General features: G+C 34.5%; 2 protein-coding genes and 2 pseudogenes across 2 annotated transcripts; 3 read left to right on the top strand and 1 right to left on the bottom strand.

The window, feature by feature from the left end:
* The first annotated feature begins 14932 nt into the window (after positions 1-14932).
* On the top strand, positions 14933-15855 carry LOC113767678 (annotated as a pseudogene).
* Positions 15856-19026: 3171 nt separating this feature from the next.
* Positions 19027-19877, top strand: LOC113759719 (annotated as a pseudogene).
* Positions 19878-41926: 22049 nt separating this feature from the next.
* LOC113767669 lies at positions 41927-42739 on the bottom strand. Its single transcript, XM_027311843.1, has one exon. It carries the CDS (start codon positions 42737-42739, stop codon positions 41927-41929), a length of 813 nt encoding a protein of 270 aa, XP_027167644.1.
* Positions 42740-58779: 16040 nt separating this feature from the next.
* On the top strand, positions 58780-59978 carry LOC113767660. The gene is made up of 3 exons (XM_027311830.1): positions 58780-58849; positions 59352-59478; positions 59605-59978. Exons 1-3 carry the CDS (start codon positions 58805-58807, stop codon positions 59976-59978), a joined length of 546 nt encoding a protein of 181 aa, XP_027167631.1. The 5' UTR covers positions 58780-58804.
* The last annotated feature ends 1484 nt before the right edge of the window (positions 59979-61462 follow it).

The raw sequence follows: 61462 nt of genomic DNA, 5'->3' as shown, positions 1-61462 counted from the left end.
AAATTACTATCTTTTGACGCGAGAATCGACACTTTTAGTGAAGACCCCCAGTTATTCAGTAGTAATGACTAGCAGAGTACAGTCAACTTTATTTCATAGCCAGATAACATAATAACTCAAAATAACATAGCAAAAGAAAACAAAAATAGCAGCCGCTAGCCTCATTTCTTCAAATATGAAGAACTAAAGTTAATACTGGACCAATTCACATGAAAATGCCAACAACCATTCCCTATACCTAGAAAAGTTAACAAAGAAATCAAAAGAGTCAAGCAATCACTGATATTCACCAAAGAGATGTTCTGAACTCAACCACATTAATTAGATACACTTTTATTATTAAAACTTGACAATAGTAGAATTAGAGTTAATAACCCAACATCAGACCTTGGTATTCACATGAGAGTTAAGCACTAAAAAGAAAGAAAGAAAATGAACGAAAGATAGACCAACAACAAACTAGAAATAAAGAAAAAACATCCAAAAACTAAAAACTACTAAAAACTAGAACCACAACTGATTTCCCCCCATACCTAAATGATGCATTGCCCTCAATGTAGCAAATAAGCATCAAAAGTAGGAGAAAGGGTAACAAAACTTCCCTGAAGTCGGGTCAAAGTGGTGGGTGATAACCAAATTGAGGCGTAAGATCCGCATGATGCATGAATGCTGCCAAATTCTGTGCCATGCTATACACGTTAGCATCGATGTTGGTCATCCGAGCTTCCAAATTCTGAACCTGCGTCCGGAATTGTTGCCATTTAGCAGCCCCTGGGGATGGAGGAGGCGGAGCGGAGGTAGACAGGCCGTCGTCATCTCCAATCGAGGACGAACAAGCAAACGAGGGGCGCGGGGGGGAGCGCGGGGGGCACGAGAAGGTCCCGGAGGAGTGAACCGGTATGAACCATTGACGTACTCAAGAACGCCCATCCTCTCCAAGCTCTCCGCATTGAGAAGTTTTGTGACGGCCCCACCTCCCCCTAGGGCGTACCCCAGGGTTCGACGGACCGCCTGCCCAACTCTCGCCGGGATTCAGTCGCTCACTACAGTCCTCAAATAAATTACAAGATAAATCTCAAATATACATCACATGGTCCACAAATATACATCCAAGTCTCCAATAATTACATGTCATAAGCGAAGCGGAAACAATTCCAAATAAGCCATCCAGTCACGTGAATAAGTACTACAAGCCCTTCCTTCGCCTTGAGCCCTGTGGAGGGGAATAAAATATTTTTGGGGTGAGCTAGAAGCTCAACGAGTAACCAGTAAAATCAGTAATCAAATCAGTTTCACATTAGTTCATTTCAATGATGTCATAAATCAAACGATAAGTCAAGAAACAATTACAACATTTAGAAGAAACCATACATGAAAAGGATACGTTCGTTCGTTCATTCGTTCATTCGTTCGTTGTCCTATCATTCCCCTTTCCTTCATTCATTTGAAAATACATTTTTCATTTATCAATAAAACCCTCGTTCGTTCGTTCGTTCGTTCATTTCATTCACCCTTTCCTGGACATTGGCCAGGGTCCACCAACCTCCACCAACCTACAAGGTAATACTCGAGTATACCAAACGTTCACCCAGGTCACCATATCGCCCGACCGAGTCCGCTTCTGACTCGAGTCGATCGGTAACAAGGGGCAGTGGCCAGTTCAGCCGAAAGGCTTACATTCATGCACAAGTAACATTTCAATCGTTCCATCTTTGAAAATTTCACATTTATCGAGGTCGAGTGCGATAAAGTACATACTCGCCTAGAAAACTCGTTTTGGAAATCATTGAAAGCACTTAACACGTTATCAAACAATAATACAAGTCATGAAGTCAAGAAAATACAACAAACAAGGAACACTCACATGCAAGCACGCATGATATGCAAGAAAACAGTTCAAAAGTAAATTTGGAAACAGTTTAGGGTCACTCACCTCCACGGCTCAGAAATCATCCATCATATATCATTGCCTTACTCAAATCCAAGTCTTAGATCACAAACTCAATGCAATCAAGTCCTTTCAAAGCTCGGACAGCACTTCCACTAAATTTGCTAACTTTTCCAGCCATCATCGCTTCATTATTTCCTCGGCCAGTCCCAAAGTCACTCAAATAAGTTCATTCAATAGCCGTTCAATAAGCTCCAAGTAGTACAAGTACAATTCAAGCTAGGAAAAATTCCGGAAATGAAAGTTAAGCTCAAAATTAGAAAAATAGTTTTTGATATCATTTTGCGGTTTTGGTACCATGACACTACGATTATCGGATGAAAGTGCAAGACCCACCGTTTCGAAGCTAAGAGATAGGGCTACAATATTGAAGAAGGCAACTTTGTCTGGTTTCAAGTGTAACCAGGTCAAAAATGCAAGATACTACACCAGAACTGGAAAAACAGATTCACAGAACGCATTCTGGTTCAAACATCATAAGTCAGCCTACCTAAGTCCAAATCCCAGAAATTCCAAAGCCATTCGAAAGCTAAGAAACAGGGCTACAATTCATCAGAAGACCTCAACTACCAATTCCGAAGCATTCCCAACCAAAATAACCCATTACAGAAGCAATTCTCAAATTCGGGTAGAAACAGGGCAGCAAGGGTAATTCCGTCTTTTCACAAGTTACACTACTCCGATTGACCTGAAATTTTTTAAGAACCTCTAAAATATCATTCCCTATAACTTTCATGTTTTAACCCAAGACCAATTCGATCTCTAATTATGAGCTACAAAATCGGGCAGAATGTAAGAACATGTAACCCTAGTTTTCCAATTTTCCTTCCAAAACAGAATTTCCTTGCAATTAACCACTTTTTCCACCTTCTAGCTTCCCTAAATATCATTTCCAATCATCATACAAAACCACACCATATGAATCATATTAAAACAGAAAAATCATGAGTAAATAGAAAAAGTCATCAATCTCAACCAAAATCATGAAATCTTCCACTAAAACATCTCTTTAGCCACCACAAGTCACTAATTTAACATCATCAAGAACAAAGAAAGGATTGCTAGAAATGATACCTTAAAATATCAAGAAAGGTGATGGTTTAGTCCTTTGCCTTCTCTAATCACTCCACCACTACCTTCAATCTTCCAAAGCAAGTGACTTTTATGGAGGAATTTGGAATTTTAACGGTTGAATCCCAAGATTGAGCAAGAAATGAAGGCAAAAATTGGAAGCTTTTCTTTCTTTTTCCTCCCTAAGAAATTCGGCCAAGAGGATGAGAAATGAAGATGATTGTTGGTCAATTTTTGTATTTAGTAAAGTTGGTGAATAGTGGTCAAATCCAAAGTCCAATGAAAACGCGACACCTAGCATCTCTTTTGGCTTATAAATATCCTTTTGTCTCTCTAATACCAATCCATAATTATCTTTTAACACCTTGTAGAAAAATATCATTTAGCACAAAACTCCAACAAGTTGTCAAAAAGATTGCATTTACCGCACTTGCGAGTCCCACGTCCATAATACTTTTCAAAATTAACGTTGACTAAATCGTATCAAGGAAATGATTGAAAAACTATATTTACTTAAAAAAAATGTATACGAAATTAATATATTGAAGAAAGGCACAAAATTATAAACGACTAAACAAAAATAATGTCGTGAAAAGATATAAAAATTTGCGGGTTCTCACACTCATTCTTCTCGGGGCGTCACAAACTCCCCTCCTTAAAAGAATGTCGTCCTCGACATTCCATCTTGTACCAATCAAGTCAAGAAATTCCGCAAGAATCACTCAAGCATTCCAAACAAATACTAAGAGTCAAATCAAAGTCCAATGAAAACGCGACCCCTAGCATCTCTTTTGGCTTATAAATATCCTTTTGTCTCTCTAATACCAATCCATAATTATCTCTTAACACCTTGTAGAAAAATATCACTTAGCACAAAACTCCAACAAGTTGTCAAAAAGATTGTATTTACCGCACTTGCGGGTCCCACATCCATAATACTTTTCAAAATTAACGTTGACTAACTCGTATCAAGGAAATGATTGAAAAACTATATTTACTTAAAAAAAAATGTATACGAAATTAATATATTGAAGAAAGGCACAAAATTATAAAAGAGTAAACAAAAATAATGTCGCGAAAAGATATAAAAATTTGCGGGTTCTCACACTCATTCTTCTCGGGGCGTCACAAGTTTCATGTCAAACGCCAAATGAAGGTCGTGGTTCTCCAGATTAAGAACCCCAACTGTACTGCCAAGTGTGTGATGTAGGACCTGAGGATCAGGGGTTTGTTCTTTTTTGGTAAAACGGTCTTGAACTGTGCCGCTAACCAACACCCTAGATTCATTTTGACATTATTTTTCATACACCAGATGAAGAAGAACTCGAGTCGGGAGAGTACACCTGAGCTATTTTTGCGACCCAAATAACTGTAGGTCAGAAATCGCTAAACATATCGGACACTCGGGTCCTTAGGATAGGAGCTCCTAGACCGAGAAGGGTCATAATAGTGCCTGTCGATAGACATGTCCCTCCACACATCGTGGTAGGAGGATAGAAATGGCTCCACGTAGTCACAGGCACTCTCAGCGTACTCCCTAGTCTCCGCATACTCTCGAGTAATGAATCCAAATGCCAGATTAAATTGTGTAATGGAGAAATTGAACTCCTGACCCATTAGATGGAAATGAATGACATTTGGGGTCTTAACGGTGTACCTCGTAGGCAACTCAAACTCGAAAGTGGAGTAAAATTCCCGAATCAGCTCGACAAAGGTGGGATAGAAGATATCAAGATAAGGGCGTCACTCGATGGCGGTAAACATCTGCTCGACCTCATCCCGTAGACCTAGGGCAATCATAACAAGTTTCTTACAACACTTGCAGGATATGATACGCCTCTCACAGACCTTAACATATCTCAGCTGATCAGCGGGTCTAGTGAAGGTTAAATGCCCCCCAAAGTGATGGATTGTTTAGCACTTTTCCAGGATATGGCACCTCCAACCAACAAGTAGACATAGCCTGACGTTGACTTCATAGATCTTTGCATCCAGCATAATCGGAATCAGTATACCCGATAATCTCTAACTCATCTGACTTCCGATACGTGAGCATGTAATCCTTTGTTTTCTGTAGATATCGTAAGACCCGTTTGGTTGCTTTCCAATGATCTAATCTAGGATTACTCAAATATCTACCCAACATTCCAATAATGTACACAATATTCGGATGCGTACATACTTGAGCATACATTAGACTCCCTACTGCTGATGCATAAGAAATCTTTTGCATCTCTTTTTCCTCAAAAGCATTATTGGAACACTGTTCAAGATTAAATTTGTCTCCTTTAGCCACAGGGATGTCACCTGATTTATAATTTTACATGCCATATCTTTTAAGAACCTTTTCAATATAGCCATTTTGTGATAGTTCTAAAATACCCCGAGATCGATCCCGGTGTATTTGAATACCTAACACAAAAGATGCATCACCAAGATCTTTCATCTCAAAATTTTTAGTTAGAAATTTCTTGGTTTCATGCAATAGACCAATATCGTTGCTGGCAAACAAAATATCATCAACATACAATACCAGAAAAATATATTTGCTCCCACAGAACTTATGGTATATACAATCATCCACTAAATTCATCACGAAACCAAATAAGATGATCACTTGATGAAATTTGAAATACTATTGTCGAGACGCTTGTTTGAGCCCATAGATGGATTTTTTAAGTTTGCAAACCATATTCTTTGGATCTCCTGATACAAAGTTTTCTGGTTGCATCATATAAATTGTCTCATCAATATTACCATTGAGAAACGCTGTCTTTACATCCATCTGATGTAACTCAAGATCGAAATGCGCCACCAATGTCATAATAACTCTAAAGGAGTCCTTTGAAGAGACTGGAGAGAAAGTTTCTTTATAATCGATACCTTCTTTTTGTGTAAATCTCTTGGCGACATGAGGAGGTTTGTATCTTTTCACATTGCCTCTCGAATCCCTTTTGATTTTAAATATTCATTTACAACTAATGGGTTTCGCTCCTTCTGGCAAAGGGACAAGATCCCAAATATCATTGTCGTTCATGGATTTAATCTCCTCATTCATGGCATCGATCCACTTTTGAGAATTTGAACTTTCCATGGCTTGACGGAAGTTGATTGGATCATCTTTCATTAATCCAGAGTCATTCTCATGTTCTTGGAGAAAAATAATGTAATCATCTGGCACTGCACTTCTCCTTTCTCTAGTGGATCTTCTTAATGGCACTAATTTTTGGAGAGGAAGAGTTTGTTCTTCTAGAACAGTTTGCTCTTCGACATTGTCTTGATTTGTCATATCATGATCAAGTTCAGGGATAAGGTCCTGAGCAAGAGCAATGACACCTGTGAAAATATTAATATATTCTTCTTTAAAGACAATGTCCCTTACTGTATTTTCTCTCCCAAACTCGACATCCTCAAAGAACCGGGCATTTCCTGTCTCAAAAATTGATTTAGATGTGGGATCATAAAACTTATAACCTCTGGATCTTTCAGAGTATCCAATAAAATAAAAACTAATCGTTCTTGAGTCCAATTTCTTTTCATTTGACCTAAAGGCCTTGCCTCAACAGGACATCTCCAAATATGTAAATGCTTTAAACTGGGCTTTTTTCCTGTCCAAAACTCATAAGGGGTTTTGATAGTTGATTTAGTTGGAACTCTGTTAAGGATATATGCTGCAGTCTTAAGTGTTTCTCCCCAGAGTGACTCTGGTAAGGTAGAGTGACATATCATACTTCTTACCATATCTTTAAGCGTTCTATTTCTTCTTCAACTACACCATTCATAGTGGGTGAACCCGGCATAATATACTGTGGGACAATACTGCAGTCCTTTAGGTATTTAGCAAATGGTGTTGGACATTGTTCACTTGAACCGTCATATCTACTATAGTACTCACCACCACGGTCAGATCTAACGCTTTTAATTCTTTTGTTGAGTTGATTCTCAACTTCAACCTTAAAATTTTTGAACACGTCCAGTGACTGTGACTTTTCAAAAATGAAATATATGTAGCCATATCTTGAAAAATCGTTTATGAACGTTATAAAATATTGTTGACCATTCCAAGCAGATGTAGAAATGGCCCACAAATATCCGTATGTATAAGTTCTAAGGCTTCTGAAAACCTATTGATTTCAAATCTCCTTTTATTGGTTTGTTTCCCCTTTATACAGTTAATACAATCATCAAAATCTGTGAAATTCAAGGGGTCGAGAATTTCATTTGATACAAGTCTTTCTATTCTCCGTTTGGAGATATGTTCCAATCTCTTGTGCCATAATGCGGCTGAATTCTCATTGGTTAATTTTCTCTTTACTCCTCTAGTACTCAAATGCAGAGATTCATTAAATTAGGCAATTGTATCAATTAAATATAGATTATCGTAGTGCATTAAAGAACCAGAACCAACCAATTTTGAATCATGAAATAATTCAAATTTTCCATTTTCAAATGAACAGGAATAACCAAATTTGTCCAAAGCAGAAATAGAAATTAAATTCCGCCTAAAAGACGGTACAACAAATATTTCATTGAAATCCAAATAAAATCCGGTCTTTAACAATAATCTAAAAACTCCAATTGCCTCAACTTGGACTGTTTTGCCATTGCTCACGTAGATATATCTTTCATTATCATTAGATTTTCGGCAATTCAGGCAACCCTGCATAGATACACTGATGTGAGTTGTTGCACCAGAATTTAACTACCATGTGTGTCTAGGTACCGAAGTTAAATTAACATCAGAACAAACCAAATTAAGAAACATACCTTTCTTAGTACGCCAAGCATGATAGTTGGTGCAATGCTTCTTTTGATGCCCTTCAGCTCCACAGAAGAAATAACTATTCTTTCCCTGATTATCTGATTTCTTTTGTTGTTTCTTTTGTGGCGCTGTACCTGCAGCTCCTTTTTCCTTCTTTCTCTTAAGTCCCTTGCTTTTATTATTAGTGGTTGACACCAAATGGGCACTTTCTATCTGCTCTTGTTTCAACCTTTTCTCTTCCTCTACACAGTGTGAGATGAGTTCATTTAGAGACCAAGTCTCCTTTTGACAGTTGTAACTCACCTTAAACTGGCTAAATTGTGTAGGAAGATATATTAAAATCAAATGCACTAGTAACTTTTCAGAGAGTGTCAATTTAAGTGCATTTAATTTTGAAGCAAGATGAGACATTTCCATAATGTATTCTCTGATATTGCCTTTACCACTATATTTCATTGAAACTAGGCGTGTCAAGAGCGTACTAATTTCAACCTTTTCGTTCTTGACAAAACTTTTTTCAATGTCCTGAAGGAACTCTTTAGCGGTTACATTTGTTTCTGATATTGTTCCTCTGAATGCTTCTGGAACGGCTTTCTTAATGATCATCAGACACAAGCGATTTGATCTCTCCCACCTTTCCTTATCCCTCTTTTCATCAGAGATACTCTGATCTGTAAGAGGTAGGGGAGAATCATCCCTTAATGCAAGGTCAATATCCATTATTCCAAGTACTATCAAGAGATTTTCTTTCCAGGACTTGAAATTTGTGCCATTCAACATAAGAATATCATTGATGTTGGCAGTAATACTTGTAAGATCATTTGCAACTGAATAGAAAACATAAAATAATTAAAACTATGCTCACATAAATCAAAATAATAATAAATTTAAATAATGGTAACCCTATCTCAAGATACCGATATTCCATTAATATTTTATCTTTGGACAAAATATTAACTTCTAAGTGATATCTTGGCGCAGTAATAAACACTGACAATAATAACATGTCAAAAAATAAATTTTTCTTTGGGCCAATTTATAATTCACATGTAAAAACCGAATAATTATCACATGTTTATTACCACAAGTGCACATGTAATTTCATTAAATATTGACCTTCCTTTAGGCCGATCAATATTCATAAAATTACTAGTACCCAACTAATTATATTTTAAAATAAATTAATTTCCATAATAGAGGTCACTTTGGTGGCATATTATTTCAAATAATTTATTCCAAAATATATATAATCATACCAATATTCAAATTTAAAATTATCCAAATTAAATAAAAATTTTGATTAAAGTCAACTTTGGTCAAAATGTGGTCAAACATGGTCAAATCAATCAAATTAAATCATGACTTATTGGACCAAAGGTCCATATCCATAATTTGACCCAAAATTAACATTCAAGCCCAACAAATTTTCTTGAAATTCATAAGTGCTTTATAAAAGCTACATATTTAATGGGCCACACATATGGATTTTATAGGGTTTAAATATCCTATTTAACTTTATTAGGGTTCACTTAAATTAAAGAAATCCTAATTTTCTTAACATAAATACTTACATATTCATAAACAATGAAACAGGCCAAGGAGTCCAATTATTGACAATTGAACAATTGAAAACCAATTATTGACAAATGAATCAATATAATAAATATTAAATTGACCAAACCAAATCATCACAGCAAACAACCAAAAGTTCGGTTGCAGTGAGGCTTGACTGAAGAGACAATGAAAAGTCACAGCAAAAGCTATTTTGGCTTTCGTCTTTTAGCATAGTAATCATAGCAAAACAATTGATTGGTGTCTAACAATCCGTTGAGCCCATTGAATGCAATATAACAACATGAATTTCATTAAAATATCTATTCATGCAAGCTGACTTTCCATGACATGAAGGCTGAACATGAACGGCAATGGAACATGACTTGATTCATGAAAAACAACGACTCATAAAAGACCAAAACACAAAGCCGAATCACGCGCATAACTTCAACCACGGGACAAAATCTTTCAGCCATGCAAACGAAAAACTACATCAATCATAGTTTTTTTTTTATGAATTACTAAATCCAAATTATTTTCTAATAATCAACCATATGGGCTCTGATACCACTTGTTAGGGTGGTTATCTGAATTTAACCATTGGTGAAAACCATCACCTGTTAAACCCAAGATATATATGGCGATTATTAAGAAGTAATTAACACAAAATTACGGAAGCGTACCTTGATTCATGTTGACAAACTGGTGCTTGAATCCTTAGAGATTTTGGGGTGGCCTTCCAGGTCAACACATATTTGTCAAATCTAAAGAGAGACCTTTAGTATCTCTCTGGTATCTTTCCTGACGATGGGATATCAGGGAAGAACTATAATTGTGGTACTAGAGAATACGACAAAATAAGAATACGTGTGACTTGGGGACCATGACCCTATTTATAGGTAACATTCCTGTTACCCTTTGGAACCCTATTTGAGCCCATCATAGAAATAGGAGCCCTTAAGTCTCTACACATTAAAGGCCCACACCCTATTAGATACATTGAACCCAAACTATATTTGATTACTTTAATTGGGTTTAATCTTAATTGACAGTTTACAACACATAATTATTCACATATAAGTCCAATGTTGGATTAAGAATCCAACACAATCTACACTTGTAATCCTAACTTATTGTTGGTTTTAATCTCAACTTCGATTATATGACAGGTAATTAATCATTAGTTATCATTGATTTTCATCTCAACTTCAATTACATTTAGATTAAGATTAATATCATTTATCTGTAATCTCGATTCTAAAAAAGCCACTATATCAATTATAATTTTGATCACTCATCAACAATCTCGATTCTGGTTCAAAAGTTGCTTCCTCAATTATATCATCGATAACTCATCTACAATCTTAATTCTGGTTATAAAGCCACTGTGTCCATTATGTTTCCAATAACCACCCACGTCAATTAACAATTCTAATTGATTTCACTTCAGATTTTAGTTTGATTTAACCTATTTATGTGATGTTCACAATCACTCATCCAGATTGTAGCTTATGATTGTATTCAAGTTCAACTTGAACTCTGGTTTACTCAAACTCGATCTTGATTAGATAATTTGATATGTTGCAATTTTATTATTTAATTTATTATTAATTTCCCCTATTACCTGATCTGGGGTGGATTAATTGTTGGATTCTACTCACTTTTAATATTTTGCATTTATTTTAGGGAGTAGAGCAAAAATATCACAATCAAGGCCAATTTGACAGTCATTGGGAAAGAGTTCGAATAGCAGGCAATCAAGGGCATTCTTGGAACAAGGAGATGTAAGACCTTTCTGGTAATTTTGACCGAAGACAGCAACTAAAAAAGGAAAAAGAAAGCAAACCTGAGAGGGCGTCCAGAGGCTTCTTCCTCTCCGGAAGGAGAGCCGCCGCACATTGGAGAGCATTTAGATAGAATAGGAATTAAGATTGCAGGAGAGGAGCACTATCCTCTGGTATTCTTTAGTTTTCGTCTTGTAGCGTAGCTTAGGAACTTTGACTTTCCTTTTGGATTCATATTGGCCTTTCTTCCTCGGATGTGAAGACCAAAAACAAAGCCACGAATTATTTCCTCTACCTTCACTTTTTCGACAGTATTCCAACGACGTGAATTTACCCAGTTGATGGCCGCTGCTCTCTCTTCAATTTTGTGTGGGTTTTTCGCATCCAATATGAACTAATTTTTTTCGCTCTAGTCAAGGAACAACGGAGGCTTTGGTTCGCCTAAAAATTGTGAGATCGATTTAATTTCATCTTTTTCTTTTATTTATTGGTATTTACATATTCCTTGATTGTAGTGCGTATGATTATTTAATTAATTGATTGTCTTGGATCCGAATAATTAGTTAATTTAATAATCTATTGTCAATTGGGACGTTAAATCCGTAATTGTTTAATTGTCCCAAAATAGTGATAACTGGTATGATTGGGCTTGTATCAGGGGAATACGCGGGCTAACCTAAAATAACCCTGGTAGTGCATTATTTGGTTAGAATAGGGCTCCTCTAATACATAAGGCAATTGGGGAATTAAATCTTATGGGCGGGCGTACCTTAATCACCGACACAGTAAGGAGGGGTTGACTGTCAACGCTTGTTTGACAGTTATAACCTATTTATTGGTAAATAATTGGAATTGGCTTTGCATCGATGATCAATTAGGTGAACCATTGTTGAAGTTATTTCTTGATTAGATCCTTAATTATCACCCATTTGATTTTAGTAATTTGTTATTTAATTTCTAGTAGCTTCTTAGATTTTAGTTGAATTTCTTTGATTGTCACCGTCTGCACAAAAACACCCCCTTGTCACTGTGAATTTGAAAAGAAACAATTATTCCCAGTCCCTGTGGATTCGACCCTGCTCACCGCTACCTACAGAAATTACTTTTAGTTTGAGCAGGTTTTTATTATTGCACAGGTTTCGACAATCTGTCATAATTACATTTCCTCTCATCTCTATTCTTGCTACATCAATTAACAACTTTACTTGATTTCGCTTCATATTTCAGTTTGCTTTAAACTATTTATGTTATGTTTAGGATCTCTCATCCATATTGTACCTTACGTTTGTATTCGGGTTCAACTTGAACTTTGGTTCACTCGAAACTTTGATCTTAATTACATAATTACATTTTCCCTCATCTCTATAATTGCTTGGGAGAATATTTGTCCTAACTTTCTCACTTGAATAAAATTTAATCATTCATCAACTCAATCACTAATTACATTGTAATTTCAATTCTACATAAATAGTCGGTCATCAACCGGTTAATTCGAATTTCGATTCGATTATTATTTCAACATATCCATGTACTGCCAAATTATTTATTTGCTTTTATTTTGCCATTTTTTTAATAGCGCGCACAAATACTAATTGGTCTTCGAGCTATTTTTTTTTTTCGCTAGTTGCCGCCAATTTGGAAGCTTGGAGCTACATTCAAATTACTTTCATTTCCTGGGGTAATACAAAGCACCAAAAATGCATAGAGGAGCATGAGTTCATTTCAGATGATACACTTGCAGCCATAAGGTGATCCCTTGTACAATATCCGGTTGTGCCTGTGTTCGGTTGTTGCATTTAACTTAACTGTCCATTACTTGGCCCATCTAGTTTTTTTTTTTTTTTTTTTTTTTTTGTCGAGACGATAGATTCCATTCTACACCTACTCCTACTCTATATTAAGGGAAGGGAGGGAGCTAAAGAGGTCAAGGGACACCTGGTGAACTACCACCGGTTTACGCACTTGCTGGTGAAATTTTCAGAAAAATCTGGATATTAGAATGTAGATCAACAGATCCCTTGGCCTACACCCAAATAGAGCTTTAAAGCTCTTTTGGTGGCCAACTACTCTAAAAGTAGTTGGTTTTGGCGCATCTAGTTGTGTTGTCCCATTTCTATTGCTTCTTCCTACCATGCATAGATGACACAACTTTGCTATTAATCCTTTTTTTTTATTAATTAGACGGCAACAGTTAGTCTAACCTACTTCTACTCCTACTATACCTACACTAGGGGGAGGCCTAACGGGGTCCAGAGAAACCGATGGGGACTAAACCACCATCGAATCAAATGAGTGCACTACGCACCTGTATGGATTTAGAAGAAACCACATATAGTAGCACATTAATGGGAGGCAACCCTTGACCTCCCACCCAACCAAAATTTAAAATCTTTGGTGGTGGCCAACGGACTAATGGCACAAAGGTCGCTATGAATCCTATTAAGGGCACAAGAATAGTAGTACTAGGAAGGGTAAAATACAAAAAAGCCCCTTGTGATTAAATTAACCTATGGAAAACCCCCTTATGGTTTCAAATCATACATTTTGACCCCTCATGGTTTGAACTAATTTGAAATAGGAACAAAAATTGTCAAAACTAACGGAGGCGAATGAAATGACATAATTATCCTAATATATATAAACAATAAAAGACCTTCTAACAACGATCCTATTAAGCAAATTTATAGAAAAACCCCTTATGGTTAAGCCAACCTACGAAAAAGCCCCTTATGGTTACATGTTACTTTTATTTATTTATTTTGTGCATAGGAATAAGGCAAGTTGTATTTGGAATTAATTATTTATTTATTTTGTGTATAAAAATAAGGTTATTTGAAAATTTTTATTTATTTATTTTATGTATAGAAATAAAGTGAGTTGTATTTGGGAGTTTTGGGTTGTTTTGGAAATTTTATGAGTACTAAGGGGTTTAATAGGTATATCAGCTAAAAATTTGATTTAAAAAATTATTTTTCATGTCAAGCAACCTCAAACTCGTTAATTTAAATGATTTTTGAATCAATTTTTCATATTAGTTCAAACCACGAGGTACTGGATTGTATGATTTGAAATCATAAGGGACTTTTCTGTCGGTTTGTTTAACCACAGGGAGCTTTTCTGTATTATAACTTTAAGGGTATAATAGGTATATCAACAAAAATTTATATATTTCTAGTACAAATACTCTCAAAAGAAGCGCGTGTATTTCAAACTCGTTAATTCAGACGATTTCTATAGTTTTTTAAAATTAGCTCAAAGCATGAGGCATCGAAATGTAAGTTTTGAAACTATAGAAGACTTTTTTGTATGCTTGTTTAATATCAAGGAGCTTTTCTATATTTTACCCTGCTAGGAATTACACGTAATGCATTACGGAAGCAGCAGAAGAATCTTGAGGCATACGAAACAGCCGCCATTATTGACGTCCGATGCATTTTAGCACACGGCAATTAAGCTAATGCCCCTTTCAATTTCTGGTTTCAAAAGTGGATTTTTGCTCTGTGCTTTTAGGTTTGCATCTGACAAGCAAATTTGTCCTTTTATACCTTTCTTCTTCAATTCTCTCTTTCTCAGGCACATGATCAACTGGTTCTTTAACGCTGTAGACCATTAAATTACATGGGCATACGTGCTCAGTTCTGTTCATCACAGACCTTAATAGAAAAGAAAAAGGGGAAAAAGATGGCTGTAGATCTGTAAAGTGTAAACAAAGATTCAAGTCAATCTCAACTCAGAACACTTGAACGGTTCAGAAAGTCCCCATATAAAGAGATCTATGCCTGTAGATCTGTTCATCTTAAACTACCGAAGTAAGGGGAAAAAAGAAAATGGCATACTTGTACCTTAAACAGGGAAAGAATTACTCGCAATCCCGGCCAAATTATCCAGAAGAATTGTTCCACTTCATTGCATCCAAGACACCGCACCATGACCTTGTCTGGGATGCCGGCACTGGCAATGGACAGGCAGCATCATCTGTGAGTCTGAGTCCTCTTTCTATTCCATAAGTAATTGTTTTTCATTTGACTGGTTTCTGTTTTCTTTCAAGAAAGTGACGAGCCTGGCTAGCAGACTATAATGTAAGTTGATGAATTTCAGCTAGCAAAGATATACAAGAATGTGATTGCCACGGATACCAGCCAGAAACAGCTCGAATTAGCTTCTAGGCTTCCAAATGTGCAATACAAGTGTACTTCTCCAACGATGTCTGCTGAAGAGCTGGAAAGGGATGTCACAAAACAAGCCACCGTGGATCTTGTGACTGTTGGCCAAGCCATCCATTGGTTTGCTCGTCCCAAGTTCTACCAGCAAGTGCAGTTGGTTCTAAGAAGCCATAGGGAATAATAGCAGCATGGTGCTATACTACCCCACAAGTGAATGCAAGAGTTGATACTGTTTTTAATAAAATTTACTTTGTTGATTCTAGGCCTTACTGGCACCCTGGCAGAAACTTAATTTACGACAAGTATAAGAGCATTGAATTTCCATTTTTGCCGGTGGATGGAGCTGAGAACACAGGGCCATTTGAATTCATGACTGAAAAATTGATGAGTTTGGATGAGTTACTTGCTTATGCAAAATCAGGTTCGGCATATGAAACAACACTGGAAAAAGGTGTGGATCTCATGAGTGAGAACATGATTGAGGAATTTCGGTCTGCTTGGGCCGAAGATGGCAACAATCAGAAGGTTGCTAAGTTCCCTGTTTATCTCAGGATTGGTAAAGTCGGAAAATGAAGTACGAGTCTCGATCAGAAGTATAGTGAGTGGACTCTCCATCGCATTCGGAATGGTTAGAGCAGCAGCAGATAGAGCACAAAGAGAAAGGAGAGAGCACAGAAGAAACAGTCCCTAGGCAAGAAGCTCAGGATCAGAATTATGTAAATGAAGGAGAAGTGCTAATGGAGGTGACTACAACCACGAAGCAAGGGCAGCTATTTGCGGGAATTGGAGTCACAGTTAAGCTTTTTGAAAGTAACACGATGATAGGGTGGGCACTGAAAGACATTAGTTCTGGAAACAAAATCCTAGATGAAGCTCTGGCACTGAAACTGGTGTTGTGTAAAGCTGTACAACGCAAGTGGAGCAATCTTAAGCTGAGGTTTTGTAACAAGGAACTGTGGAGACAATTAAAACATCAGAGCCCAACGGACAGCAAAATGGCAACAGTACTTGAAGACATGATAGGGTATAATTTGTTAGTATTTTTATTATTAATTTTCCCTTCTATCCCTGACAAATATTGTGTTAATTGCTGATATTTACTCATATTTGGTATTTGGAATCAATTTCAGGAATGAAGCAGAAAACTACCAAAAAGGAGGGACTTTGTGAAAAATATGGAGACTTCTAAGGGCTTCAATCCTTGGGCCCTTGAATTGGTGGGGGACCACAAGCTAGTGAAAGATATTTGGTCATTTGGGCTTCAAAGAAAGCAACGTAGAGAGACTTGGAACAAGAAGTACTTGGGAGGCTTTGTCCACATGTGTGGGGACCACCTAGATAGCTTTTAGTCATCTTTCTTTTGTTGCTTTAAAAGGGGACAACGTACAGAAGCAAAAGATATCTAGGGCTTTAGTTTTAGTTTTTTAGTTCAGTTCTAGTTTTCTTTCTTTGGACTGGCCTCTGACACACGCCAGGTATTCGACAATATTCCCCAACGGGGAGATTTTCTCATGAGGCGTGGTTAAGCTTTTCTAGTCAAGGGGACAACTGACGATTTGGTTCGACAATTACTGTGAGATCGAATCTGTTTTAATTATTTTCTTCATTTATTGGTATTTATATGTTCCTTGATTTTAATTGCTATGGCCTTGTGTATGATTGATTAGTGCGCAATAATTAATTATTCATATAGGCTATTTTTGCTAAATAGGGGTAATTGAATCCGTAATTGTTCGTTATCTCTACCTCAGTAGCAACTGGCGTAATTGGGTTTATGTCAGGGGAGCATATGATCTAATTTAAACAAACCCTCGTAGCGTGTTTGTTGGTTAGGATTGGGCCTTTCTAATTATTAATGCAATCTAGAAATTAAATCCTACGGTCGTACCTAGGGTTATTTTTGGGTTAGAAAAATAGCTAACGGTCGTACCTTAGCTATCGAGAAATTAAGGAAGGGTTGGTTGTTTATCGCGTGCATGACAACTATAACTGATCTATTGCTAAATGTTGGAATTATTTCTGCATCAATGATCAGTGCATGAACCATTTCTGATGTGTGCCCTTGGCTAGAGTTTCCCCAATCATTTCTTTTAATTAATTATTTTCTGCAGTTAATTTATTTAGTTAGCATTTAATCCAAAACCCCCCATACTTTGGACTCTAGAAGAAACAAATTATCCCCAGTCCCTGTGGATTCGACCCTACTCACCGCTATATACAAAATCTGTATTTTTCTCGAGTAGGTATTTATTATTGTACAGGTTCGGCACCTGTCAAGACATCTCTCAGTTACAGAGATTGTTTTGCATGTGCTTTTTTGTTTTGTATAGGGAAGAAAATATGATAGTCAGTAAAAAACTGAGTGTTGATGCTTTAAGCATTATTGTGGATGAGGAGCGACAGCTTCCTCAGTGTCTTTGAACACTAGTTTGTAGAGTTTCGTTCGAGCCGTTGCTCGCACTTGTAATTTTTTACCATCAAAGCAATGAGATCATCTTATCGTTTCGACAAAAAAAAAAAAGACTCTCCATCGCATTGTTATGCCCCATCTAGCATCGACCATAACCAACAACACCCCCCCCCCCCCCACACCCGGGGGGAATTCATGATATCGGTTGAATAAATGATATCTTTTTGAATTGCAATATAGGTTGCATTTTTTCTTTTCCAGAACTTCTTGTTTTTGTGGAATAAAATTCCTTATTTGAGTGTTCTAGGAGGATGACTTGCATCAGTATGTACTTCATCAAATTTAAATAAAGAATAGTATCTTAGGACAATGTAAATGTTTGCATAGGTTTTCAAAAATGAGTTTGTATACAGATCCTATCACCAATATAATCATTTCCAAATGAACTTAATGAATAGAAGTAATAAATAAATTGGTAACAAAGCACCTGTTGGGCCGTTCAAATTCTGGGAATAAAATAAAATAAGGTAGTACCATATAGGCTATACTATAAAACAATCAACCCCAAACAATAAATAAACTCAAATGAAGTGGCACGAAGAGGATGGTAAACTTTTGGCTTTATAAGTGTAGTCACTAGTAGAGTAAATAAGGATATTAAAACAATAAATGTAGACATTAACACAAGCAAAAGCATAATTATAAATTTTCTCTTTCATTGAAATTTGTGCCTTAAAATTTATTATGTTTTTACATATCGTTATGTTAGTGTTTACTTTTATTGTTTTAGTGTTTATTTTTGTTGTACTAATATCTACACTGCACGATACAGTTGAGGCTAGTATTTGTAGAGGATCCTCATCCGTGAAGTATTAAGTGTACAACAATAATAGCAGACTCAGCAGTCGGAAACAACGAATTACAAATTTTTGACCAAAAAAAAAGAAAAAAACTAGGAATTGCACGTAATGGATTACGCAAGATTCTTGACAAGTATGAAGCAGATTTCGTCCACTCTCTGCATTCATGTGCTGAGATACCAAAGAGTAAATACCCAAACAAAAATAACGATCAATAAAATTTTCTAGTATCTCTTGCTTAACATATAACAACAAAGTTTGATGTCCCTTTCAATTTCAGGTGTCAAGAACGAACTTTGCTTTGTGCTTTCAGGTTTACATGTTGACGAGCAAATTTGTTCTTTTTATATCTCTCTTCCTCTTCTATCCTTTCAATCACATGATTACTTGTTCTTTGACGTTGTAGACTAGTATTTATTAGTTAGGCAGGCATGTCACTCCAGGACTATATAAGGAGATAAATACCTGTTCAAATTTGTTCACCCCAGACATTCAGGAAAAAAGAAAAAGGAAAAAGATGGCAGATTTGTTCCTCAATCAGGCAGAGCAATACTCTGTATCTAGGCCGAATTATCCACAAGAATTGTTCCATTTTATTGCATCCAAGACACCCCACCATGACCTTGCCTGGGATGTGGGCACTGGCAGTGGCCAGGCAGCATTATCTGTAAGCACAATTTCTCTCGTCTTCGCCACATGAGGCAACTCTTTTTCTTGCAATTTGAAAGGCCAATTAGAAGCCCGAATGCATTGTATAATTTATGTTAAATGATTTCAGCTAGCAAAGATATTCAAGAATGTAATTGCCACTGATACTAGCCAAAAGCAACTTCAATATGCTCCCAAGCTCCCAAATGTTCGATATCGTTCTACATCTCCAGCCATGTCAGCTGAAGAGCTCGAAAGGGATGTTGCTAAACCAGATACTGTGGACCTGGTGACCATTGGCCAAGCCATCCATTGGTTTGATCTTCCTACTTTCTTCCAGCAAGTGAAATTGGTACTGAAGAAACCTCAAGGAGTAATAGCAGCTTGGTGCTACACTACCCCACAGGTGAATGATAGGGTTGATGCTGTGTTTAGACAGTTACTTTGTTGATTCCAGGCCTTATTGGCACCCTGGAAGAAATCTGGTGTTTGACAAGTATGAAAGCATGGAATTTCCATTTTTGCCAGTAGATGGAGCTGAGCAAACTGGGCCATTTGAATTCATAACTCAAAAATTGATGGATTTGGATGATTATCTTCGGTATGCAAAATCAGGTTCAGCATATCAAACAGCACTGGAGAAGGGTATCGATCTCTTGAGCGAGGATGTTATATAAATTTAATAAAGTTCAGTCATAATTGGATTGGTCTCTTAATTTGAAACATAAATCCAAAAGATAGGTGGATTCAAATAGTTTTAGATAAATTCAAGAGTTATCTTCTACACCTAAGATCATTGATAATACGTATCTGAATTCGATTCTATCATGGGATAATTTATCCCCTAATTTTTCGGATTTAAAAATTTGAAATTATTAGTGTATAAAAATGAAGGTGAGGATGAATAATCAAAATAAAACTATCACACATTAGGATTCTTGAAACTTTGAGTACCAGGTTTGCTTTGATGAAGACGAAAATGGGAAGGCTTTGGGAACATTCAAGAATGTTGAACTTTTTTTTTCACGCTTTGAAATTGCTTCTTGTTGTTGAAAATATTACATTCTCATCCATTAAGTTCAATGATGCTCTTTTTTGCTAAATTTTTTTATTCATCTCATTGCGAAAGGCTAAATTCCATTTTGGACTTGTAAACTATTAAACACACTTTCCACTTTAGTGCTTGAACTCTATTCTCAGATACTTTACCTCCTAAAATATAAAATTATCCTACTTTAATTCTTAAACTTTAATTGTGAAGACTTAAACCCTTTGAAGTATGAAATCCATCCCACTTTAGTCATTAACCTTTAAGCATCGCTTGCCTACCATGCCATGAGAAGAATTACATATTTTACGAGGTAACGTATCTAAAAACCAAGGTGAAAGACTGTTGTAGATAAATTTCATACCTTAAAGAATAAAGTGTCCAAAATGTGAAGTTTAAGAACCGAAGTAGGAATACATCTATAGTTTAAGGGTCCAAAGTACAATTTACCCCTTGAGAAATATGCTCTACAAATTAATTTTAATTTGCTTTATCTATGTTTATTGTTGATTAACTAAATTAATTTGTTTTGTTGTTAAAAAAATAATAACAGTATGAAGGATAACCATGGAGAAAAAAATTGAGGAAAAAATAGCCAAAGGGTTGACTTGAAAACTGAATGATAGAAGTTGGATCATGATTTTGCTTCTCTGGTTACATTATTGGAAAATTTTCCTTTTTTTTCGTATGTCTTCAACCTTTTGTGTGTGTGTGTGTGTGTGTGGGTTTTGTTGGTTTTGAAAGGAAATGGATCCAAAACCAACAATCTCAGCTTTTCAAATTAAATGAGCTTAGTTCGCATGTTACTTCACTCTTTATCTATAACCTTTCTCATCGACCAAAAAACAAAGAGAGAATATAAATCTGTGTTTGTGCACGGGTTACCATCTAGCATTCTATGAAAATGCATCTCTTGCTTTCTATGGATGAAAATATTGGGCAAAATTTGTCAAAAAAAAAAAAACACACAATTGGATGTCTAACTTGTGAAAAAATGATAATGATTTAAAATATTTACTAAGAACATTAACTGTAGCAACAAAATCCACTGCCAAATGGTCACGAAAAGCTCTGCCTGATATCCAAAAGTCAATACAAGTATCTTTTGTACGCAATATCTAATAAAGGTGTCCTCTACATGAAATAATCATCTACTATTAACGCTCACAAATTTTTTTAAAGCGTGCATTCTGTCATCAATCCTTAAGAAATGGAAAAATGTGTGAGTGGCTTAGGTGATTTAACAATTTGTCAACTTCTTGCAAATCGCTCAAAACAATAGTTAAAAAGTGCAAAGTGAGAAGCAATAAGAAATCGATAGTTTAGTAGGAAGTAGACTTGATTTTTCTTTCTAGCTAGTGTCGTGGTGGCAGTTGGAATTTGGAAGGGAAACCATTGGTAATCATGCGTAAAGGAAGCTAGTTCCCAGTTATTTTACTAAATTTAACTGAAGTACAGCTTGATCTAAATTTAAGACTTGGCATAATATTCTATGAAGATACAAGTCTTGCTTTCTATGACAGAAAATATTGGGGAACTTATGAAAAATGATTGTAGTAACTTTTTCACAAAATTTACTGCTAAATGTGCACAAAAAGTCTGCATGATACACAAAAGTGAATACAAGTGTCTTTTACACCTAGTCAAAATCTAAAAAGTGCGTCCTTTTCATAAACTAGTTTTTTCAGCCTCCCGCAATGCGTGAGGATGCCCTGGGTCTATGTTAATCAAGATCAAATGAAGGCAAGTGGATTAATGTAAAATGGTTATATATTTAATACATGATAGGTGTTAATAAATGCGGAGAATTTGACTTTAGGTAAATTGAATATTGCTGTTACTCGTTTACTCATTTGATTTGTAATTTTCTCTTAGATAGTCAGTCTTTGGCTTAAGATCTTTGCGAATTCTTGATATTATAAATAAATGATGCATTCATTTAAAATGTACAAGTACATACATATATCATAAATATGGTGACGCTGATCACTTTTAAAATTATGCACACACTATTTGTATCTAATCAAGAATGAAATAAGTTTAAACAAGATCAGCTAGGTGAGAGTGCGAAAACTTCACCTTGTAAAACCGCCAAATCCAGGTCTTCAATTGGAGAAAGAAACACATCCAATATGTTACTTTACAGATGGCTTTCTCTCAAGATTACATAGGCAATACAGCTTTGTGCGGCTCCCACAGACCCCTTCGGACACCACCCACCGCCCACTCACCAGTGGAGCTCAAGCAACTACAACTATACGATGAATATACAAATACACGTCTGAACTCTGAAGCACAAACACAAAAGCCCCCAAAGTTGACCAAGCACACAACTGAAGCACGAATGCAAAAACCACCGAAGTTGCCCATAATTTAGGCGGTGGATCTATTTTACAAATGGGGTAACAAACTCGTGTTTAAAATCCAAAAATAAGTATTTATAGAATCGTTTTTTCATGCTCGAAAGAAAATTTGGAACTACTGTAAAAGTTTAAAAATTATATTCCATTTCTTAAATTGCATATTTTTTTTATGAAGAAAGTTTATCCTTTTGCAAAAAAAAAAAAAATTTACACAGCCACGGGATACCTTCATATTTTTAGTAACAAACTCGTGTTTAAAATCCGAAAATATGTATTTATAGAGTCATTTTTTCATGCTCAAAAGAAAAATTAGGACTACTGTAAAAGTTTAAAAACTATAATCCATTTCTTAAATTGCATATTTTTTTTTTATGAAGAAAGTTTATCCTTTTGGAAAAAAAAAGAAAAAATGTTTACATGGCCACAGGATTCCTTCATATTTTTTTAAATTTTTTTTTTCCAAAACAGGAGGACCCCTATTGTTTATATTGACAGTATACATTTTCACATTTTAATGCATATTATTTAATCCAAATTTGAATTCTAATATCAACTTTTGTATATATGACATGTATCCAAAAATGATAGTGAGTGTGTTTGGATTGAAATGATTTGAAAAAAATAATTTGCTTCACAAATTTCAATCACCTTTTTATCTTCCAAATCACCTTTTTATCTCATATATATCACATCATAAAATATGCTACAGTAATTATCTCAAATAAATCATCCAAATAAACTCAGTGTATACTGTATATTCTGAAACTCTTGGTTGAAATGTAAGATAATTAAAGAATATTTCGTAAAGCTACATATTCAAAACAGTGGAAATGTAAGATGCTGCTTTCAACGTGAATCAAACACAAAGATACCAAGTTTCATCGTTCTATTGCAGCAAGAAAAGTTTGCTTGCATGATATTGCACTATTAATGCCTTACACGAAGAGAACTAAAGAGGATAATAATGGATATGCCATATTATATCTAAAAGTTGAAGCACTCAAAACTGGTCCAACTTCCACCATACATACACCCAAACCCTAAGAAAACAAATCGAATGTTCCAATTTCTAGGTTTCAATTTTATAGCAAGCCTAATTAAGAATATAAACAAAAATTAAAACTCTGAATGAAGAAAATACGAATAAAAGTATCTAAAACTAAAGGTTGGGTAGTACATTACTTTTCTGAAATTTCTTATCAAGAAATAGTTCAAACATGTTCAATAATTCTTTTCTCGTTATACATAATAGTGATTAAGGCACACTCAGATGTGTGTATAACTAATTAGAATAAAAATATTTGTAATAATAATTCTCTTATAAAAGTGAAGTATTATAGGGGAAACAAGTGCATGGGCTTAATTTCGGTGATGTTAATAAAGAAAAATTGAAGAAATGTGTGTCAAATATAGTAGATAAACATGGAGAAATTGAACGTAAAAATACGGGAAGATTCGAAGTTATAGTAAAATTGTTGTTTTATTATTTTGTTAGAGAATAAATCCATTTTATCCTTTATAATAAAGGCAAAAAAAATAAAAAATAAAAAGAAGAAAGAACTAACAATACAACACCGTAAAGGGCATCAAGCTTTATATATGGCACATATATGCTTCCTAAAAAATGCCACTGGAGGGAGAGGGGAAAGAAGTCTAGCGTTTGAACTCTGGAGCAAGAGGGCAAGCCCAAACAAATTCCTATGAAATGCCATTGGAATTGTCGAAATTTACAGCATAACCAGTCTATCTGCCTATGAAAAAGCCACTGAAGTTGCTCAAAATTACCGGATAACCGGTCCATGAGCACTGTAGCAACTCAAACTCGCGCTTTTAGTATAGTAAGGATATATACACTCGCCAATTTTTCCAAAAAGGTTATTATCACTTTACCCTCTTAAACTATATCACTACTATCAGTTTACCCTCTAGCGTTATCATTTAGTCACTTTACCCCATATGTAATTCAACTCAACATGTTAAGAAATTTTGGACAAAAATATCCTTTTATTTTATAGCATTACGACATTATTATTACCACTTTATTCGTTTAAATTACAGTGATACAATCACTTTAGTTCCTAACATTATTTTTTAGACATTTTACCTCATCATTAATCTAACTAGTATAGTCAAAAAAATTTAAATATATTCACCCTTTTTATATATAATTAAAAATAAAAAAGTTGGAATGGTTATTCTTCTTTTTTTTCACTTTAAGAGATCGAAAAACATAAAAATAAAAGGATTTTTTCAAATTTCTTTTTTTCACATTTATTAATACTAGGAAAAGAAAAGGAGATAGGAAAGAAGGAGACAAAAAATTAGATTTTGCAAAAAAAGAAAATAAAGAAAAGTCTAACATTATCGTATTACTTTAAGGTTGTCGAGATTAGGATTGGAATTTGATGGTAAACAAAAAAGTGAAATAATTTTAAAATAATAAAAGTATTTAATACTTTTTTATTTGTAATTTAAAAAAAATGAATTGAGCTCTCTCCCTCCTTCTCCCCCTCTCCATCTTTCTATTTTTTTTCAATACTAATAATATTGTCAAGAAGAAAGAAATTAATACTTTGACTTTTTTCTTGATATTAAAAAGGAAAAGAGTCACTCTAAATTTTTTATTATTTTTATTATGCAAAGAGGAGGGTATTTTCTTCTAAAGTTTTTTAACTTGCTAAGTTCGTTTAATGGTAGAATAAATTGTCTAAAAAATAACTCTAGGGGGTAAATTGATAATGAGACTATATTTTATGGGGGTAAAGTGATAATAATTTTAAGAGTTAGACATGTCTTTTCACTTTAATTAACAAACTCCGTTAAATTTGACCGTTAGTCTTGGGGGTAAAGTGACTAAAAAATAACGTTAAGGGGGAAATTGATAGTAGTACCAAACGTTAAGGGGGTAAAGTGATAATAATCCTATTCATATATTCTGTCATTATTCCTTAATAAATGGAAAATCAGAATATGTACTTACTGCTACTTGCATAAAAGTGTAAGCGGCTAGGGTGGTTTAGCAATTCAATAATTTTAGCATACAAATCGTTCAAAACAAAAGTTAGAATGCAAAGTGAGAAGCAATAAGAAAATCATATTCTAGTGGGAAGTAGAATAGATTGGAAATTGTAACACGTGTAGTTCATACAAACCTGGCTTTTCCAAGATATTCTAGTAGGAAATAGACTAGATTGGAAATTGTAATGCGTATAGTTCATACAAACCTGGCTTTCTAAGCCTTGGGAAGCAGTTATAACCAATGTTTTAAAAACCGGACCGTTAATTGAACCGGTGAAGTGAAAGGGTCGAGGTTCAACCGGTCGGACCGGTTCAACCTCGGTTCAATGAATTTTTTTAAAAATAATTTATATAAATATATATATGTACAAAATAAGACATGTAATGGACTAATTTAATATTTTATATGATGAAAAGTTTACTATTTTTTAATAACTTGGATTTTTAAAAATAAATTTTTTAAATTATAAGTTAAAACAAATAAATTTCATCTCAATTTCAATTATATCTAAATTCAACCCCAAAATATCACAATATTTTGAAATTATACAAAATTCATGTCTCTGAGAATTTAGATATTATGAACTTAAATTTTAATTTACGTTTTGGGATTTAGAGATTGCAATTTAAAAAAGAAAATTTGGAGTTCGAAGGAAGTCAAGAAAATCGAAAATAGAAATGTAAACTTGATAAAAAAACAAAAAATAAGATAAAAGTGAGTGGTTGTGGCATTAAATAATTTGGGTTAAAAAAAATTCTTTTTTAACTTTTTTCAATTTAATGGACAAAAACAAAATTAAAAGATGGAAGAAAACATCAATAAATTAAAAATAAAGAGGTTTGATTAAAAAGGGAGTGACAAAAGAAAAGAGGATAGAGAGAGAGAGAGAGAGTTGAAAATTAAAAAGAAAGAGCCATGAGGGGATGAGATTTTGTAAGAAAAATGGAAAAAAGAAATATGAGTGTTTGCTTTATATAAATAAGTTATCAAAAAAAACTAATAAGATGTGATGGTGCAACGGTTAATACATTGGTCTTTTATTACAAAGGTCTTGGGTTCGAATCTTGATAGCTGCATTTTGCAAAACTTTAAAAAAAAAAAAAAAAAAAAAAAGGAGGGAAAGCTGAAAACCGGAAAACCGCCGGTTCAATCCGGTTCGGCGGTTTTCACGGTTCAACCGGTCTTTGACCGGTTTTCTAGCAAAGTCAACAATGTCATTGAACCGGACCGGTGCCATGGCCGGTTCGCGGTTCAACCGGTCGAACCGGCCGGTCCGGTCCGGTTTTCAAAACATTGGTTATAACGCGAGCTCTTTCGGCCTCAACAGGGCTTAGGGTGATGCCTTTAGCTTGAGCATCATATTTGCTTGCTAGGTACCTGGTGCTGCCACCAATACCGGAGCCAACATCAAGTATGTTTCTTGGTTTCTTAGATGGATCCTCTACACATTATTCCATGATAAACAATGGCGGTTAGTTAACCACTACAAAGGAATGAAACAAAAAAATGGCCAAGTTGGAGAGGAGAAAAACTAGAAATTATAAGGAGCATGTTTGACTAGGAAAGAAAATAAACACGTTGAAAAAGAATCAAACCATTTATTTTTCCAAGGTGTTCATGAACTAAACCTAGATTATCAACTGCAGAAATTGCCTATAATTGCTCAAACAAAAAAAAAAAGAAAAAGTCTATGCTCCATATATATTCACATTGCTTCACGCTTGTACAATTTACAATACCAATCTTGTAATTTGACCCATTTGCAATCTAATTTTTTTAAATAGCCAAATATTTATAAAGGACCACCTAAAACCACTGTGAAGAAAGTTAAAGCAAAAGTAAAACTACTTAAAAATGAGAAAGAAAAGGAAAGACCCAAAAAAAAAAGTGTTGCTCTCTTTTTTCTTTTTTGTTGCCTATAGGCCTACAACAACTACTGCTCAGATCCTTCCCAAGTTGACTATCCTCAATTACATCTGCATGTCCTTTTGTGGTGTCGAATTTGGTACTCAATTCAAAATGGTCCTTTTTTATCTTGAACTGAAAGTTTTATTTTCTTTCTTAGCTCTAAAGAAGTATTTATTGTTAAGTATGTCTTTGTATCCCACATCGGGAATTTTATAAAGAAATATCTCATCTTAGTGGTTTTAAATATAATAGACTTAAGTAAGTTTAATTGTGCTAAGGGTATCAGCTCAAGTGTCATATGCACCAGTCCAAAAAAGTTTTCGGGGGCCCACGCCCCAGTCTAAGAGAGGTTTTGGTTTGGCATCAAACCAAAAGAGCAAGTCATGGGCCTTTGGGCCATTAATCATTTAGTGCTATTTAAACTCTTTTGTATTTTGAGTTTTAAGTGTCTTTTGGATTTGGGAATTATTCTTAGAGTTTTGTACTCTCTCTTTCGGTTATAGTAAATCTGCTACCTCTTAACCCGTTGATATAGATCAATTGGACCGAACCATGTAAATTTCGTATTTTTCTGTTTGATTTATTTGTTTTGTTATTGTCATTATTGAGTTGCCAAAAACTCTATTATTCTGTTTCATCAATTTCTTAGGACCAGACCTAACATTTATCGTGAATTTCTGTTTCGATCTCCAATCAGAAATGCTTTTTGGTTAAAAAAAAAACAGTTAAAATTTATGTGTAATGTAGCAATCGAGTAATTTGGATGCATCCCACTCTTTTGGGATTTAAAGTCAAATATTTTAGTTTTAAAAAGAATTTTGTTTACCTATAAATAAACATGAAGAAAAATTGTTAATATCAAGGACACATAAATGGCGGTCTATGCAACCAGACATCAATGACCGAAGGATATTGCCAGTGAAATCACGTAGTTTTGGTTTTGCGACAACCAAAACTCCAACGATAGTAAACCGCAATAATGGAAGGGTAGAATGGACTAAGGTAATAGCTATTTTGCCAATTTCATTGACTTTGTTTAAAAAAATATAGTTATTAAACTCGATCAACATTGCTAATTAAATCGATTAATAGGGTGGTAGGCTGGTCTAATTAAACCAATTAACTGGATAAGGCAGGCACTCGTTTAAGATTGGTGAAAGCTTGCGGTTAAATTGGAAGGCCAAAAATCTAGGCATTTTTGGGGAAAAAAAAGAAAAAAAACAATTTATTGGAGAAGTAATCCCAAAATACTATTATAAGCAAAAAATTTTCTTTCAAGAGAGAATGCTATGGCATTTGCTGTATACTTACACATTATTTCAAAATTTTTGATCGATTTATTAGAACTGCCAAATACACTTCTACTACACTATGGTTTGAACCTATTAAAATATAAAAGCAAAAAGATGACATTATTGGGACGAATATAATGTGATTTAAAAGTTAAAACTAGTCAAGCTAAAACAAGTTGGAGTTATCTACATATTAGCTTTTATCTTTTTACTTTTTCATACTTTTAATTTTCAATAACTTCATTACGCTATTTTATTACTTTATAAAATTCCATCGATTCAACCAGTGACTTAGTAATTGAACCACTATCCCACTGACTTAGGCCTTATCCCTTGTCCGTGGCTGGATGGCTTGATTAGATTTAATAATTGTGGACATAACTTCAAGTTAACAGCAACTGACTAATTTTTTTTCATTTTTTTTTTGTGGTTAGGTGGGGTGGGGAAGAGGGCTATTTGACAAAATTACGTGTACTCAAACGTTAGTTTACAAAACTGAACAAACGTCAACGGCTAAAATTTGTAATTAGCTTGTATTGCAAATGAGTACTTAGGATCTTTTGGAAATATCTGATTTTGCTAATATAAGAAGCAATTCCAACAACTCTTACGTGAGGGGGCCGTGTATTTGACAAATGTTTTGCTCTCAAGGGACTCGGCTGTGATATGATAAAATCACAAGATATATATTTTTTTAATTAGGACAAATCTCATTGAAGGTAATTGTAATTAACCCAATTTTGAGTGATACCAGTGTAATTATGTGTTGAGTTTTCAAAAGTAACAAATAATTTGTGATATGAAAAATAAGATACATGACTAACGGAATTGGTGAAGGAATAATATTTTAAAGAGTTTACCAACAAAAAGCTATTGAAAATCATGATATATGTAAGGGACAGATACAAATATGAGAATTTCTAAAATAAAGAAGGTGAATCATAATTTAGTTTGCATTAGTTGTATAAATCGTATATCACATAGTATAGAATATTCCTGTTTCAAATAAGATTCATGACTAATGCTATTGGCCGGGGAATAATATTTCATCTTAGATTCTGTAATATAAGGTTCCTATTTGGGATTATGGAAGCATACTAAAAAGTATTTCACGTGGTAGATTTTTTGAAAAAAGTACTTATTAAGTTTCTAATTATATTGCTCGAGTGCATAATTATATAAGTGCCTTTTTATTTGAAATATATTTATCACTTTATTTGGTTCAAAATTCATTATGAGGTGGTCAAATTTTATTTTTTAAGACACAAAAGTTATTTCAAAATCACTAATTTGAACTTGGCTAAATGTGCTTTGAGATCAAAAGCTCTGCCCCCAAATTTCTTCTATTGCCCAAAAGTTTTTTTATTAAAAGCGCCGGATTACCCTCACAGTCTAAATTCTTTAGGACTTTGTATAGGTTTGACTTCATGAATCAAAGATTCTATCCAAAGCTTCGTCGCCTTGCCTACCGTTCTGACTCCCTATATCTTCGGCTTAAAACCAGTGTTTCGAAAACTGGACCGGACCGGCCGGTTTGCGATTCAACCGCTCGAACCGGCCATGGCACCGGTCCGATTCTATGTCAACCAGTGAAAAACCGTTGAACCGGATTGAATCGGCGGTTTCCGATTTTCAAGTTTCCCTTTTTTTTTTTTTTAAGTTTTGCAATATGCAACTATCAAAATTCGAACTCAAGACCTTTGTAATAGAAGACTAATATAGTAACTATTGTACTATCACATCTTATTAGTTTTTTTTTGACAACTTATTTATATAAGACAAACACCCATACTTCTTTTTTCAATTTTTTTTTTTTACAAAATCTCATTCTTTCTTTTTAATTTTCAAATCTCTCTCTCTCTCTCTCTTCTCTTTTCTTTTGTCACTCCTTTTTTAATCAAATCTCTTTAGTTTTAATTTATTGATGTTTTCTTCAATCTTTTAATTTTGTTTTTGTCCATTAAATTAAAAAAAGTTAAAAAAGAATTATTTTTCTTTAACCCAAATTATTTAATGCCACAACCACTCACTTTTATCTCATTTTTTTGTTTCTTATCAAGTTTGCATTTCTATTTTCGATTCTCTTGACTTTCTTCAAATTCCAAACTTCCTTTTTCAATTGCAATCTCTAAATTTCAAAAACATAAATTTAAATTTAAATTCACAATGTCTAAATTCTCATAGACGTGAATTTTGTATAATTTCAAAATATTGTGATATTTTTTGGTTGGATTTAAGATTTTTTTGGTAGATATAATTGATATTGAGATGAAATTTATTTGTTTCAACTTATAATTTAAAAAATTTATTTTTGAAAATCCAAGTTATTCGTCAACTTTTCATCATATAAAGTTTTAAATTAGTCCATTGCATGACTTACTTTGTGCATATATATATTTATATAAATTATTTTTTAAAAAATTCATTGAACCGGGGTTGAACCAGTCCAACTGATTAAATCTCGACCCTTTCACTTCACCGGTTCAATTGACGGTCCGGGTTTTAAAACATGGCCTAAAACAAGTTGATTGTCATGGGAAATGACAAAACGAAGTCAAGAATCGAAACTTAATGGGCATCTCCAACCCAGTGAAAAGCTTAGCTGTATTTCAGCTGTCAATGCATATACTTTAGCAGAGGAGGGAGGGGTGGGGTTACCTGATGCAGAGGCAAAACGAAGGGCCGCCTCAATTGTACGAGTCTGAGCAGAATGGACGTCAGAACCTCTGTTTTGAAACTCGGACCTGACCGGCAGGTCGAACCGGGAACCGGCCAGGTAGCCGGTCCGAGTCATATTAAAAAACCGGAAATTTAAAACCCGGTCAAAGCCGGTCAAAAACCGGGTTTGACCGGGCAAAAACCGGTTTTTCCGGTTCAACAGTAACTTTTTTAAAAAAAAATCAAACTTTTTAATATTATGTTTTGACCCCCTAAATTGTTAAAACTTATTGATATACCTCAAATATTTGATACTTTATAAATATTGTCCTAAAATTTGATGTTATTTTTCAATTAAATTCATAATTTTAATTCTAAACTTGTTAATATTTATTAAATAATATAAATTGCTACTTGATTGTTCTAATTTCTTTGTATTTTCTTGTTAAATATATTTGAAACATCAAATATATATGAATATACCTTTATTAATATCAATATATTATTAGATATTATATATATAATATTTTAATTTTTAAATAATTTTTATTTATGACGTCATCCGGTTCGACCCCTATCGACCCCCGGTCGAACCCATTGACCCCTGACCCCTGATCTCGGCCGAGTCGCTATCCGGTCCGGTTCTGAAAACATAGGTCAGAACCTGGGATAATGGTGCTAGAGTCATAGAAGCCGATGTGAAAGTGATCCCCAGCTATTTCCTCCAGTATTTTGGAATGGACATCATATGCCGTCGCGATTGCCTTATTCATCTTCTCACTCTCTGTCTTTCCCTCTTTCCCCCCCCCCAACACTATTGTTGGTTGTATCGCACAATCCTGTTGACGTTCATTCCTCAACAACTTTTTAGTGCCAAACTAATGAAGAACTGAACAAAAGACGAGCTTTTTACAGGACTCATAATTGCTTTTATGGTGAAGTACTCCCTTGATCCACAAAACCGGGCACAACTTTTTTTTTTTGGGTGGACTAAAATTTACATTTATTTTAAGACTTGAATTTACTAAAATTTATTTTAGTAAATTTACATTTATTTTAAGACTAAAATTTACTAAAATATGTATAAAACTTGAATTTTTAATTTTAAGACTGTCAAACTGGAAATGTCATGCACAAGATTACCTTGAGAACTTCTTTCAGAAGCATATACAATTTCTAAAGCAATATGAATTATTGAGCACAAGAAGTTTTTGTTTCTAGTTGCTCCTTGTGGAGGTACTAATTTCCTGCTGTAAGACACCAAGTGTTACTTTGGGAATACTTTTGGGAGAGTCTTAGATGTGGAATCTTAAAGAGTATTTCTGCAGGGAAAAGTTTTCATTTCAGGGAACAATTCCCGCTCTGTCCCCAAAGGAAAGAATAACAAAATTTGCATTAGTATAACATTAGCAAATGGATGTAACCTACAATTTTTATTGCAGATCTAAGCAAAAGATGTTGGGTGGTTGTTTATAATAATCTTTGGAAAAAACCATCACCTATTAAATCCAAAATTTTTATGATAATTATTAAGAAATAAATTAACAGCAAAATTGCGGAGGTGTACCTGGATTCATATTAACTAACTGGTACTTGAATCCTTAAAGACTTTTGGAATGGTCTTCCAAGTCAACACATAATCGCTAATCTCTTGAGAGAGCTCTTTAATATTTCTATGATATTTTTTCTGACGATGGGATATCAGAAAATAATTATTTTGTGATACTAAAAATAGGATAATAAGAATACGTGTGACTTAGAGATCATAACCTTATTTATAGATAACTTTTCTATCATTTTTTGGATTTCTATTCAGCTCATCATAAAAATAGAAATTATTCTTAAATCTCTACATATTAAATACCCTCATCCTATTAGATACATTAAAATTCAAATCATAATTGATTACTTTAATTGGATTTAACCTTATTTGACAGTTTACAACACATAAGTATTCACATATAAGTCCAACGTCGGATTAAAGATCCAACAATCTCCCACTTGAATTATATGTGTAATCTTATAATTATGTTTTACAATTAATCATATGAATTCAACTTTACTGTCATTATTTAAATGTATCTACAGCCATATATTGTAAATGATTTGACATAGAGTGCAATAAAATGTGAAATTCCTAACTTAATCCCGAAATCAAGTAAAGTACAACTCCATATCCAAATCAAGGGGCTCTCCAAAACTAAACATATAAATCCCATCTAAGAAGAAATTATTAAATTGCAAAGATTGAAATGCATAAGAAAGACATAATTTCAAAGAATCAAAAGTATTTGAATAAGATTAGAATCCAAATTAAAGAGATCGACAACCAGAATCATGTGACCAAAGAGTGCAGCTATTACTTAAGAAACACTTTATTCTTTATTAATTAGAAAAACACTCGAATCTTATCCACACGTAAATCACCAATTATGTCTTTGATTATTTTCTGCAGGTATGAACTATGAGGTCAATTGGGTGTATCCATCATGTAAGAGGCAAATCAAAACTCAGAAGAAATGTAAGAATCTATATCCAGTAACCATTATTGAGCATAACAAATTGTTTTATGCAGAAACAGTACCCACCACATGCGACCCAACTTAGAGCTCAGAAGATATATATATATATATATGGTTGCTGTGGAATCTGACAGGTGCCGAACCTGTGCAACAATAATAACTAAAAAGTGTGAGAACCCGAAAATTTTTCCATTTTCTAAGCATTATTTTATTTTTTTGCCTACATTTTTATACCATCCTTTAAAATATTAAATTTTCTCTGCATTTTATAAGTAAGTACAATTTTAAATCATTTTTCTAGTATAAGTTAGTGTACGTTAAATTTGAAGTGCATTATAGACATGGGACCTGCTAGTGCGATAAATTTTGGTGACTAAGTGATTTTTGTGGTAAATGATATTATTTTACAAGGTGCTAGGAGATGATTAGAGGTTAGTTAGATAGATTAACCATTGGAAGAAAGAAGATAAGTTTTAAACATTTAAAGGGCCAAGTGTCACCACCCCATTGGAGGTTATATCTTATTTTGCCTAAAAAGATCGAACGAGTCCTGGCGAGAGTTGGGCAAGCGATCCGCCGAGCCCTTTGGTTCGCCTTAGGGGAAAGTGGGGTTGTTACAGGTGGTATCAGAGCTATTTCGCGTGGTCTCTGCGCGGAGTGAGTTTGGACCAAGTGATGTTATGGTCCTGATTTCGTGAATAAGTGTGAAGGATTAAGTGCTCTTTTGAGCATAGGTTATGAATCATGAATTGTTATAGGTTTTAAATCTTTATCATGGCACTTGAGGACAATAGATATGTACGGCAAGTAGGAATCTCAATTGTAGATAATTTACTGTTGGGACTGGCCAGTTCGAGTAATGAATTATCTCGGATTCTTGTACCCGAATACGTGGGAGTTGAGGGCAATACTACGGACTTGTGATCTTCATTTCGGGGATCAGGAATGGGCTAACGTTTGGTGAGAGCAAGTGCAAGGGGTCTACGGATGTCTAGTTCGTATAGTAATAGAAGTGAGAGATCGGACGGGGAGTATTTTAACCGAGTGTGGAACGGCATGTCGCGATTTCTTCTTGTTTTGCCCTTGTATTGTTACTATATGTATTTGGCTTGTGGCATTTCAATACTTACATGTATAGTATTTGTTGTACTTGATTTTGTCTACTTGATATGTCTCTTTGTGAATTTGGTGTGTTATATCTTGTCGTTTTAGTCAATTTCCTATGTTTACATACTAAATCATCTTTTGAAAAAAAAAGAGAGAGAGAAAAGGGAATGGAAAGGAGACGTAGTCGTGGTCGGGGAGCTAGTCGTTACTGTGAGGCTAGGCAAGCTCAAGAATCGAAAAAAGAAAGAGAAACAGTAGCTGAGCAAGATCGTGGACCGAGGGTTGAGGCAGGAGACCAAGTAGCAACAGCGATACAACAAATGACAAATATCCTAGCGCGATTGGTAGATCAACAAGGTCAAATGCCCGTGAATCAACCCCAGAATCCCGAGATAGGAGAGGATAGGGCTCTGGAGCGGTTTCAAAAGTTTGTTCCTCCTAAATTTCTTAGAGGGTCTGATCCAATTGTAGCTGAACAGTGGTTAGAGGCAATGATTAATATCTTTGCAGACTTGAACTACACGGAGCATAGACAAGTGAACTTTGTTGTATTCTAATTCGAAGGACAGGCTCGAGTATGATGGAATGTTATTAGGGCAAAGTGGGACAGAAAACAGACTGCATGGACTTGGGCGAACTTTATAAGGAAATTTAACGAGAAGTACCTCCCACCTTTGGTCCAAAAAAGGAGAGAGGATGAATTTATTGGGTTACGTCAGGGAACCCAGAGTGTGGCCGAATATGAGACTAAATTTACTAAGCTGTCTAAATTTGCGTCCGAATTGGTGGTTACGGAGCGAAGAAGAGTGAGATGGTTTATACAAGGATTAAATTTGGAAATCTAGGAAGCTTTAGCAGCGGTTCAAGTTAATACTTTTACTGAGGCTTTGGAGAAAGTTCAAAGAATTGAGAACGCGAAAGCACAAGTAAAAGATTTTCAAACGTGGAAAAGAGGTACATCTAGTAGCATACCTGAGGAATCTAGAGAAAAGATAACGCCCTCCAAAGTGCAAAAAGTGAACCACTTACCTCACCCACCATGGACATTAGGAGCATTAGATTAAGGGTCTACAAAAAGAAGTCAAATAGCATCAGAGAAAATTTCTCAAGAAGGCCAAAAAGTGACTTCTCACTTGGCTTGTGGATACCGTGGGAAAGCAAATCACACTGAGAATGATTGTTGGAGGAAAGGGCGAAAGTGTTTAATTTGTGGGAGTAGCAATCATCAATTTAGCAATTGCCCAAAAAAATAGCCACAAGAGAATAGTACTCAGCAAGTGGGTGGAACCAAATCGAAACAAACTAATGAAAGAGGGAACCGAATAAAAGTACCAACACAGGTATATGTCGTAGACCAGCAATAAGCTCCGAGGTCATTTGAGACAACGGAAGGTAAAAATTTCGAGGACGAAATTTCTTAATGAGGAGAGAGTGTGAGAACCCAAAAATTTTTACATTTTCTAAGCATTATTTTATTTTCTTGCCTACATTTTTATATTGTCCTTTAAAATATTAAATTTTCTATGCATTTTATAAGTAAGTACAGTTTTAAATCATTTTCCTAGTATAAGTTAGTGTACGTTAAATTTGAAGTGTATTATAGACGTGGGACCCGCTAGTGCGATAAATTTTGATGACTAAGTGATTTTTGTGCTAAGTGATATTATTTTACAAGGTGCTAGGAGATGATTAAATGTTGGTTAGATAGATTAACCATTGGGAGAAAAAGAAGATAAGGTTTAAACATTTAAAGGGCTAAGTGTCACCACCCCATTGGAGGTTATATCTTATTTTGTTTAAAAAGATCGAACGAGTCCTGGCGAGAGTTAGGCAGGCGATCCGCCGAACCCTTTGGTTCGTCTTAGGGGGAAGTGGGGCTGTCACAAAAAGTCCTAATTGCCACCACAATTAATTGTAGAACAAATTAAAGTACTAGAACAGGGACCCTAGGTGTGCAATGGATTACTCGATTCACCCTGTTCCCAAAGAGTTTGCTTGATCTGATATACCAGAATTGTCTATAAAAGTATTGAATTTACGTACAATGGCAAGTAGGGTCGATTCCATAGGGAACGGATAGGAAGTTGTTTCTTTCGAAGTCAATAGAACAAAATTGTAGGATATTTAATGGAGTGAAAGTGAAAATAAAATAACCAAAATTCAAAACTAACTCACCAAGTACAATTTACTGAAAATTGCAATTAATAAAATTCTACTCAAGGGATCAACTTTTCAGGCACGATTCAATTAAATGATCATCGATGCAAAGATATTTCATTCATTTGTCACTAGGTTGGTTATAGCCATCAACAAGCTCTGACAGCCAATTCTTCCTTACTTTTTTGACAGTCAAGGTACGACCGTTGACTGCTTTTCTAACCAAAAAATAACCCTAAGTACGACCGTAGGAATTTAATTATCCAGTTGTATTAAAACTAGGGGTGGGCAAAATTATCCGCTAACCCGAAAACCCGTCATATCCGATCCGAAAATTAGGATATCCGATTTTTATTATTTGATCGGGTCAAAAGAGGGTCGGGTACCCGCTAAGATGCGGGGCGGGTTAGGGTCACATAATTAAAAACCCGCGGGTACCCGATCCGCCCCGCATATATATTTTTTATTTTATTTTTATTTTTATACACACACTATAAAATAATAAGAACTAAATAAGTAATTTTATTGAATAAATTGTATTACAAATATGAGAGACTATAGTTTATTTATAAGATTCATTTGTAGAGGCCATGATCTTATATTTTATAGAAAAAAGTTTAATTAATGTGGAACATATATATTAAAAAATGTGCTACTTATTTCAAACTTTTATTGATTTCGAATTCTTTTAATTTTTTTCCTTTATCTTATATTTTCTTCACATGCTTGTTTCTTGGTGGGAAACCTTTTTTTAGAAAAAAAAACATTTCTTAAATCTTAGATGAATGTGTAAAATATAAAATTAAATTGGTATAAATCATTTTTTTTAAATTAAATGATAAATAGGGCGGGACGGGTACCCGTTGACCTGACCCTATCTCAACGGGTACCCGATTATAAAGTACTCACTGATATGCGGGGCGGGTAAGGGTCAAAAAATGGCTGACCCGCGCCCACCCCTACAATTGATATGCGGGTTGGGTCAGCCAAATGGTGAATGGGCGGGTACCCGACCCGCGCCCACCCCTAATTAAAACTAGAAAAACCCAACCCTAACCAATAAACACGCTTAGAGGGTTTATTTAAATTAGATCATACGTTTTCCCAACACAAAGCTAATTATGGTGGTTGTCACTAGTTGTCAACTAAACGAATAATTACGGATTCAATTTAATTAACGTGACAGTAAGCTATTAAATTAAATTAAATATCCGACCGTTGATGCTCAATTAATAAAATACCCATGAACAATTAATCTAGGAAATGCATGAATAGTAACAAATTGGAAGAAATAATGAAAATTCGATTAGATCTCACAGATGTTATGGACCGCGCCTACGCGTCGATCTTTGGGTAGAGGAAAAATCTAGCCGCTCCTCATCATATCAATCTCGCGTGATATAATTGAAATCATTCAATTAATTACCAACAAGTTGGGAAAGAAGAGAGAATAAGGAGACAGACGAAAAGTCTTTCTTATCTCTGGGTTTTGTGTTCGTACTGAAGCAAAAGAAAGGTAAAGGTAAAGGTCTGATGGAAGCCGTACAAAGCAAAAGCAGAGAGCCAAATCGTCTACAGGGAAAAGAAAACTAAAAGCTAATCTATTGATCCCACGTGAATCTGGCTTTCTTTTTATTCGCCACAGATTGCTATCCCCTCGAAAATGTAAGAAAGCTCCCAGCCAATCTCCTTATCCCACGTGAATCTGGCTTTTACCAATTTCTCTCAAAGTAGCCGCTGAAAAGAAAGAGAGCGTCCCCAGACTCTACTTCCTCTAGGAATAGAGTTTTTATCCCCTACACCTCCGCTACCCACGAGCCTTTTGATTTCCTAATTGCCCATTTTTGCTACCAATCCCACGAGATCCGTCTTTTGGGTATCTTTCTACGGTTTCTGGCATGGGCACGCCCTGAGATGAAAAATCTTTTGGAAATTTTTCCCAAGATACCAATTTTAACACCAACCGCCTGCAATTTACACAAATATTAAATATGAGCAAAATCTCAATATTTAGCACAGTAAGTAGCCAAAATTATGACCAAATAACAGCGCGAAAGGTGCCTAATAATTGCTCTATCAAATCCCTCCACACCTAGACAATGCTTATTCTCAAGCATTTCAAAACTCAGAAGTACAATCAAGATAGCAACGGTTCCGTAGTGGTCTATACTAACACAAGCATCCCACATTCCTGACAATGTCACCAAAATTAGAACATACCGGACAGGTGGTTATCTAAAGAATATGAACAGTAATACACGTCACCTTCAAGAGAATGTATAAATATTAGGAACGCTCAAATCAACATCATGGAATGGAATTACCATAGACTTGCACATTTATCACATCTCCACCACTTAAAAGTGAACTCAATACAAAAATCAAAGGAACTTTAATAGAGTTGTAATGGAGTTTGGGTAAAAGGCGAGATAAAAAGGTAAAGATAGGGTGTAATGTGTCAAAAGAATGTCTGATATCCACTACATAACCACAATATTTTTCCGGAGAAATCCCACAAGCCAGGCATTTCCATTTGCTATACCTACTGTGCAAATGTCAAAACTCTTCTCTCTCTTTTTTTTGAAAGGGCGTCTTGCAAGGCGTGGGTACGCCCTGTAAGCCAGAATCCCATGTTCACCAGTCTGTCAACATTTTCTCCTTTTTTTCTTTTCTTTTTTTTCTTTCGATCTCAGATGCATAGAACCAGCACCATACAACTTCTATTTTGACAACACTTGCGACCCTAGATTTATTCGTCTTGCACAAGCAATGAAATTCAGATATCTCTTAACGACACAAGATTGAACAAGAAAGTCTAAAAAGATCCTAGGTTATCAAACACGGCTAACATACAAAAGAGAAGGATAAAAGCTCAAATCAATTCACTATTGGGAGACAAGATGAAGGCATGGTTTGTAGAAAGTTAAAGAAGGTTAAATCCTAAATGCCTTTATCATTTCAAATGCATCCAGTTCAACAAAATGTGGTCTCGACATGTATAAAATAGCAAGTTCTAGAATGCCAATACCATGTGTGATACCCACTCAACAACCCAAACGAAGCAAACAAGAATAATGTGCTCATGCATGACTCAAAAGCTCCCAAAAGTTTCAAGAATGGGTCAAGTCCAACATATTCAACATTCAACGATATTGCCAAGGAAAAACAAAATACACATCTAGCATAAACGACCCCATACACGTGCACCCTGATTGTGCAACCCATCATAGCAACACGCTCTAGCAGTTAACAAATGTAGAACTAAAGAAGTCAACTAACTACATATTTTTTTTTAACTTTTTATTTCTTTATTTTGTTTGTTTTCTGTTTGTTTCATTTTTCCTCTTTTTTTTTGTTTTCTAAGCAAAAAAAAATAATAGAAACCATCCAAGCAAAAGAAATAATAGAAATCACCCCCACACCTAAAACTTACATTGTCCTCAATGTAGCAAAGACAAAATAAAATGTAAGGTTAAAGGGGTCGAAACTTCCCTGACTACCCAGAGGGTGCATCGAGACACTAAGGGGGAGGAGGATGAGGTGGCTGGAATCCAATATGAGCAAAGAAAGCTGCCTGATTCTTCGTCTGAATACGGGCAAAAACTTGCAGCGCTGCAAGATGGCGGCGGATGCGAAGTGAAATCGCGACTCCGAGCAGCAGATGGCTAGCGGGCAACTTCGGCAACGGCGAAAGGCAACAGCTATAGCAATGGGGGGATTGCAAAGGCCAAGAATTAGCGGCAGCGACTGCGTGCGGATCAGCACAGCTGCAGCGGACGAATAAGAAAAGGGAAAAAGTAGAAATTGAAACTAAGACAAAGCAACGGAAAGTGAAAAGTAGAAACTAAGACAAAGAAAATTGAAAAGACTAGACAAAACAAGAAAAGAGGAAAGTAGAAAAGTGGGATTAGAGATGATCCTGGTCGTGTTCGACTTTCGTTGTCGCAAAGGATGGAAGGCGTAGGCACGCCTTGGAAGGTGAGGTCGTCTGCCTATAATATACTCGACACGATCTGCTGTGCGGCGTGGGCACGCCTTGGAGGTAGAAGTCCGCTGTCCACCAAATTTTACAAACGCCCATGTGCGATGAATACAAGGTGCGGGCACGCCTTGTAACATGAAGTTTTCTGCCCACAAATTTTTTTGCTCCCAACCCAGAATAAAACTGCATAGAAACACCCATGACCTACAATACAGGTTGTTTGTTAATAGGAACTTAAACCCACTAATCTTGAACATACAAATATGAAATAAAGCACAATTAAAATTCTTGGATTGCCTTCTAAGTAGCGTCTTTCTTTAACATATTTAGCTAGATGTTAAACACCACTCTTCAATTTGGATGTAATTCAATTTTTCTTGTAATCAGTGGCCCTCCTCCGGGATCCAAATAGCCATTGAGTGCAACATTTTTCCTTAATTCTCTACCCATTTTTACCTCATGAATTGCTTTCATTCCATGATATTTGTTCGCAGCAACTTTGAATTTACTCCTACAAGCAAACTCAGAAAATTCTTGCACAGAGGGATTAGTAACATGAATAGCAAATACAGAATGAGAGTTAACAGGATGTTTCATTGTATCAAAAATATTAAAGTGGACTATTTCTCCATCAAATTCCATCGTGAGAGTACCCTTACTAACATCAATCTTAGTCTGGGTGGTACTCAAGAATGGCCTTCCTAATATAATGGGTGTGGATTTGGGGCACTTCTATCATCCATGTAAAGCACATAAAAATCAGCAGGAAAATTAATTCTTCTACTTGCACTAAGACATCCTCAACTATCCCATCCGGATAAGTAAATGTATGATCGGCCAATTGAATTATTATTCTCGTTTCTTTTAAAGGTCCTAAATTTAGGAAATCATAAAATGATTTAGGCATCACATTAATAGAATCCCCTAAATCTAGCATGACATTTTCGATATTCGAACGTCCAATCTTACAGGCGATAATAAACATATCTGGATCTCCATATTTAGGTGGTATTTTCCTTTTTAAAATTGGTGAAACATTCTCATCTACCACAATTTGTTCATCCCCCCTCAACTTCTTCTTGTTGACGCACAAGTTTTTCAAGAATTGAGCGTATTTTGGCACTTGCTTGATCGCGTCCAATAACGGGATATTGATTGCCACCTTTCGAAATATCTCTAGAATCTCATTTTCCTTATTTTGCTTCTTTGTCTTTTCCAACCTGCAACGCAAAGGAGGTAAGTTAGATTTAATAGGAGTTGAAGGAGTAAATTTTACCTTAGGGTCTCCGTGAATGGGTTCTTCTTCTTCAATCTCTTTTTCGATCTTTTCTTCAATTTTACTCTTTAGGTTCGTGGCCTTAGGCTCCTCCACTTTCTTGTCACTCCTTAATGTTATGGCACTTACATTCTTTGGGTTTGTCTCGGGTTGCGATGGCAAATTTCCGAAAACTTGGGACTCTAAGTGATTAATTACAGTTGCCATGTGACTTATTTGAGTCTACAGATTTTCATGCCCTATCTAGTTTCCTGTTGGAATTGAGCAGTGCTCGTGACCAAAGATCTAGTTTCTTGCTGGAGCTGAGTAGTACTCGTGGCCAGGTTCTTGATAATATCATCAAAAGAACGTCCTGAATTGAAGGACGAAGGTTGAGATTTTGGTTGCCATGGTTGCTGAAATCCTAGTGGACAATTTGAGAATGAATTCTGTGGCCTGTTCCCATAGCTAAAGTTGGGGTGGTCTCTCCAACTCGGACTGTACGTGTTCGAGTATGGATCATACTGCCTACGAGGCGCGGGCACGCCTCCGGGCATGTTCACTTGTTCAACCCCATCCTCTTGCAACATAGGGCATGAGTCAGTGGGGTGACCCATACTTGTGCAAATTCCACAGACCTTTGCTTGATGCATGTTCCCCACAGTTAATTGCCGAACAAAAGATGTTAGCTCCGATATCTGCTGTTGAATGGACGACGTCTCTATCTCGTTAACCCTACGGGTGAGGTTACTCTCGTGGAAGCCAAACTGTTGAGAATTTTCTACCATAACTTCAATAAGCAACCATACTTCCCTCGGTGTCTTATTTGCTAGTGCTCCCCCATTCGCAACATCAATGATACTTCTGTCAGATGACTGAAGTCCCTTATAGAAATATTGGATCAATAGTTGTCCACTAATTTGATGCTGTGGGCATCTAGTCCACAACTTATTGAACCTTTCCTAATAATCATATAGGAATTCCCCAGGATATTGCTTAATGCTGCATATCTCTTTTCTTAGACATGCAGCCCGAGATGCAGGGAAGAATTTTTCCAAAAATTTCTTTTTCAGTTGGGCCCATGTCGTGATACTACCTGCAGGTATGTAGTATAACCAATCCTTTACTGTATCTTTGAGGGAGAAAGGGAAGACTCTAAGTTTGATCTGCTCCTCAGTAATTCCTAGAGATTTCATACTGGGACATATCACATCGAACTCCTAAATGTGTTTATGGGATTCCTCCCCCGAGAGGCCACGGAATGTGGGCAAGAGGTGAATTAATTCTGACTTCAGTTCGAAAGAGGTATTCTCAGCTAGAGTTGAAAATATGATGCACAACGGCTGTTGGGGCAATTCCAAAGCAACCAACTCTCTTAGTGTTCTTGCATTCGCCATAGAGATGTCCTCTTGACTTGGGTCACTTGAATTAGCACCACTTGTATCTGTTGATTCAATCTCTGGATCCAATTCCTGAGATGCAATGCTAGATTGCTCCTTTGTAAGCTGTCTAGTCTCTTTCCTAGTTCGGCACGCAGTCTTCTCTACTTCCGAGTCGAAAATCAATTCACCTGTACGAGAAGAACGAGACATAAATTAGAAAAAATGCCAGACAAATCCAAAGAAAATAACTTAGAAAGAAACAAAATTAACCAAAACACCGTTCTCCGGCAACGGCGCCAAAAATTGACAGATGTCGAACCTGTACAATAACACTTACTAAAAAGTCCTAATTACCACCACAATTAATTATAGAACAAATCCAAGTATTGGAACAGGGACCCTAGGTGTGCAATGGGTTATTCGATTCACCTTGTTCCCGAAAAATTTGCTTGATCCGATATACCAGAATTGTCTATAAAAGTATTAAATTTACGTACAATGGCAAGTAGGGTCGATTCCACAGGGAACGGATAGGAAGTTGTTTCTTTCCAAATCAATAGAACAAAATTGGGGGATATTAATGGAGTGAAAGTGAAAATAAAATAACCAAAATTCAAAAACTAACTCACCAAGTACAATTTACTGAAAATAGCAATTAATAAAATTCTATCCAAGGGATCAACTTTTCAGGCACGATCCAATTAAATAATCATCGATGCAAAGATATTTCATTCATTCGTCACTAGGTTGGTTATAGCCATCAACAAGCTCTGACAGCCAATTCTTCCTTACTTTTTCAACAGTCAAGGTACGACCATTGACTGCTTTTCTAACAAGAAAACAACTCTAACCAATAAACACGCTAAGAGGATTTATTTAAACTAGATCTTACGTTTCCCCAACACAAAGCCAATTATGGTGGTTGTCACTAGTTGTCAACTAAACGAATAATTACGGATTCAATTTAATTAACGTGACAGTAGGCTATTAAATTAAATTAAATATCCGGCCGTTGATACTCAATTAATAAAATACCCATGAACAATTAATCCAAGAAACGTACGAATAGTAACGAATTGAAAGAAATAATGAAAATTCGATTAGATCTCACAGATGTTATGGACCGCGCCTTCGCGTCAACTTTTGGGTAAAAAAGAAACCTAGTCGCTCCTCATCATATCAATCTCGCGTGATTTAATTGAAATCATTTAATTAATTACCAACAAGTTGGGAAAGAAGAGAGAATGAGAAGATAGACGAAAAGTCTTTCTTATCTCTGGGTTTTGTGTTCGTACTGGAGCAAAAGAAAGGTAAAGGTAAAGGTCTGATGGAAGCCGTACAAAGCAAAAGCAGAGAGCCAAATCGTCTACAGGGAAAAGAAAACTAAAGCTAATCTATTGATCCCACGTGAATCTGGCTTTCTTTTTATTCGCCGCAGATTGCTATCCCCACGAAAACGTAAGAAAGCTCCCAGCCAATTTCCTTATCCCATGTGAATCTGGCTTTTGCCAATTTCTCTCAAAGTAGCAGCCGAAAAGAAAGAGAGCGTCTCCAGACTCTACTTCCTCTAGGAATAGAGTTTTTATTCCCTGCACCTCCGCGGCCCACGAGCCTTTTGATTTCCTAATTGCCCACTTTTGCTACCAATCCCGCAGGGTCCGTCTTTTGGGTATCTTTCTACGGTTTCTGGCATAGGCACGCCCTGAGATGAAAAGTCTTCTGGAAATTTTTTCCAAGATACCACTTTTAACACCAACCGCCTGCAATTTGCACAAATATCAAATATGAGCAAAATCTCAATACTTAGCACAGTAAGTAACCAAAATTACGATCAAATAACAGCATTAAAGGTGCCCCAATAATTGTTATATCAGAATCAATCTCAAGAAAACAACGTTGTACCTAAAACATTATTTTATTTTTAGCAGAAAACCTTAATTATAAAAGTAAGTAGAGCATAACAAAATTGTTTTATACAGAAATAGTACCCACCACATGCGAGCCAACTTAGAGCTCAGAAGATATATATATATATATATGGTTGCTGCGGAATCAATCTCAAGAAAACAATGTTGTACCTAAGACATTATTTTATTTTTAGCAGAAAACCTTAATTATAAAAGTGCGTAGACGGACAATCATAGAGTTCCAGTGTTGACACATCCAACGCTAGCTCACCAAAGCCTTGTTTGGATTGCATTTTTTGCCAAAAACTTTTGTAAATTTTCGTGAGAATTTTTTATTATATATTCTAATTACATTTTTACTTTACATAAATCACATTTTAAGAAAAGTATTATAATATTTTTTATATATAAAAACTCTCAAAATTATAATATACATCTTTAAAAAAAGTACTACAATATATTTTTTATAATAACTTTTAAAAATTACAATCTAAACCAACTCTTAGTCTCACTAAATATATAGTTGAAATTGAAAACGTAGTGGTTTCACGTGACCTGGCCAAATTAAGACCCCATAAATTCCATTGGTATCATCAAATTAATATTTGTTTGAATAGTAAATTAGTTGTCAAATTTTATTTACTTGCATTGTCGATATATTTTTCAATCACTTTTTTATCTCACATACATTATATCCAAATAGTATTACAGTATTTTTTCTAAAAAGTTATTCCAAATAATCTACTATCCAAACACACTGACTTAAGTTAGGTCTTTTGGAGCCTTGCTAATGATCTAAAGCCTCAGCGAGGCAGTTGCACGTTTTTTTTTTTTTTTTTGGCTTTAAAGGTATACACTTTTTTTGATTGAAAACATACATCTACTAGGTAAATTTGAATGTTTATTTGAATTGGTACTTGAGGAAGTAAAATTTTGTCCTCAGTTGTGATTTACTCTAAGTCTGTACCTCTTTTTCAGCACAATGGCATCAAAAAAACAGTTATTAATCTACGAAACAATTATTAAATTGTAAAAATTGAAAGGCAGAACAAAGACATAATCTGAAATAATCAAAACTATTGGAAAATATATTGGAGTCCAAATCGAAGAGATCGACAGCTAGAATCATGTGATCAAGAGGAGCAACTACCACTTAAGAGCACTGAATTCTTTATCAATCTAAGAATCAAAATCCAATCTAAGAAACAATGGTGTAATATAATATGAAATTACTAAACACCTGAAATCGAGCAGAAATGCAATTTGTCAGGCCTAGAATCCATATCAGGGGCCTCTCCAGAACTAAACACGTAAATCCAATCTAAGAAACAATTATTAAATTGCAAAGATTGAACTGTACAATAAAGACATAATCTAAAAGAATCAAAATCCAATCTAAGAAACAATGGTGTAATAAAATATGAAATTACAAAACAGCCGAAATCGAGTAGAAATACAACTTGTTAGGCCTCGAATCCAGATCAGGGGCTCTCCATAACTAAACACGTAAATCCAATCTAAGAAACAATTATTAAATTGCCAAGATTGAAATGCACAAGAAAGACATAATCTGAAAGAAAAAAAAAATATTTGAATAAGATTGGAATCCGAATCAAAGAGATCGATAACCAGAATTGTGCGATGATGAGGTGCGGCCACTACACAAGAAAAACTCTATTGTTCATCAATTAGGAAACACTCAATTCTTTTATTCACTCATTAACCACCACACGATTGTATTTTCTATAAAACTTTCCAAAAATTACAATCTAAACCGGCTCATAGTCTCACAAAATATGTAGTTCAAAACTCAATTTTCTTTATTCAAACCCAATTTCTGAGCAGGTCTAGTCAATGTCTGTTCAACTCAATTGATTAACTCGGACGGAATGCCCACCGGATCCTCGGTTCAATGTTTGGAATGTGTTGGTCCCGTATGGTTTAAAAACGGTGTTATTTGTTGATAGATAATTGGGAGACAAGGTGGATAAGGAAAACTCTCGTGAAACCAATGCGTTCTGATTTTCAACTACATATCTTTATGGGATAAGACTAAAGAGAGCTGGTTTTTTTTTTTTTTTTTTTTGTCAATACGATAGTTTTTTACACTATTGGGGAGGAGGAGGATCTGAAGAGGTTCAAGGATAATTTGAAGAGGATTGAATCACCACCAGACCAGACGGATGCACTATACACCTACCTGGATTTTTTTAAATAATGCCACATTTAATTGAGGCACCCCACCAAGTTTTAATACTTTGATGGTGGTCACCAACCCAAAGACTGGTGGTTGACTCAGAGAGCTGGCATCTGCACATTTCTGGACCAATCTGTCACGGAACAGTAAGGATGGTCCCATATGTAGAATAAAGGGGTAATTTCAGAAACCTCCCCTAAGGTTTCTGATAGTCTCGCTATCCTTCCCTAAGATTTTCAAAATATCGAAAACCTCCCCTAAAACTAATTAGCTAGTAACAAATCAGCCCAATTTAAATACAAAAACAATATAAAATTAGTGTTAGGAGAGAGAAAATAATTTAATTCCATAACTACCCTCAAGTTTTGCATTAGAGAGTTAATTTACTAAGAACAATATACATTTCTTTTAACTTTATCAAATGCTGATCCATGAATTTTAATGTTGAGATTTTGTTTAATAGTCGAACCATTTGCTTATGGATGCTGGTTGAATATTTTATATTCTTAGATTAGTTAGTCATAAATTGAAAAAGTTCTTGATCTTGAAAGCTGACTGGAGAGATATTTCTTGAAAATTGCCACTAATACTTGACATATGTTTTTATTTGTATCTTGGCAATAAATGATTCGAATAATAGCCATTGTTTGAATTTGATTGCTTGATTTGTGTTCTCATGCTTGAGAACAAGCATTGTTTAGGTGTAGAGGAAATTGATAGGTCATAATTTGTTACTAAATTTATAATTATTTTTCCCTTGATTTTAGCCAAATAGTATTTTAATTGATAGATTCTACTTATATTTGGTTAACGGTGTCAATTGTAGGAAAATGAGCAAAATATGATAAAAGGGGTAATTTTCCAAGAATTACTGTCAAGTCTAGAGAAGTTCGGGATTCAAAGTCGGAAAGTCGGGATTGATATTGGGTAGTTTCCCAATCCAAGTCAAATTCCAAAACTTGACAGCTACTGAAGTTTCCTATTTCTTTGCATTCCACGTCAATCTCGAGCAATTGGGAGAGTTTTTAGGAAATTGAATTGTAAAAGGAAACTCTTTAGGAATTTGATTGGTATTAGGAAACCAATCAATTAAGCAATTCGGCAGGGAGAATTCAGCATATAGCTCTTGCTTAGGAACAAAGCATAGTTATTCTTGTTTTCTTGACCGATTGACAAGAAGACAATTGGAAAGCTTCGAACAGATTTTTGCATGGCTTGTTCTCCGTTAATGGAGAACTAATTTCATAGTTCTAGTCAAGGGGGCAATTGAAGATTTGGTTCAACAATAACTGTGAAATCTAAATTATTTTAATTGCTTCTTTCATTCATTGGTATTTATATGTTTTTCGCTTTTAGTGGCTATGACTATTGTGTATGATTAAATAGTTACTCAATATTTAATTATTCACGTAGTCTATTTGCTAATTTGGGGTAGTTGAATCCGTAATTATTTGATTACTCTATCCCGGTAGCAACTAGCATGATTGGTTTCATGTTAGGAAAACGTATGATATAACTTAAACGAACCCTCGTAGCGTGTTTGTTGGTTAGCGTTGGGCTTTTCCAATTCTTATTGCAATCGAAAAATTAAATCCTGTGGTTGTACCTAGGGTTATTTCTTGGTTAGGGAAATAGTTAATGGTCATACCTTGATTATCGAAAAAGTAAGGAAAGGTTGGTTGTTTATCGCATGCATGACAACTATAACCAATCTATTAATGAGTAATTGAATTATCTTTACATCGATGATCAGTTGAATGAACCGTATCTGAAAAGTTGTACCTTTGATTAGAGTCGTATTGGTTATTGATTAATTCATGTTTATTTCTATTAGTTGTTTCATTAGTTAGTTAATTAGTTATTTTATATTCTCCAAAACCCCCCATACTTCGGACCCTGGAAGAAACAAATTATCCCCAATCCCTGTGGATTCGACCCTACTTGCCCAATATACAAATTAGAGATTTTTCGTGAATAAATTCTGGTATATCGGATTTAGCAAACTCTTCGGAACCAGGGTGAATCTAGTAACCCATTGCACATCTAGAGTCCCTGCTCCAGTACCAGAATTGACACGAAGTTGTTTATGTTGGCAATTAGGATTTTTAATATTATTATTGCACAGGTTCGACACCTGTCAATACTCACCTAACAAACCTCCACCCTAGGAAATTTTTTTTAAAAAAATCTACATTAGGGTATACATTAGCAGAAAATGAAAAAAAAAAAAAACTTTAGATTGCAATCTAGTAACGTGTGTCCCAGGTGCACAAAGAAATTGAAACATATAGAGCTTTGATTGTCAAAAGTAGCACTAGTACTCCTCGGAGTTTAATTCAAATACAGATGATCAAATATGAGTGACGCCTTGCGCATAGCGGCAATAGAAAACTATGAAAGGATATGCCACGGTGTGTCAGCCAACCGTCTTTAGAGTTGAAATTCTTTCAGGAACTTCTGTGATTGTATGGTTTTGTAATCTAGCAGCATCAGATTTTGTGAGGCGATGCGTTGATGAAACTTGGGTATTGGTATTCAATCCCAAGATCTTTCATGTAAAATGACTCGGATGCGGCAAAAGCCTTGGATTCTCTGCTCCGGTCAACTTGAAATTGGACTGGTCCCAGCACTTTAGGAAGTTGGTTATTAGCACATTTAAATTTTTATACTAATTGTAGTAAGTAATATTTGGAGGGACCATAAGTTCAGGTTGAAAAGAGGCATGGTGAAAATCTTTCCAAATACATACCCTACTACTTATACAAATAAAAGAGAGAACAAAAATATATAACCCATTAATACATACTAAAAGTTTTTACAGCAATTACATGGTGAATTCATTAAATTAGGCATTTGGTTGACTTTGACATGTGTGTCAAAACATTGTCAAAAATTGCAACTTATTGTATACTGATTTACTCAGCAAAAATAAATTTAGTTATTTATTGAAAGGAAAAAACTTTTAAAATTTTGTTTTTCTTAATAGATACATCGAATGCCATTGTTAATCTCCACGTACTTTGAGGCACCATTATTGCCAACCTTGCGTCTAAGCATTTATCCATACAAAAATAGGTGATTTTAAAAGCTAAAGACATTTTTCAACCTTTAAATGTATTTTAATATGCATAAACAACACGCTTAACCGCTTAAGTATTACGGTATTCTCATGTGTTATCCTGAAATTTTAGATTTGTGCATGTATTTATAATTTTCAGAGTCACATTGTCTATGATGCTACCGTGATTCTCTTCCCTATTTAATTTACTATCCTTTTGCAACAAGATTGATACTTGAGACCCTAGTCAAGAATACTAATACTAATACAATACTAATACTTGCAACAAGAAATTTTGGTTGAATACTAATACAGAAGATTAGTGCCAATTAACAAATATTAACTTATGAAGAGTTGGAACTGTACTTTGCGCTCCAAAATTTGTATCACTTTTCCGCTTTGTATGCTAAATATTAATTTTGGACATTTTACATCCTAAATTCTTAATTTTGGACACTCGTAGCTCAATCTCTCAAGTTTATTCCATTTAAATACAATCAGTGATAACTTCAGTAAAATTAACGGCATCAACAGCTCAATAAATCGATGACAATTTACTGAAAGTGGTCGAAAGGTGTTAAAATATAGTAGCAAAAGTAAAATAATACACTATCATTAATTTACATCAATTTTTCACTGGATAATGCCTAATTGGCCGTAACAAATGAAGTTTCGGTACTTGAGGTGACGCACTAGGGAAACCATGCATTCCAGGGATAAGAATTAAACTTGGAAATCTGAAAGATAACTAAAGAATAAATATTAGAATCAATAATATAAAAAAAAAAGTTTCCAAATCAAATCAAAATTATTGAAAATTGACCAAAGCTCAAATCCAAATCAAATAAATCCTTACACGTTAAACCCACGAGAAACCTGTTATCAAGAGGTGCAATTACCACTGATAAAACTCCAATGTAGCTATCACCTCGTGGATCACACATATATTGGGTCCTCTTAATTATTTTCAGTTGGTACGAAATCATTCAGATATGATTTCCGTGACAAATTCTGAGTGTAACGCAATATTCACCTCAACCAGTTGAGACATTGTCTGATAACCATGAAATTTGACTCTCCAATTCTTGGGTTTTGCCTCTCTCTTTATAAGGTGTAGAATGTGGGTTTTCTTTCGAATGAACCTGGTTCTAAAGAATGCTAACTGGTTGACAATTGCGGAAGTTTTTGTGCATATCTGTACCATGAAGCCAATCAAAATGTGAATGGACTAGACATAAAGGGCAGTAGTTTAAAATTTGTAGTGAAATTAACTTAATTACCTTAATGGAATTGAACTGAAAAATGCAATTTTCTATTCAGACAAAATTCATGAGTTCTAAGTTCATTAAGAAAGATCAATGCCTGTCATATTAATGCAAAATTATTGATAACAAGAAGAAGGATACTTTTAGAGGTGATATAGTCTAGAGTCCATGCATCTAACCCACTCTCTTGACATAGATCGGAGTTCAGTGAGCGTTAAACTCAAGTCCATTGGCCAAAAAAAAGAAAAAAAAAAGACTCAAGTCTATTCAAAATACCAAAGATTGGACTCCAAATCAGTGATGTCGAATTGATTATCCATGGACGCTAAAACCGCCAGAAACAAGTCATCAAGAGGTGAAACTACCACATACGACAATACCCAATTGTTTAGCAAATCAAGGATAAGGATCAGACAAGTATCAGTGTATTAATAGTCCTCTATATTATTTATTTGCAGCTGGTACGAAGTCAATTAATCAGAGATACCCACCAAATGACACAACTTAAGACTTGAAGGAAAAATATGATTGCTGAAGAATCGTTATCAGAATCAAATCATTGCGCCTTAAATACAACTTTTTTGGATTCGGTTAGGTTTGCATCGAGGTGGAGAAGATCTCAATTACATACAAGCAATTAACAGCAGAAGAAACATAGCTTTAATATCTGATTCTAGTAATGGTTTCTGGCAAAGAATACGTTGTCCTTCACGAGTAATGTTTCTAGAAACAATCTTTATATTTTTTGTGTTTAAAATAACTTGAAGAATACTGCAAAAGTAAACTTTGGCTTGTGGACTGATGAGTAAACACTATGAAATGATGAGTAAACATCAACACTATATGTCTGGAAAGAGAGGAATTACATTATTTTTAGCAACAAGGTTACTAAAATTGGGGGGGGTTATTATAACTTTATCCCTTTAAACTATAGTGCTAATATTAATTTACCTTTTTAACATTATTTTGCAGGCATTTGACCTCGCAGTTATTCTCCTTTTTCATTCTAAGAGGACCAAGAAAAAATATAAAAGGGTTCCTTTTTTTTTTCATTCTCAACTATTAAGAAAAAAAAAAAGAAATTGAATAGAGGTTGACAGAAAACTCAATTTCAGAAAAAAGGAAAATAAAGAAGAATCCAATATTATAATTAATTTAAAACAAGTTAGAGTGGGCGGTAGGGGTGAAGAGTAAGTAGTAATTTTAAAATAATAAGCACATTGGATTCTTTATTATTTTTATTTTCTTTTTTTAAAATTGAGTTATCTCTCTATTTTCTTATTTTAAGTATTGATAAGTACACGAGGAAAAAAAGAAGAAGACATTTTTTTTGACTTTTTTCCCCTTGTTATTAAAGAGGGTGGAAAAAAGGGAGAAGACACTTTTTTATTTTTTTTTTCTTGGTATTAAAAGGGTGAAAAAGGGGGAAAAAAACCATTCCATTTTTTTTTATTTTTAATCATACAGGAGAGGGATGTATTTCTTCTAAAATATTAGGTAAATTATATATAATTTCCTGTGTTTTCATCTATTGCCACATGATCCCCAAAACATTTTAGGGTTTTATGCGGCTAATGTAAGGGAAAAAATTCATATTAATACCTCAAATTTCCCTTAAGGAGTTTTTATATTTAAATCAAATTATTCAATGAATATATTTTTGTTTTTCTCCTAGTCTTAAAGAGTCTTGCCTCAGGCCTAAACCATTTCCGCTATATTCCTTTGGCCAAATTTACAATCGTATATTTGTGTTTGTAGCCGTTGATTGAACTTTGGTCTTAGGAAAAATGATAACAAATGGAAAGAGTGAGATACAAGTCAATTAAAAAACATGATTAACACTAGAATTTGTGAGACATGGAGACTTGGATTATAAAAAGGATAAGAAAACTTGAATAGGTGAAAAAAGGTGGATTAAAACTATACGAAAGAAGTAGCATAACAGTGATATAGTATTTGGTGATGGGAAGATTCTTGGTGATGTGTTTTTAAGTTTGATAGGCATTTTATTACTTTTGGGAAGATTATTATAATCATTTTGAGTCCTTAAAAAAAGCATGGAAGTATAATATTTGAATATAGAGGTGGGCAACATGAGATTATTAGAAATCTTAGAAGAAGTTTTTGAAAATATCCTTTGCTGTAATACTATTTTTTTTTTTTCCTACCTTGTGATTATTGATTTCCACATTCACACTCGAAATGCTAAGGCAAAAAGCAAAATTCAAGGATGAAAAATGAAAGGAAAAGAGACAAGGTTATAAACATGGGGAAAGACTCTAGATTTGATTAATGCTAACATATTATAAAGGGAAAATGACATGTTTCATCCCTCACATTTCGTAAAATATTTTTTTCGTCCCTCACTTTTAAAATGAAGCAAATTTGTCCTTGACATTTAAAAATTAAAATTATTACATCCCTGAACCTAATTTTCAATCTAAATCAAACCATCCAATAACCCAGTAATAAATTTCGAAAATAGAATTGACAGATCACTTGGTCAATTTCATCATATTTACATGACATTTTTTAAACCAAAAAAAATAAAAATTATAGCATAAAAGGCCATTCTTTGTCTTGGAATAGTAGAGTTTTTTTTTTTGGTAAATCTTTTCTTGCACTATTATTATATCCGCTTGCGAATCTAGATGTGTATCATAATTATAAAATTTGATGTTTAAATTTAAATTAAAATGATATGACGGTACATAACACCGTCAGTGTATACAATGATAATATATGAAAGATTAATTTTTCTTTTTTATGTTATAATTTTTTATTTTTTCTTTTTAGGTTCATTAAATTTCACATGAATATTAAGTTGAGTTAACCAAGTGATCTACCAGTTACACCCCCCAAAATTTGTAATCAGGTTAATTGGTGGTTTGATTCATATTGAAATTTGGGTTCAGGAATGTAATAACTTTAGTTTTTAAATGTCAAGGATAAAATTATTTCATTTTAAAAGTGAGGGATAAAAAGAATATTTTTGTGAAATGTAAAGGATGAAACCGATCATTTTCCCTATTATAAAATGATTATAGCATTTCTTTTTCATTTTTTATGAGTGACACTTTTTTTAAAAAAAAAAATTAGTAGGGGAATGATAGGATTTAAAAAGCGAAAAGAGAGCAGGGAGATCAAAATTCAGGATCTCTAATTCCTGGGAGTAACATGATAATATTATTTCTAAAAACCCAAAATCAAATCCTATTGGTGTAATATAAAGGAATTTGGATGATTGAAGTGTTTAAAATATAAAATACTTCTTAATTATAATATCTTATTCATTAGTCGAATGTGGAATCTTATGTTTGTTGCCCCTTTCTTTTTTGCTTTGGATTTGGGTTTTTGACGTTGAATTTTGAGTCTGAATTGAGTAAGATTATAGCATGAGAAGGTTCATTTAATTAAGTTCTTCCTACATTTAAAATGGGAGCTTACATGACATAAAAAAGATTAAAATGGTAATAATTTACAAAAGAGCATCATACTGGGAATATTTTTCCTAAAAAAGGTCATTTCAGAAATAAATTCAATATGAGTATATTACTAAATTTTAACCATAATTAGTGATTAGACATTAGTTCATCATTCATATTTGAATTATTGAGTATTTAAATATATAACTTGTAACTTGCAACATATGCTAAAAGTACATATATAATGGCTAGCTGAATTATTGGACTCCGACAGAATTTTGCGACCAGTCCGTCCCATGCGTTAATGTGTCATTGTGGGTGGAGTTCCAATATCAAAGAAATACTGTAGCAGTGGTTGAATTAATTAATGAGCACAATCGAAATGTACAATTAATTACACCAGCCATGGGTAGATGATTAGAAAAAAGTTACCCGGCTAAATATGCATCAATAAATGCTGAAAGGAAAAATCAAGAGAAATTGGCAGGTTGGAATTAGATAATAAATATAAGTAGAGTTTATTTCCAAAGTAACCTTCTTTACAAAAAAAATATTCCCAGTGTGATGCTCTTTGACAAATTATTACCTTTTTAATCTCTTTTATGCAACGTAAACTTCCATCTTAAACGTTGTGAGACCTCATATCAAAAAATCTCCTCCTTGTTCTAAGGGATAATTTCACAAACTTCCCCTAAAATTTTCGACAATTACATTTAGATCCCTTTACCTCTAAAAAATCATGCAAACCTTTCCTGAATAGTAGTTGTGGGTTTTATGCGGCTGATATAAGGGAAAAAAAATTCATATTAATACCTCAAATTTCCTTTAAGGAGTTTTTATATTTAAATCCAATTATTCAATGAATATATTTTTGTTTTTCTCCTAGTCTTAAAGAGTCTCGCTTCAAGCCTAAATCATTTCCTCGATATTCCTTTGGCCAAATTCACAATCGTATATTTGTGTTTGTAGCCGTTGATTGAACTTTGGTCTAAGAAAAAATGATAACAAATGGAAAGAGTGAGATACAAGTCAATTAAAAAACATGATTAACACTAGAATTTGTGAGACATGGAGACTTGAATTATAAAAAGGATAAGAAAACTTGAATAGGGGAAAAAAGGTGGATTAAAACTATACAAAAGAAGTAGCATAACAGTGATATAGTATTTGGTGATGAGCAGATTCTTGGTGATATGTTTTTTAAGTTTGATAGGCATTTTATTACTTTTGGGAAGATTATTATAATCATTTTGAGTCCTTAAAAAAAGCATGGAAGTATAATATTTGAATATAGAGGTGGGCAACATGAGATTATCAGAAATCTTAGAAGAAGTTTTTGAAATTATCCTTTGCTGTAATACTATTCTTTTTTTTTTCCTACTTTGTGATTATTGATTTCCACATTCACACTCGAAATGCTAAGGCAAAAAGCAAAATTCAAGGATGAAAAATGAAAAAAAAAAAGAGACAAGGTTATAAACACAGGGAAAGACTCTAGATTTGATTAATGCTAAAATATTATAAAATGATTATAGCATTTCTTTTTCATTTTTTATGAGTGACATTTTTATTAAGAAAATTTAGTAGGGGAATGATGGGATTTAAAAAGCGAAAAAAGAACAAGGAGATCAAAATTCAGGATCTCTAATTCCTGGGAGTAACATGATAATATTATTTCTAAAAATCCAATATCAAATCCTATTGGTGTAATATAAAGGAATTTGGATGATTGAAGTGTTTAAAACATAAAATACTTCTTAATTATAATATCTTATTCATTAGTCGAATGTGGAATCTTATGTTTGTTGCCCCTTTCTTTTTTGCTTTGGATTTGGGTTTTTGGCGTTGAACTTTGAGTATGAATTGAGTAAGATTATAGCATGAGAAGGTTCATCATGTTCATTTAATTAAGGTCTTCCTGCATTTAAAATGGGAGCTTACATGACATAAAAAAAGATTAAAATGGTAATAATTTACAAAAGAGCATCATAGTGGGAACATTTTTCCTAAAAAAGGTCACTTCAGAACTAAATTCCGTGAATCCATGGTTTCATGTGGGTTTTCTTTTCATGGACGTGATTAACATCATGTCTCTTATCATTTCGATGAGGATTATTAACATCCAAGTCCTAGAGCCTGATTGCATTAGTACTATCCTTGGCCTTGGGTATAATATCACAAGTTCCTCCCTGTAAAGGTTGCAATGCGTTTTAAGAGAGTGAGAATTAAGTATATCACGGGAAAAAAAAAATTAATGGCAAAGTAACTTACCAGAACAACCAACAGATGGAGAGGATAATCCAACAAGCAAGTCCTTTGGAATCCATCAATTGGTAGGTTTTATATCCCTTGCAACTCCTGCTTTGAAGGATTAGGCAACAGCAGAAGCAAATGCCAAATATTACATATGGATGAAAAGTATGCTTGATCAGAAGGTTCTTTTTCAAATAGTCGATTAAAATATGACCCCTTGAAAGATAGTGTTTCTTATTGAGGTTGAAAAATGAACCAAATTACTTGATACTCAAATCAGATTTGGCTAAATAAAAGTTTGTTTGAACTTAGTTTGCCAACTAATCAAATCAAAATTTAAGAAGTATTATTATGTGTTAGATTAACTATCAAATTTGGCATTAACTTGGCTTGATTAACATAAAATTAGAATTTACAAGTAAAAAATTCAAGGTACTCAAGTTCGACTCGTGCTCGATTCTATAAAAAAACTCATTTGAGTTTGGCTTAATTAATAAACAAGTCAAGTTTGAAGACTTCCTCTTAAAAAAATTTTAAAAAAATCAAGTTTGAGTACAGTTTCAAGTTTATTAAATAATCTAACAAGTTTGAATACTAGAACATTGAATCTAGTAGATCTAGACAAAATCACTAAATTTATTTTAGACCATAACTGTAGATTGTTTACAAAAAAAGGACCAAAATGTAGACCTATAGCTGCAACATTGCTAGCTGCACTTAGCTATCGCCTTGTATAAATAGCCGTATAGCCCCCAAGAGTCTTTTCACCACCAAAGTTACATTTTGAGTCTGTTCATAGGCGAGGCATGGCTTCATCTATCACTCTGATCGCAGTCTTTTCAATTGCCCTGGTAAGGTTTCTCAACCATCAATACCGTACTTGAAGTAGTAGTTCATATGAGATAATTGCTACTGTATAGGAATACTGATGAAACCCGTGAATTAAAGCTACCTGAGAAAACACATTCTTCTTCCTTTTTGCACATTTATCTGCAGCTCTAACCATCGCCACTGAAGGAATGGAAGCTCTTCAGATGGCTCTGTAGTTCTATTCTCATAAAAGCTTGACTTCCAAACATTACCAATGCTGGTACCATACTTAAACGTCAATGTAACTTGTGTAATGGCATATGACACTATTTACCATTTTTTAGTTAGAGGATTCATCCGGGAAAGATTGAAAGTCAAATCAAGAACCTTAAAATCAACAAAGGAATATTCATGTTGCCAGTTGAGCTCGTATTTGGACATTAACTATCCTTCCCTACAAGGGGTCATCTTTTACGGTGCTACCATCAACGTACCTATATTGACGTTAGTTTCTTTTATGTTAATATTTGCACAAATGTGCAGTTTGCATGCATCACGGAAGCAAGGAAGAATCCTACGGACTTTTTGCAATCTGCTGTCATTAATGAGCATACTGAGGACAATCACCATGCAGAGTCGTCCCTTTCCAATCAGAAGAAGACAAGTAATGGTAACATATTGAAGGATTTCGAGTCGAAGTTTGAGTCGAAGCCCGGCATCTTTCTCTGGGGGTATCAAGGCAACGACAATCACCATGCAGAGTCATCCCTTTCCAATCAAAAGAAGACAAGTAATGGTAACATATTGAAGGATTTCGAGTCGAACTTTGAGTCGAAGCCCGGCATCTTTCTCTGGTCGTATCAAGGCAACGACAATCACCATGCAGAGTCGTCCCTTTCCAATCAGAAGAAGACAAGTAATGGTAACATATTGAAGGATTTCGAGTCGAAGTTTGAGTCGATGCCTGGCATCTTTCTCTGGGGGTATCAAGGCAACGACAATCACCATGCAGAGTCGTCCCTTTCCAATCAGAAGACAAGTAATGGTAACATATTGAAGGATTTCGAGTCGAAATTTGAGTCGAAACCCGGCATCTTTCTCTGGGGGTATCAAGGCAACGACGCTGAGTCTAAGTCTAAGGAGGAGAAACCACTCGTGAAAGATAATTAATGTCCAGGGAAGCCGCAACTTTACCTCTGAATGGACTACGGACATATATGTCTTCTAGCTGGTCTGATATGAATATGTGTGATATGTAATAAATGCAGTTCTTCTTTCAACCAAGCGTTCCGTATAATTAATTAAATGAAAGTCAGTAGCGTTGAGTGCATTTTCTGTTTCTTTGTTTGTTGTTTCTTTTTGCCATTTACCATAGACAGGAAGCGCACAAAAAATGAGCACTATTCAAGCATGACAAGAATCATAGAGTGAGCGAACCAACTATACCTTGATAATCTAAAAAGAGTTCTGCAAACTCGTACTCTTGTACGAAACCAGGACCATATATATATATATATAGATATATCGATTCAATTTTCTAATGATGTGTGTGGTACGAACGCACATTAGAAGTACAGAAAATTCTAGAGTAAACTTTCACAAAAGAAGGGAAAGAATGGAGAACTCTTGAAGCGTGATTGATCGCTATTCTTAAGAATTTAATTATCCATACTACACTAAGTATTTGCTGTAGAGATAAAGGTAATTTAAGATACAACAAGAGAAGAAGAAGTTGATAGCAATATCAAGTTTCTCAAACTAAGAAATGATCAAATAATTCTAGCTAGTTTTGACAATAAAAGGCTTGTGTTTTTTACAAGTAACCTGTTTTCGACTCGTCTCTAAGTATCCTTTGAAATGTGGCACTTAATCCCAATTATTTGACTTTAAACTTCATTCTGTGATGTGGATTCTATGTGTTAGTATATACAAGACAAATCTTAAACATTACTTGAAAATCATATTATATGTAACTGAATACCGCATAACTTGCAATTATCCACTTACGCTCTCAATATTATTGGGAAATTACATGGATTTTCGTTTCGGTAACTCTAATTATATAATCTCACGATCCATCTTAATTGAAGGGGCCATTATGAATTAGATGAACATGAAGTTGTATTTCGATTCTCAAGCTATTCCTTTCCTCTTTCTTCATTGTAAGGATTAGAGTCTCTTTTGGAGAAAAAAAAAACACTCTAATTATACAGGATTAAAGCAAGTAGCAATGGTCTATAAAAGGATAAAAAGTAAGCAGGCTGGGGCATATTTATTAAAACATGAAAATAATATGAAATTTTATAATACACATGATACGAATAATAAACTGTACGTAAATAATGCAAATATATTCGAAAAGTACAAAGCTGAAAATACAACTTCATTTACCATGTGCATAATAGCTGTGTGCACATTCTAGTGAAGATTTTTTTTATTTTTAGTGTAAGTGAGAAGTTTCGAGTTCCAAATCTTTTACTTACACTCTCTTTTCCCATATCATCTAATCCATCCCTTCCCACATTTTTATGAAGATGAGCACATAATGTGAGTTTTTATTTTTTGAGGTGAATAACTTGTTCACAAAAAAGTTTTCTCGATTTAGGTAAAGTTTAAACTTTACGTTGTCTAAACAACGCAAGTAGATGCCACTA

The sequence above is a fragment of the Coffea eugenioides genome, chromosome 1 (genome assembly GCF_003713205.1).
Source record: "Coffea eugenioides isolate CCC68of chromosome 1, Ceug_1.0, whole genome shotgun sequence".
NCBI lineage: Eukaryota > Viridiplantae > Streptophyta > Magnoliopsida > Gentianales > Rubiaceae > Coffea > Coffea eugenioides.
This window is presented reverse-complemented; position numbering and strand designations above follow the sequence as displayed.

Excerpts from the sequence above, each read along its gene's own strand:
- LOC113767669 (XM_027311843.1), bottom strand. The coding sequence starts at position 42,739 with ATGGCAACTGTAATTAATCACTTAGAGTCCCAAGTTTTCGGAAATTTG.
- LOC113767660 (XM_027311830.1), top strand. The coding sequence starts at position 58,805 with ATGGCTTCATCTATCACTCTGATCGCAGTCTTTTCAATTGCCCTG. Across the intron at positions 58,850-59,351 it reads CAGTCTTTTCAATTGCCCTG|TTTGCATGCATCACGGAAGC; the intron begins GTAAGGTTTCTC and ends ACAAATGTGCAG. Across the intron at positions 59,479-59,604 it reads TCAGAAGAAGACAAGTAATG|GTAACATATTGAAGGATTTC; the intron begins GTAACATATTGA and ends AGACAAGTAATG.